This window comes from Brachypodium distachyon, chromosome 3 (assembly GCF_000005505.3).
Source record: "Brachypodium distachyon strain Bd21 chromosome 3, Brachypodium_distachyon_v3.0, whole genome shotgun sequence".
Classification (NCBI taxonomy): domain Eukaryota; kingdom Viridiplantae; phylum Streptophyta; class Magnoliopsida; order Poales; family Poaceae; genus Brachypodium; species Brachypodium distachyon.
In genome coordinates this window covers 22,336,833-22,406,263 of record NC_016133.3, presented here as the reverse complement: position 1 = coordinate 22,406,263, position 69,431 = coordinate 22,336,833, and the positions used below count along the sequence as shown (strand labels likewise).

At 48.3% G+C, this 69,431-nt stretch overlaps 5 protein-coding genes and 2 long non-coding RNA genes across 9 annotated transcripts in view; 3 read left to right on the top strand and 4 right to left on the bottom strand.

The window, feature by feature from the left end:
* LOC100823792 (WAT1-related protein At4g08290) overlaps positions 1–2,329 on the bottom strand; it is a 2,936-nt gene extending 607 nt beyond the window's left edge. The window contains exons 1-5 of the mRNA XM_014900261.2: positions 1,877–2,329; positions 1,011–1,073; positions 797–913; positions 264–669; positions 1–91 (exon numbers count right to left, since the gene is read on the bottom strand). The exon at positions 1–91 is cut by the window's left edge and continues 61 nt beyond it. Of these exons, the coding sequence (XP_014755747.1) occupies positions 1–91; positions 264–669; positions 797–913; positions 1,011–1,073; positions 1,877–2,067 (868 nt within the window). The 5' untranslated portion in view covers positions 2,068–2,329. The remainder of the gene's footprint in view (positions 92–263; positions 670–796; positions 914–1,010; positions 1,074–1,876) is intronic.
* Positions 2,330–27,310: 24,981 nt separating this feature from the next.
* Positions 27,311–37,422, bottom strand: LOC100840931 (uncharacterized protein At1g10890). 2 transcript variants are annotated; one of them, XM_014899969.2, is made up of 4 exons: positions 37,194–37,422; positions 35,694–35,906; positions 29,078–29,297; positions 27,311–27,872 (listed from the first exon to the last, which is right to left on the bottom strand). In XM_014899969.2, the coding sequence occupies exons 1-4, from the start codon at positions 37,310–37,312 to the stop codon at positions 27,639–27,641; spliced, it is 786 nt and encodes a 261-aa protein (XP_014755455.1). In that variant the 5' UTR covers positions 37,313–37,422; the 3' UTR covers positions 27,311–27,638. The 2 variants fall into 2 exon arrangements, with proteins under 2 accessions (XP_014755455.1, XP_024317938.1); XM_024462170.1 differs by lacking the exon at positions 37,194–37,422 and adding an exon at positions 36,321–37,158.
* Positions 37,423–52,537: 15,115 nt separating this feature from the next.
* LOC100823492 (protein trichome birefringence-like 8) lies at positions 52,538–53,395 on the bottom strand. The gene is made up of 2 exons (XM_003573797.3): positions 53,058–53,395; positions 52,538–52,949 (listed from the first exon to the last, which is right to left on the bottom strand). The coding sequence occupies exons 1-2, from the start codon at positions 53,393–53,395 to the stop codon at positions 52,538–52,540; spliced, it is 750 nt and encodes a 249-aa protein (XP_003573845.1).
* A 1,321-nt stretch (positions 53,396–54,716) lies between these two features.
* Positions 54,717–56,642, top strand: LOC112272024. Its single transcript, XR_002965693.1, has 2 exons — positions 54,717–55,372; positions 56,472–56,642. It is a non-coding gene; the product is annotated as an uncharacterized LOC112272024 (long non-coding RNA).
* Positions 56,643–60,768: 4,126 nt separating this feature from the next.
* Positions 60,769–61,410, bottom strand: LOC112271757. Its single transcript, XR_002965099.1, has 2 exons — positions 61,254–61,410; positions 60,769–61,108 (listed from the first exon to the last, which is right to left on the bottom strand). It is a non-coding gene; the product is annotated as an uncharacterized LOC112271757 (long non-coding RNA).
* Positions 61,411–61,583: 173 nt separating this feature from the next.
* On the top strand, positions 61,584–65,411 carry LOC100840632 (uncharacterized calcium-binding protein At1g02270). 2 transcript variants are annotated; one of them, XM_010236370.3, is made up of 11 exons: positions 61,584–61,751; positions 61,839–61,997; positions 62,115–62,213; positions 62,329–62,434; positions 62,968–63,191; positions 63,281–63,357; positions 63,443–63,557; positions 63,673–63,798; positions 63,969–64,082; positions 64,161–64,265; positions 64,919–65,411. In XM_010236370.3, exons 1-11 carry the CDS (start codon positions 61,749–61,751, stop codon positions 65,087–65,089), a joined length of 1,299 nt encoding a protein of 432 aa, XP_010234672.1. In that variant the 5' UTR covers positions 61,584–61,748; the 3' UTR covers positions 65,090–65,411. The 2 variants fall into 2 exon arrangements, with proteins under 2 accessions (XP_010234672.1, XP_010234671.1); XM_010236369.3 differs by having other exon boundaries at positions 61,585–61,751; positions 64,829–65,411.
* Positions 65,412–68,363: 2,952 nt separating this feature from the next.
* The window catches only part of LOC100840322, a 1,530-nt gene continuing 462 nt past the window's right edge, over positions 68,364–69,431 (top strand). The window contains exon 1 of the mRNA XM_003571673.4: positions 68,364–69,431. This exon is cut by the window's right edge and continues 462 nt beyond it. Coding sequence (XP_003571721.1) covers positions 68,728–69,431 — 704 coding nt within the window. The 5' untranslated portion in view covers positions 68,364–68,727.

Sequence of the window (69,431 nt, the reverse complement as noted above, 5' to 3'; positions counted from 1 at the left end):
AGAGAGGGCTGAAAGCGGTGACGAACACTGGCCCTCTCTCCTGGATCACTATCCCTTGCACATAGTAAGCAACCCCGGAACACATTATGCCCTGCAATCAATCAAGCAAGAAAGTTATTCGTAGGAACTTGTTTGCCTTCCTGTATGAAATCTTAAATTTAGCTTTGTTTGTTTACATTATAATGAAAGGGCGGGTCCAAAAACTAAAGTAAGTTTGGTATCAACTTACAGAGTAGACTTCTGCGCCAAAAAAAAAACCTTACAGAGTAGACTGCCGTGAAGAGCCTCATGTCGAAGCCGATAGCCCAAGCCTTGATGTCACGCTCCATCACCAGCGCCAGCGCCCCGCTCTGCGCGACGCCCATGGCGCATATCAGCGTGGTCAGCGAGAGCTCCGACGGGTAGCTCCTCAACGTGTAGGACTGAAGTATGAAGAAGAGGGACCAGCAGAAGCAGCTGAACAGGATCATGAAGATGCCCATGAGCATGCGGCCGCTGCTGTGGCTGGTGCCGTCAGCCACGGCGCTGTGGCTGCTGCCGTGCCTGCTCCACGGGAAGTTGACGACTGGGCCACTGAAGAGGATCATGACCGCCGCTCCCGCCACCGTGATCATCGTGCCGGCGATCTTCGCCTGGCTCCGCCGCTCGTTGATGCTTATCCTCTCCATCCTAGAGATTTTTTATACCAGGGATTTCTTACACGTAATCTCTTTAAGGAGGCAATCATATCATTTAAATAGATTGAGTGCTTCGTCATTTAAGGTTTATTTCAGAGTTAGTGGGAAGCTGAATTCACCTCAGTAGAATGGCATTCACAAATGTTACTGCGGGCAATACGTTGGTGAGCGCTGAGGAGAAGGTAGCCGACGTGTTCTTGGCTCCCATGTAGAAGAAGTTCTGGTCAAGAACAGGCCTGGATAATTGGAGAAGATAAATTAACCGTGAGAATGGATTAACCAAAGGAAAACCATGAAGAAAGAAAAATGTATTGGTGTGGGATATATAGTTACTCAAGTAGTCCCAGAGCGAGGATCTTGTAGAAGAGGGAGAGGGTCATTTTCGGCCTTGTTTTCCTGCCATATATGACAAAACAGGAGCAGATTTTCTGTTAAGATACTGCTTCCCTTTGCTTGATTTATCAAAGAAAAGAAAAGTTGACAATGATCGATACGGAAAAGGGGAAGTGCAGTGCTAGTGTTGTTTTAGCTGCGTGTCTGAATGGTCGGTAGTGCTACTAACTGATAGAACGAAAAATTAATATTGATGACCTCCGCCGGTACCGATCAATAAAAGTTTTCATTGCTTGCATTTTATTTAACCAATCTCACTCACAGAGTACTTAACTTTTGTGTTGTCGGTCAGTATGAACCGAAAGGTAATGCATGAAAGGTTTGAATAAGTTGTTACTACCCATTTCAAGTATTTCAAGGCCCCACTCAATTGCACTAGTCAACACCATTTATGTGATGAATTAAAAAAGAACTTATGAGAACCTATGCTAATTAAGATCGACATAAAAAGCCTTTGAGAAGGAGACAAGATAATGTAGTTGCATGACCTGTTAGGAAACTTAGTTATTGTTGTTTCCGGTGAAACCAAGCACTAATCCTAAACCTAGAACTATGTCCACCCACCTGTGGACAGACTATTAATTTGGCTAAACAATCAACTGATTCCCCCATTTGGTAAACACAACTTGGATTACAAATTTAGAACCAATTAAATCAAAGAACTTCCAAAAACTACAATAACTCGTTAGCTAAGTAACCAATTAAAGTTGACTTAACCATATATAGTTAAGCACCAGAAACATACGCCTACATGCTATCCGCATGAAGCTAGCTAGGCACAAGGACGGCATGAGTAATTAACAAACCTCTCGAACCAGAGCGCGAAGGGCGCCATGATAACGGCGGCGACGGCATTCCGGTAGACGACGAGGACGTAATGGCTCATGCCCTGGCGCAGCGACGCGACGGAGATGAGGAACATGCCGGCGAAGCCGAACTGGAGGAACACCATGGCCATGTAAGGCATCAGCTTCCTCCATCTCCCGGCGAGTTCCATGTGAGCTAGAGCCTCTTGAGCTAGATCGAGCTTCGATCCCAGCTAACTGCCTAGCTTGACTGTCTAGCTATATGTGTATCGCTAGCTAAGCTTCACACCGCTGGCCTGGTACGCCTCCCTGCTAGCTGCTTGGTGATGAGTTGTCATGGCGCACACGCACCCTTATATACACACTCAACCGGGCCGGCCAACCTGCACTGCTGGGTTGCCCAATACGCTACTGTACTAGTCTGCTAGCTTCACCCAGCGTTTGTGTCAATATTGGCAATGATCAGTTCCATCTTTCCAGACATTGTTATCTCGATCACAGTCGAGCAGCTGACACTAGTGCTACAGAAAGGGCTCAAAGCTACTAATATAGATTGCGAACGGTTTCAGCTGGTAGCCATTTACTTTATGACACATTAATTAATTTCAAACGGCTGAAAATGCGAAGCCGTATGTTTGCAAACAGTCGTGTAATTCAAGTCGTTTGCTTTGATGCTTTACTTAAGGTAATGCAAATTAATGGCTGTGTTTTACCATTTGCATCTAATTGCTGAAGGTTCATTTATACATAACCGTTCATTTATACGTCTGTCAGTGAGGGCTGCGACTAGTAGGCGATTTGGAGGCGAATTCAAGGGATATTTTCACATTGAATTGATTTCTTGGATAATCTTTGATGATCTCCTTCCCTATTTGTTCCGCAAGGTTAAAAATTGATCTCACTATAGGGATATTGGCATACCATTATATGACTGCATTAATTTATATGTGGTATAATATGCATGCCCTCAGCGGGGCACACAAAGGGTTGCACCGGCCTAGGTAGGATCGTGAGATACAACCCTAGGTTCATGAGGACGCCATATGCGGGTAGATAGATGTATGTGTATTGATCCAACCCACATGGAGAGACTTATTGTTGAATATGTTACTAGTCTTCTTTATTACTGAGTCAGGTCAGCCCATGTGGCCCATACAGCCCATGTGGGCTATGACCTAACTACTTAAGGTTTTTCTGGAGGAGCTCCCCTTGGCTCCCTGGAACACATCGGCCACACACATAACAGCAGTGCAAGGTTAGTCTTTGCTTCCTCCTCCACACCACATGGTATTAGAGCTTGTGGTGGAGGAGGATGCAACGATGGATCTAGCGATGGGGAAGACGGTGGAACTGGTGCCAGAGTTGATGGTGAACAAGATGGAAGTGTTGGCTGCTTTATTTGCAGCCTAGGTGGCATTTGGATCTCCACCCTCCCATCGACCTGCTGCTGGAGAGGGTATATCTAGGCAGGCAGGGAGGAGGAAAAGGCTGGTCTGCGAGGTGAAGAAAGGAGTCTCGAGGCCAAAGTGCAACAAGGAAGCATGGGGGAAGAGCTGACAAGTGTTCTGGAGAAGATGGCTCAGCTCCTTGTGCCCAAGAATGAAGAGGGTACTGCAGGTTCTAGAGGAAGAGGAGGCTCTATAGGTCCCAAATCAGAGGTAGTGCAAAATATCGAGCTGATGCCGAACGAGGTGAAGCTTGTAGGTATGGAAAATTACTTGAATTGGTCTCATAGAGCCTTGCTTATCTTAAAAGGGAAGGGTTTGCAAGGTTATGTGCTAGGAAAGATTACGAAACCAGCGGACAAGGAAAGTGAGGACCGGAAGAAATGGAGTATAATTGATTCTCTCATTTTTGCTTGGCTGTTGAATTCTTTGTCTCCTTCCATTGCTGGTTTGGATGAGGGGATCTCTAGTACTGCAACAGTCTAGCACTATAAGAAATGTACTCCGGTAAGGGAAACCTCATGCTAATGTCACAAATTGAGGATAGAGTGCATGACTTGCGCCAAGGAGAGAGAGGTGTGATGGCATATATAGAGGAGCTGCAGCATCTCTGGTCTGATCTAAATCATTGTGACCCACTAGAGTTGCGTAATCCTGATGATGTTGTGACCGTCAGTAAGTGGGTTGAGCGCAGGTGGGTGATGAAGCTTCTAAAAGGCCTGAACCCTTATTTTGAGAATCCTCGAGCTGCATTGCTTCATCAGTCGTTAGAGATTCCCTCGAATGAAACCATAGCAACAATATCTCGAGAACAAGTTCATCTGAAATCAGGGAAGACAACTGAATCACAATTCAGAATGGGGGAGCTCATAGGGCAAATCAGGTTGCATAAGGATAGGACAAGCAGCAGGTAAAATCTGGGCAGAAATCTGGACAAACCACTGAGGTAGCAGGGACAAGCAGCTATGGAAATCTTGCAAACTTCGTCTATACCAATGAATGTAACATTGACAGATTTTCTCTTGCCACACAAAAAATTGTTTCGGAATGGGTATTAGATTCTAGTGGATCGAAAACATGTTTCTGGTAATTTAGCAGAATTTGGATCATATAGTGAATTTCTCCTTACATACCAAGAAACTATACATACTGCAGATGTTACATCACAACCAATAAAGGGGATTGGGCCAGTTAGATGCACTCCTAGGATTGAACTCTCTTCAATTCTGCACGTGCCTGCATTTCTTGTGAATTTAGTGTCTCTCGGCGCTTTAATTGATCAGCTAGACTATGATGTATTTCTGAACAAAAGCATGTGTTTAATTCAGGAGACAATGACATGGGTTTATCTTATGTGCCACAAAGATGAAGTGTTTGGTTGTTTCAAAAATTTCTATGCTCTTTTCCAGAATCAGTTTCATGTGCAAATACAAGCTATTCGGACTGACAATGGGACTGAATATGTGAATAATGTTTTTGGAAGTGTCTTGTCTGATCAGGGAATTTTGCATCAAACTTCATGTCCTGATACACCCCCTCAGGATGGAGTGGTAGAGAGGAAGAACGGACATATCCTTGAAATGGCTACAGCTCTTATGTTCACTATGAATGTGCCGAAACTTTTATGGGGAGAAGCCGTTATGACTGCAACTTACTTGATGAATCGTATGCCATGAATGGTGACAGGTATGAAATCTCCCTTTGAATTGATTTATCAAAAGAATACATTCATAGTGAAGAAACTTGATCCTCGCGCCATCAAGTTCATCTTTATTGGCTACTCACCAGGGCAGCAAGGGTGGAAGTGTTGGAGTCCCACTGAAAGGAGAACCTTTGTCAGTATTGATGTTACGTTCAGAGAATCTGAACCTTTTTATGGTGAAAAGACTGATCTCAGTCTGTTGTTTGAGGATCTTGACAATTCTCAGCTTATTAAGATTGGTCAAGAAGGGGAGATGAGAGTTGAAGGAGCTCAGCGGGAGAAGGTTGAGTAGGCTCAAATGCAGCAGCAGCAACAACCGATAGTTGGTATGGTTCCAGCAGCGGGGCGAGATCAGGGGAAGGATTAAATGCAGCAGCAGTGGCGCAGGGTGAATGAGGAACGAAACCTCCAAGTATATACCAGGAGACATCAGGGTGGTCATGATGAGCAGCATGTGATTCAGGGGGAGCAGCAAGATAGTGCAACCATACAACCGTCTGAAGGAAGTTCCGAGGGAAGCAATGGTGAAAATGAGTCTGCCATGGAGAGATCAATAGATCTGCCTATTGCTTTGAGAAAAGGGACTCGGGCTATTGTGGCAAGACCAATAAAGAGGTATGGCTTTGATGAACATGACACAGGTGACGATGTGTCATATGAGGTTTTATCTCCTTCCTTCAAAGCCTTTGTTGTCTCACTTCAGTTAGTAGCATTACCAAAGGATTGGAAGATGACAAAAGAAGACCTGAAGTGGTGTGCAACCATGGTAGATGAACTTGAAGCATTAACAAAGAAAACTTGGGTATTGACTACTCTACCAACAGGAAAGAGGGCAGTTAGTTGCAAGTGGGTATTCACAATAAAGCAAAATTGTTGTAATATAATAAAATCCTTACATGAGCCGGGCCATAATCCTACGTGGCGACGACCAAGTCAACAAATCCCAAAGACCGATCAAATCGTCAACAAAGCATAGCCAAGCCAACTAAGCGCCGGTCAAAGGAGTCAAAAGATCAAGCCCCCATGCCATGGTCAAAGGAGCTAGAGTAGGGGCCAAGAAAGCTAGGGATGAATTTACCACTTTACCCTCACTTTCCCTCTCTCTCAAGGGTAGCCATGGTCTTCTGTCATGGACCCCTAAGCTATAAATACCCCCTCATGTGAGCATGTATCATATACTCTCCATTGGAATAAGATCAAAGGGGAGAGGGCTAGAGCAACCTAAGGAGCCCGCTCTCAAGTGCTTGAGTTGAGCTTAGTCTCGACTCGACCTCGGGGACGCGACTTAGGACGCCTAGTTTCGAGGTTCCGGGCCGTATAGTATGACCTCGACTCGAAGTAGAGGGATCGGGTTAGAGTCTCAAGGCTATCCCAACCTCGCTACTTGGGAAGACAAGTTTGGCCCAAGTCCGAGGCGGTCCCTAGAGATCTCTCGCCATAGGTGATTTGGGAAGACGAGTTCGGCCCAAACACCCGGCAAACGACCCCTCGAAGCCTCTTCTAACATAGGACTTAGCCGTGCCCGCAGGGTCAACTGAATCTATTCAAAAAATATCGACGTGTCAACTTGTCCAAGTGTACGGCGATCTTCGCTATAAGGCCGGCGTACACCCCCTACATACTATTCTCGCATTTGTGCCATCGAGCATTGGCACCCCGTACTCCTGTTGTTTTCTAGAACAACAACAGCGGCGCCGACCGTGGGAAACCCTCGCCGCAATTGAAGATTTGCTGGCACCGACGAAGCCTACTTCATCCGGTGTCCAACTTGCCGCGAAATCTACACAGTTACAAACGAAGAAAGCAAGCGCCTCGGGGTCTCCCGAGGAAGGAGAAATTCTCACCAATCCGGACGCCGCCGCAAGCATGGGCGCCACAACGGAGGTCGTAGCTGCACCCCCGCTCCCGGCCATCCCCAAAGGAGCTGAAGCAGTCGGAACCGTCGGCGGCGGTCCTTCGGTCCTCACCGACGTGGTGGCAAGGATCGGCGAGCTACCCGCGGTTACCGCCCCCACAAGGGACGCGGAACTCAGTATGCCACGTTCAATGGGCTTCGCGCCGCCTCCCCTGCAACCGGTAGTAACCTTCCCTCGGAGCCTACAGGGGGAAACAATGTGGCATCAGGAGGATCCGCGCCGGAAAACCAAGGAGTCCCGGCTTACGACCCCTCCAACCCGGGACTACCTCCATTGGCGCTTGCTGCGATCGTCCATGGAGCTCCTTGGTACCACCCATATTGGGGACTTCCACCGTACGGTGCTCTCCAAGTTGCACACGCTCCAAACCAGCCTCGCTTTGCGAGTGCCCGCAAGTGCCCCTTGCTCCCCCTCTCAGGGCCGAACAAGGTGGCAACCAAGCTCCGCCTCATGGTGTGCCCCGCGGAGAACGAGATCCCAACGTGCACGGAAACGAGCAAGTGGCGGAGTCCGGAGCCCTTGCCGGGGGTGAAAGAAATCCTCGCCGACGCTCCGACCCTCCAACAAGACGCTGAGATCCCTCTTCGAGTGGTCCTTCTAGTGATGAGAGCGACCCCAACGAAGGAGGATCTCGTCGCTGGAAAAACCAGAAGGGCCGACCATCTTGTAACCTGCTCACACGAGAGATCCAAGACGCGGCTTTCCCGCCAAGGTTCAAGCCGCAAACGATACGGCCATACGACGGAGAGTCCAACCCTCTTCAATTCCTGGACGTCTACTCCACCGCCATACGAGCAGCGGGTGGAGGCCCCACCGAGATGTGCAACCTTTTCCCACTCGCGCTCACCGGGATGGCGCAAACTTGATTTTATAACCTGCGGAAAAATTCCGTGCATTCGTGGGAGTGCCTCCAGGAGGTCTTCATTGCCAACTTCCAGGGAAATTTCAAAAAACCCATGCAAGCTCACGAGCTTTACGCCGTGAAACAAAGGCCCGGAGAGTCTCTCCGAAGCTTGTTCCATCACTTTGCGAAAGTCCGAAGCCAAATCGCCAACCCGCCATCGACGACCGTGATCGACGCTTGTATGCAAGGCCTTCTCCAAGGAGAAGTGAATCGCTCTCTCAGTCGCAATCCTCCAAAGACAACCGAAGGGCTCTACCGAATCTTGCAAGAATACGCTCGGGGCGAAGATGGAGACATCGCCAAGAAGGACACGCCACGTGGCACGCCTGAAGGGACTCCCTCGTCGGATCCGCCCCAGGTGTCCGCACCATCTTCCAAGAGGAAGAGGAGGCGGGGGAAGAAGGCGCCTGGCGACCAGGCTCGAAAGATCTTCGCTGTCGAGGGGCAAAACTCATCCCAAAAGACTTGGCAGCCCAAGAAGCCTTTTTGCCCCGCCAAGGGAGGCGCCGGAAGATGCCTCACCACAACTCGGCGAGCCATAGCACTGAAGAGTGCAATACCCTCATCGCAGCTCGTGAAGAGTTCCAAGCACGAATGCAGGCCGGACGCAAGGACGAGAAGGCACCCAAGGCCCCGCGCCCCGCCAACGTCATCCTTGCCGACCCTGCGCCCAAGGAAGAGAACCTCCCATTTCAAGAACCCGCTCACCATGTCGGGGTGATACTCGGGGGCTTCGCCACAGGCCGGGGGTCAAAGAGACACCGCAAGGAGTATGCGCGCGAGGTCAACGTCGTTGGAACCTTCACTCCAACACCACCACCCAAATGGGCGAGTGTACCATTTCCTTCACCGAAGAAGACGCTAAGGGGATACGCTTCCCACACGACGACGCCCTCTTCGTGACGGCCATCGTCTCAAATTGCGAGCTCAAGAAAATCCTGGGCCCAAAAGGAGTGATCACGGTCCGTGGTGAGCAATCGTCCGATAGGAAGACGCTATATCGCCATGAGACTAAGTGCGCCGAGAAGGGAGAAGCGTCCAAAAGCGTCCACATGCTCGGGAATAGGGGAGTCCAAGACCGATCGCCCGGAATGCTACATCCCTAAGCCCCTCCCCGAGGGAGAGCTTAAGGAGATACGCGTCTCCGACAATGACGCCACGCGCGCTGTAAAGATCGGAGCCAACCTCTCGATCGAACTCGAGAAGAAGCTCATCGACTTACTCCGGGAGAACTCCGACCTTTTCGCTTGGTCTCCCTCTGACATGGGAGGAGTCTCACACGACGTCATGGAGCATCGACTCACCATAAGGCCCGACAAGGCGCCCGTGAAGCAAAAACTCTGAAAACTCTCCACGGAGCGAAGTGAGGTCATCAAGCAAGAAATTGCGAAGCTCTCCGAGGTCGGGCTCATCCGAGAAGTTTGGCACCCCGAGTGGTTGGCCAATCCGGTTTTGGTGAAGAAAGCCAACGGCAAGTGGCGGATGTGTGTTGACTTCACCGACCTGAACAAGGCATGCCCCAAGCACGACTACCCTCTCCCGCGGATCGACCAGCTAGTCGACTCCACAGCAGGATGCGAGAGGTTGAGCTTCTTGGATGCCTATTCAGGGTATCACCAAGTCGACATGGCCAAGAAAGACGAGGAGAAGACCAATTTCATCACTCCCATTGGCACCTTCCGCTATCGCAGAATGCCTTTTGGTTTGAGGAACGCCAGTGCGACCTTCCAATGCCTCGTTAGCCTTATCCTCAAAGGGCAATTGGGGAGGAACACCGAAGTCTATGTTGATGACGCCGTCATCAAAAGTCAGGTGGCGAGTACCCATCCCGAAGACCTGTAAGAAACCTTCAACAACCTCCGCAAATACGGCGTGAAGCTCAATCTCGAGAAGTGCGTGTTTGGAGTTCGAGGAGGAAAACTCTTGGGTTTTCTCGTCTCCCAACGGGGGATCGAGACCAACCCGGAAAAGGGTCTTCCTTTTTTCAAAGTCCTGAAGGGCCTCAACAACTTTGAGTGGACCGACGAAGCTCAAAAGGCTTTCGAGGAACTCAAGACCTATTTGTCGACTCCTCCACTCCTCACGAGCCCGAAGCAGGGAGAACCTTTGCTCCTGTACCTCGCCGCGACTCCGGTCGCCGTGACTGCAGCCCTCGTGAAGGAAGAAGATGGGTCGCAACGCCCGATGTATTACGTAAGCGAAGCTTTGGGAGGAGCAAAGGGTCGATACACCCAGATCGAAAAGATCGCGTACGCCCTCCTCATGGCCTCTCGAAAGCTCCGTCATTACTTCATGGGCCACACCATCATGGTGCCGACGACGTTCCCCCTCAAAGAAGACTTCGGCAACAAGGAAGCCACCGGGAGGATCGCCAAATGGGCAACGGAACCGGCTCCCTTCTCGTTGGAGCTTACCGCAAGAACGGCTATAAAATCTCAGGTCCTTGCCAACTTCGTGGCCGAGTGGCATGCGCCGCAAGCCCCGCTTGAAGAGACGTCACCCAAGGCCTAGCCCCCCAAACCGCATTGGATAATGAGGTTTGACGGCTCCAAGCGCCTCAACGGTGCGGGGCTGGAGTCGTACTCGTCAGCCCCGAAGGGAAGATCTTGGAGTACGCCGCCCACCTCGACTTCAACGCAACCAACAACATGGCGGAGTATGAAGCACTCCTTCTTGGACTCCGGTTGGCTAAGGCCATGGGGTGTTCGACGCCTTCTCATCCAAGGTGACTCCCAGCTGGTGATAAACCAAATGCACAAGTCATATCAATGCCTTGATGAAAGGATCAATAAGTATATTGAAGAAGTTCGCAAGATGGAATGGTACTTCCTGGGCATGGAGGCGCGACGCATCCCACGAGGAGAAAATCGCCTCACCGACAGATTGGCCCGAACGGTCGGTTCCAAGGAGCCTCTGCCACCCGGCGCATTCTTCTAGGTGATCCGTGCCCCATCCATAGGAGAAGAAGCCGATGACTCCGATGAAACTTCAAAGACCAGCATGGTCATCGACAATCCACACTCTTGGATGACGCCAATCATCCATGCCTTGAAAGCGCCAAAAATTTTCTTGCAAAAGCAAAGATGTACGTCCTCCTCGACGGCATCCTTTACAAGAAGGGTGCGGCCGCTACTCAAGTGCATAACCCCCGACAGGGGGACTGAGCTCATCCAGGAGATCCACTCCGGAGTATGTGGCCATCATCTTGCGAAAAGAGCCACCGGGCGAAAGTTTTACGACAGGGATTCTATTGGCCCACCATGGTGCAAGATGCAATCGCAATGCTGTGAAGATGCGAAGCTTGCAAAAAAATGGCTAAGTCAATCCACGCGCCGGTGACGACTCTGAAGAATATCCCAATAACTTGGCCATTTGCACGCTGGGGAATGGACCTTCTCGGGCCTTTCCCCACATGCATCGGGGGCTGCAAATACCCCATGGTGACGATTGATTATTTCTCCAAATGGATAGAAGATGCGCCACTCGGCAAGATCACATCACAGGCCATCCAGAATTTTTTCTGGGAAAACATCATATGTCGATATGGTGTCCCACGAGAGCTAACCGTGGACAACGGCAAACAGTTCGACTGTGCGGAATTCATTAAATTCTGCGAATGCCTCGAGATCAAGCTGCACTTCACATCCGTGGCCCACCCCAAGAGCAACGGCGCATGCGAGAGAGCCAATGGACTAATCCTCCAAGGACTCCGCCGAAGGGTAGAACACACGGCCAGCAAGGCAAGAGGAGCATGGGGGGACGAACACGCCAGCGTGGTTTGGGGCATACGCACCCTCGTAAGCCGTTCCACGGGCCGAACACCATTCTCTTTGGTGTATGGCGCCGAAGCAGTTCTTCCCGCCAAGGTAGATTTCCGCTCACCTCGGGTCGAAAGACTCCAATAAGCTACTCCACTCGCCTTCATCGAAAATGAAGAGCATCACAAGACGGCCGTCGATCTTGTGGAAGAAGCTCATGACAAAGCCCTCATGAGACACGCCATCTACGAGCAGAGCGCCGCACGCTTCTACAACACGAGGGTGCGGGAACGAGCTTTCTCCCAAGGAGACCTCGTGCTGAAAAAGAACGTCGCCCAAAACTCTAATGCAAACTCGACCCTAAATGGGAAGAACCATACCGCATCGCCGCGGTGTTGGGCAATGGTGCATACCACCTCGAGAACATGGAAGGGAAAAACCTCGTCCATGCCTGGAACGGCGACAAACTCAGGCGTTTCTACGCCAAAGGAGGAACCTCAAGAACGACCCCCGCCGCTCCCGAAAGAAGACTATCAGCGCCCAACCGGCCACTTCCCTACGAAACTTCGGGGGATCGTAAGCGCCAACGACGCCACGTCTACATAAGGCTTGTAAGTGCCCATCGGGCCATACCTTAAGACAAGCAAGCGAGGGATCAATAAAAACAAATCATTGATAAAGAGTGACACGAGACACTCATACGACCCACCGTCGTAAAGGGAACCCCGTCGAGCAGCAATGCCACGAAGGGATGATCCCCAAAACCGAGTCGCTGCCCTAGTGCCGCTCACCAAGGGACGCCGAAAGGCCTATGTTGGCTCAGGCATCACCTAAAAATGTCTTCGGACATAAGTCGTCACCGGCGACCCGTTCCTTGGTGGATCCTAGCGTGCCTCGAGGCCATCCGCCAAGTAGAACCAAGTCCCCGAGGGACGGAAGCTCCTTAAAACGCATTTAAGGAGAACCGTAAATAAGCGAGTTATGCATGAGCTTACTTACCTCGGAGAACCATGCTACCCGCGTGCGAGACGTCGCGCATGGGCCTGCATGATAGTAACCGAGTTAAGGCTCCATAATAATCGCAGGAAAGCAAAGCTTCCTTAAGTCCGAAGAGGGAAATTCCGAATGAATTTCCCCGAACGGTAGGTCGAAATGTCTGGATCACTACCGGCGTATCGATAGCGACCCCGACAAGGGTACTAGGATCCGTGGCTCGTAACCATGGCCTAAGGCACCGAAGCCAAGTCGTATCCCAACAGCGACAGCAATTGATTATGCAAAAGTGTGATCATAGCAAACGATCGCGTGTTGTATAAACTGAGGAAATATAGTACTTCGCCAAGAAGGAAATATAGTACTCCAAAGAACACATGTTGAGCCAGGTTAACATTTCCGATAATGTTGACTACATGGTGAAAACATAAGAAAATACATGCCGAGCTAAGTTGACATTTCCGACAATGTTGACTACATAGCGAAGCATGAAACACATCAAAAAAATTGCCTTACAACCTCTATGTCCAAGCCTAGAACGTGCAAGTCATGAGGCTATGTCATAAGTGGATATGCAACATCGCATAAGTAAGTAGCTGGGGTACCTTGTCGCCTCGAAAGGCAACAAGACTCAAGCCCCACCGTCGCTCTCCTGAAGAGCGGACTCAAGGCAATGCACGAAGCGTCGAGTCAGAGCGCGAAGAGAAGCTCCCTGGTCTGCCAGAAACTTCTTCGCCCTGTGAGTCATCTCACCCTCAAGTCCACTCGTCCCGGCACCGCCGTCCAGGACAACTGCGACTGCCGACGAAACAAGTCGAGCACCCGTACTCAGGAGGCACCTCTTCATGGCGGGCTCAAGGAGCTCCACCTGTGAAGTAAGCACCCTACTCGCCTCATTCGTCATACGACACGGGGGAAGATCCGGCCGAGGGGAGCCCTTCAAACAGAGTATCATCTCTCGAATCTCCGAAGCCTGGGCGAGCAGGAGCGAGACCACCTCTGGACGGCTATCCGAGGGGCCGCGAGCACGAGGGGCGAACACCGGTTTGAACCCGGCATCCTCCGACTCCGCCTTGAGGGAGGCAACCTTCGCTCGAGCGTGCTCCATGTTGAGGCTGGCCTCCACCAAGTCCTCCTCGGCACGACGGGTCTTCACGATCACAACCTTCTGGCCCTCCTCGGCAAGGTGAGCCCTCGCCTCCATGGCCGCAAGCTCCGCCGACACCCGAGAAAGCTCAGTCTCGACAGCCTCCCGCCGCGCCCTCTTCGAAGCCAACTCACTCAGGGCAAGGGTAGCCTTCGAGGTCTAGGCATCCAAGGCCGCCGAAAGCACCCCAACCTGAGCCTTGAGAGCGGGAATAGTGCCCACGGCCTCGACCAAGCCTCTCACCTGGCAAAGGAAGAGAAATCATGAGCGATGATCGGCAAAATGAGCCTAGCAAGAAGGGAGACGAGGAAAGTGGACTCACAAGCTCCAACGCCTCGAGCGGGTCTCTCACTCCTCCCTCGGTCCTCGGAAGCACCTCTCCCTCCTTCGGAATCGGGGGCTCGGCCTCGGGAGCATCAGGCGCCGCAGGCCTCGTACCTGAAACAAGACAAGAGAACCCCGTGAGAACATTCTCGAAAGGGAATTAAAATGCTCAACACACGCGCACTCACTGGTGGCAGGAAGCTCCTCCTCGACAGGCCCACGAGCCAAAGAGAACACCGGAACACCCGCGCCGCTGGCTTCCAAGGAGGTATCCACCACAAGCTGAAGCCCGGTCCTCTGGGAGAAAACCGCACGCTTGTGAGGCGACGGAGGCAGGATCTTCTCAATGTCGATCTTCCCGGCTAGGTGCATGTCCATGGACTCTCTCGGGGGAGACCTCGACTCAGCCACGTCGGCTAGGTCAGGAGAAGGAGCCTTCCTCTTGCGTGAACTCGGAGGGCGAGGGATCTTGGGCATTGGGGCCACCGGCACACCCAACCCAAGCACGACCTGAGGCTTCACCTTCCCACAAGTATCTCTGAGGTGAGAACCAACGGCGATCATCGACGGAGTCGCAAGACGAGAGTACCGCTCGCCGGCCTTGATGAGCTTCCCGAACTCGGGATCCGGGTGCATCGGTACCGAGTCGTCGAAGCACGTCGCCACGACGTTGTGGCATCCTCCCTCGCTGATGGTATCGACGTAGGCCCGATGCTCCACCGAATTGTACGGCCCGACCATCTGGGAAGCCAACTCGGCCGCCTTCTCTCGAGAGAAAGCCGCTGAAAAACAAGCACAAGCACTAGTCAGGGTTAGTGCCAAGCAAACAAGAATACTTGAAGCAACGACTCAAGTATCACGAAACTCACGCTTAGCTGCGCGGCGTGGGTGACGAAAGCCAAGGGGATCCCCAGCTCCACCTGTGGTCGCGCCCTCATCATGAAGCGGCCCGCCATCACCATCTCCTCGAGAAGGTCGCGGAAGCTACGCTCTGAATGAGCCGACTTGATCCCGGCAAGCTCCCACTCCTCGACCAAGGACGTGCCCATGGGACGGACGACATCCCGAAGCCCCCCAGGCCCAGAGTGTCAAGGGAGCCTACCGAAGTGACGCAAGCTCGTCTCCGAAACGTCGAGGAAGAACCACTGCGAGTCCCACCCGTCGAACAGACGCACCGCGCTCTTCGCCGGCATCAGGGGGAACTCGTCGTGGAAGCCAGGACGGAGCCTCACGGCGACTGACCCAAAAGCACTCCAAGTGCTCTCGTCGGGGGTGCGACGCTCCTCCACGTGGACGGTGAACAGCAACAAGAACAACCTCATGGTCAGAGGCTCCCGCAAGGCGGTCTCACAAAGCCACCTGAACACGTTCAGACGCAGGATCGCCGAGGGAAGCAACTACGCCAACTCGATACCATAGGTATCCAAGAACTCCAGCAGGAACGGGTGTACGGGCAAGCATAGTCCGGCGTGGAACCAGCTGGTAAACACGACGATGTGCCCTCGACGCCTCTGCGGCTCCAGTCGAAGCTCACCCTTGTCAGGAAGTGAGGCAACACCCTTGCGAAAGTAGCCCGCCTCCACGAGGTTCGACAAATCCTTCTCGGTCGTCACTGACGCCGGAAGGATTTCGGGAACCCGTCCCGGCATGGCCGGAAACGGCTCAGGCCGAGGTCCTCTCTCCGGGCGTGTGACCTTCTTCAACCTCCGCGGCTTGCCCCCCGACGTCCACGCCTCGGCCCCGCTCCCGCGGGAAGCCTCCCTCTCGACGCTCCCACCGGCACCATCGCGACGCTCCACGTCATATCCCGCCATCTCGCCTACAAGAAGATGCAAAAAAGATTAGTACAAGTTGCAAAAATTCCTAAGGGAGCAATTAGGGAAAATCTACACCGCCCGGACATGCACAACCGCCGGTGAAATTCGAGAAGGAAGGAGCCCAGCTCCCCCCGACGGCATCTTGGCCCAGGCCTGCCTTCGCGGCCCGCGGCCTGCACGCCTCTGGCCCACCTCAGCCGACAGAGGGTTGGGCCTGAGGCCCGGCACTCATCCACGGCCCAGTCCCGAGGCGCTTCGGACGGCCCAGCAAGAAAAACGAAAGGGAAAGGAGTGGTTCAGCTGGCACACGGGGTGCTCGGTCAAATGCCCGAAGCTGTCTCGGCGCCCACACCGATCCCGGCGACTGGCCGCCTCTCGTCGCGCACACACCGGCTACGCCCCCACGCCGCACCCGGCTCGCAGTGGCTCTACGCCGTGCGCCCGCCTCCTGCGTCCACGACATGCCCTGCACGCCTCGGCCCCGCTCCGTGCACGCAACGACGCCCGCAACGCCCTACTCCCGCACCTCGCACGCACCACGACGACTGGGACGCGCCCAGCACGCCGGCACTACCCGCGCCGGACTCGGCTCGCCATGCTTCTGGGCCAAGCACGCGCCGGACCGCGCCCGCATCACCCTCGGCTCGTCGATACCCGTGCCCAGCAAGGACGCCCAGCTCGCCCCCTCCTTGCGGCGCCCACGCCTCGGCCGGCGCCTTCGCCGCCCCCGGAGCACCGAGGTCACGACCGTCAAGTGTTTGACGAAACGCCACCGGCACTACCATCGACGAGGAGACGCGCTACCGCGTGACCGCGAGGCCAAAAGCCACCGTAGGCATTCACCCGTGCCATTCCTCGGCTCGAACTGGAGGCAACAACGACACCGCTCGAAACCGCGAACCTGTCGGAACCTCGTCCCACACGAAGGCTTGATGATCCTCAGCACACGCGACGGAATAGGCAACTTCTTGGAGGAGCTACACGCTCCCGAGGAGCCCCTAAATGCCACCGGTCTTGTCCCGTCCTTCGAATGCCGCCGAACTCGTCTTCGGCATCGGAAGGGAAGGAAACAAGAGTGGGCATGGCTCCCAGGGCGTCCCACGGTCCCATTTTATAGGCCGGGAGCCCTCCTCAACGTCTGGGTCCAACCACCCATGGAACGACACGTCGTCGGTCGGAGGACAGGCCCCGTCCAATGCCAAGACAAAATGCCCAGGAGAAAAAGCGAAAAAGAAGCAAAAGGGGGGGGGGACAAGGGAAGGCTGCTTGGCCGAGAACGGTCCGCGCCGTCCGGCGTCAGCCTGTTGGGAATATGCCCTAGAGGCAATCATGTATGATGTAATTCCCAATGTATTCATAAATATTATTAAGTTGTCCTTGTTTGAACATCTGATATGTATCATTGAATATGTGATTTGATTGTGGAACTATGTATTCATGTTGTTCATACTAAATTGTCCTTAGTCATTGAGGTTGTGCTGGACACATAACCTAGACTAATGTGAAAGTTGGCTGATTACTCGGTTCCACTTGTCATGGGCATGGTGATGTCATTCCAGCTTACACGGACTCGGCTAAAGAGTTTAGCGAGTCGGACTGACCCATATTGAGATGCAACGAGTAGGTCGTCATTTGCATGTCTCAATCAATGTAATCCTTAGACCTGAGGTTATCGCACAATCCGAGTTGTGGATCACCAACTTAGGTTCTGTCAAACGTTGTTTCGTAATAGGGCAGTTATAAAGGCACAGTTCGGGTTGACTGAGAATCAAGCTGTGTGATGTGGATAACCAAGATTTGCCCCTCCGACTGGAGAGATATTCTCTGGGCCCTCTCGAGTGATATGATTCGGGAAGCATGGCCATGCGCGACTCGGTTAACTGTTGACCGGGTCGATCGACTAAGAGTTAGTCGGATGAATCGTATATCACAGATCGAGAAGAGAGTTGAACTATTAAAGGGTTGACGATTAATCGCCTATAGTTTGACAAGGTATATCGTGAGGCAAAAGGGACTAAGACATATGTCACATTGGAACGTACGTCGTCATGACTCGATGGTACTTGGGAGTCGGCACGTTCTGCTAGGAGCCGCTACCGATTGATCGATTGAGAGTCGGACTCCAATCGTGTCCAAGTCGCCATGAGCCTGCGGGGTCATACACTTAAGAGCGGGAGCAAGTATTTGGTCAGGTTGGACCCGAACCGGAATTGGGCTGACAATGCGAGTTGGACTCGCAGAGTGGATGGAGCCCACTTCCACTCGGTATATAAGTAGGGGCGTGGGATGCCTAAGGGGCACGGTTTTTCCACTCTCATGCGTTGAGAACCCTAGCCCCATTCAGTCCAACCGTCGCACCGGACCTAGCAGTCCGCCGCCGGAGCTCCTCCTCGCACGTGTGGATACCGGCAGAGGTGCTGTACGTTCAGCACTTCGACGATCGCGGGATCGGATCGGCTGGATCGGATCGAGGGACTGCACTGCATCAAGGCGCCGCATCGATAATCCGCAACTGCGTGTCTAGTTGTAATCCTCGTGGCCTTCTACCTCGGCTAGATCTTGGGAGTTCGCGTAGGAAAAGTTTTTGTTTATCTCTACGCGCCCCTTCACAGCCGTGATGACCAAACTCCTCGACGAAAGGGGAAAGGAGGACGGCCTCCTTTCTCGCCCTGTACGAACGAAGAAGACGCGCAGCAGCCGTCGAATGTAGGGTTCGGGAGCAACCTCCTCCGTCCGATCTCCTTACTTAAGCCAGCGAACCATTATGCGGGCTGAGCTGCGAAGTGGGCCTTGGCCCAGTAACGAGCGTGGATAAAAAAAATAAAAAATAAAAAATAAGAAAAACAGGAGGAAGCCTCCCAGGCCCGGTCGCCCGGGAGGCCCATTAAGCCGAGCGCGGCCCAGGAATGCTCCTGTGCACGATTGGGCGGCCCGGGGGAGGATTTTTTTACAGGAAAGCCCCCCAGGACGAGGAAAATCTCAAGCTTCCCCCTGGTGGCTTGGGAATTTCATGCCGGAACCCTCAGAAGGCAATAAATTCACGAAAAATCCCCTGCAGCTCCATTATCTTGCAAAAGGAGTCGCCCAACGCCCAAATTTTGCGAGAAAAGCCTTCGTGGCCTTGACTTTTCAGAAGGAAGGTCCCGAAGGAAGAATCCCAGAAGCCCTTGGGACATGCCAAGCCCACCTAGGTCTATCTTCCTCCTCGAGAAAGATCACCTAGCCGGTGGCTCCCCCAACGCAACGTCTCGAAGGACACCCCCTAAACCACGAGTATCTCACAAGGCAGCCCACCTAGGCCCAGTTTCTTCGCAAAACCTACCTAGCCGGTGGCTCGCCCAAAGGAGAGCTACGCCATAAAGTATCGGATGAAGAATCTTGGTACACTGTCGACGTTGAAGTTGACCCGAAGGCATTCCCAATGCCTCTGGCTCAAGGGGGCTACTATCGTAATATAATAAATTCCTTACATGGGCCGGGCCATAATCCTACGTGGCGACGACCAAGTCAACAAACCTCAAAGACCGGTCAAATCGTCAACAAAGCATAGCCATGCCAACTAAGCGCCGGTCAAAGGAGTCAAAGGGTCAAGGCCCCCATGCCATGGTCAAAGGAGCTAGAGTAGGGACCAAGAAAGCTCTAGGGATGAATTTACCACCTTACCCTCACTTTCTCTCTCCCTCAAGAGTAGCCATGGTCTTTTGTCATGGACCCCTAGGCTATAAATACTCCCCCATGGGGGCATGTATCATTCACTCTCCATTGGAATAAGATCAAAGGGGAGAGGGCTAGAGCAACCTAAGGAGCCCACTCTCGAGTGCCTGAGTCGAGCCTAGTCTCTACTCGACCTCGGGGACGCACCTTAGGAAGCCTAATTTCGAGGTTCCGAGTCATCTAGTACGGCCTCGACTCGGAGTACAGGGATCGGGTTAGAGTCTCGAGGGTATCCTAACCTCGCTACTTGGAAAGACGAGTTCGGCCCAAGTCCGAGGCGGCCCCGAAAGATCTCTCGCTGTAGGTGACTTGGGAAGACGAGTTTGGCCCAAGCACTTGGCTAACGACCTCCTCGAAGCGTCTCCTAACATAGGACTAAGTCGTACCCACAGGGTCGACTGAACCTATTCAAAAAATATCGACGTGTCAACTTGTCCCAAGTGTACGGCGACCTTCGCTATAAGGCCGGCGTACACCCCCTACATATTATTCTCGCATTTGTGCCATCGTGCATTAGCACCCCGTACTCCTGTTGTTTTCTGGAACAACAACAAAAATGAACAAGGAAAAGTAGAACGATACAAAGCAAGACTAGTGGCTAGAGGGTATAGTCGGACTTGTGGCATCAACTATGACGAGACCTTTGCACCTGTGTCAAAGATGAACACAGTAAGAATACTAATCCCATGTGAAGCTAACTTTGGGTGGTCTTTACATTAACTTGATGTGAAGAATGCTTTTTTACGTGGTGATCTACATGAAAAAGTGTACATGGAGGTTCCACTAGGCTTTAGTACCTTTGAACTGTAGGCAAGGTGTGTAGATTGAAGAAATCCTTATATGGAGTAAAACAGTCCCCTAGAGCTTGGTTTGACAAGTTTAGAAGGGGAGTGTGTGACATGGGGTATGATCAGTGTAATGGTGATCATACGGTCTTCTACAACTACAAACACTCGAAAGGAAAAATCACTATCCTAGCAGTGTATGTAGAGGACATCATAATAACCGGAGATGGTGAAGAAGAAATAACAAGATTGAAGAAAAATGTCAGCCAAGCATTTGAAGTTAAGGATCTCAGAAATTTGAGTTATTTCCTTGGATAGAGATGGCCAGATCAAATGAGGGAATAGCACTATCACAAAGAAAGTACACGCTGGATCTCCTTAGTGATGTTGGTATGTTGGGCTGTCGTGCTGCTTCAACTCCTATGGATCAAAACCATAAAGTTACAGCTGAATCAGGTGAGCCAATTGACAAGGAGAAGTATCAAAGACTTGTAGGTCAATTGCTCTACCTATGTGATAAAAGACCAGACATCGCTTATGCTATAGGAGTCGTTAGTAGGTATATGCATGAGCCTAGGAGTGATCACCTCGAGGCAGTATAGAGAATCTTGAGATACTTAAAGGGGACTCCAGGAATAGGACTTATTTTCAAAAGCAAAGGACATCTTGGTGTAGATGGATACTATGATGCTGATTGGGCGAGTTGCTTGGATGACAGAAGGTTCACTTCGGGCTATTGTTTGTTTGTTGGAAGAAATCTAGTGTCATGGAGAAGTAAGAAAACAATTAGTTGTCTCTTAGTCAACAACTGAAGCAGAATTCAGAGCCTTTTACCAAGGATCGAGTGAAATGCTGTGGGTGAGAAACCTGCTTAGTGAATTGAAGGTGCTGAAGAACGAATGTTTGAACATTTGGTGTGACAACAAGTCAGCAATCAACATAGCAAATAATCCGATGCAACATGATAGAACCAAGCATGTAGAAATTGACAGATTCTTCATAAAAGAGAAATTGGATGCTGGAATCATACAGTTGGATTATGTGAGTTCAGGACAACAAGTGGCTGATTGCTTAACTAAAGGCCTGGGGACAAGAGAATGCAATTTGGCTTGGGACAAGATGAGAATGATAGATATTTATCGCCCATCTTGCGGAGGAGTGTTGGATACGTTACTGGTCTTCTTTTAGTCAGTCGTCCCAGCCCATGTGGCCCATACAACCCATGGTAGCTATGACCTAACTACTTAAGGCTTTCCTGGAGGAGCTCCCCTTGGCTCCCTGGAACACAGCCGCCACACACATAGCAGCAATGCAAGGTTAGTCTTTGCTTCCTCCTCCACACCACACTTATCGAGTACAAAGGCGACATATATACACCTGACTAAAAGATAATTAAGTTATACTTTGTTTGAATTAATTCTATCTTATCTCCTTATCTCTACTTAAAACATATTGCACTTCTAAAATTCCCCCTCGGGTTTGGGTTTCTAAAATGCTTCATGCCACACGTAGCAACTGACAAACCGGATCGAAAAAAACATAGAGATTTAAGGGGCATTCCATAACCGCCGGACTAAAAAACCGGGCATATCCCCTCGCAGCTCACAAATGGAGGATCCGCGTACGTGGATGACTATACAATTTCCAGTAGCGGAAGGCCTCCATTTCCAAAATTAGACACTTGCTTATTGACTCCTGTTTCTACCAGATCAGAGATGGTAATAGTTCCATTTGAAGCTCTCCCTGGTTCCCTTACTGGAGAAATATTCATGACTACCTTAGAATCCAAAGCAGGCCTTTTACTTACCCGGCTATAGTTAAAGATCTTTGGCTTGATAATTGTAAAATCTGGAATGCTAACTTGGTGTTGCAGCTCTTTGATCAACCGGCGGCGGATGAAATCCTTAGAACTGCCATTTTACCAGGAGATGGAGAAGATATCTTTTGTTGGAAACACAATGCTTCTAGGATTTGCACTACTAAAGAGGCATATAAATTCTGTGATCAAAGTCTTCAATCCTCTACTGCCCCTACCATTGATTCTCAACAGGTGTCTTATGCCATGATGGAAATCTGGAAAAGCAAAACTCTCCTTCCTAGAATAAAGACATTTGTTTGGCGTCTCCTTCAAAAAGCACTTCCCACAGGTAAAAGAGTAGGTAAAATTTCTAAATACATCTCAAAAAACTGCATCAGATGTGGAGCGGTTGAGGATGAAGTTCATATTTTCTTTCTTTGCCCCTTTGTGAAGGCTGCTTGGTTTGCTTCCCCTTGGTTCATCAGATCTGATGTTTATGCTACCCAACACAACTCTATCCTTAATATTCTTGCTGCTATTTCTCACTCAGGGCATGCAAATGCTTCCATTCAAAACATCTTTACCCCCTTTTGGAGCATTTGGAAATCCAGGAACTCTCACCTCTTTAACAGGAAGGTCACCTCTCCTTTACAGATTGCTTCAAATGCAAAAAGCTTGATTGCAGGGTTGGAGCTGGAGTCTACTGCAGACTTGAACAAGAAACAAGATCTTTCTCACTTTGACTCCACCCCCATTTCTACTTCACAAATTTCTCATTTACAGGGCTTCAACGTCTACTCCTATGTAGCTTGGAAGTTGCCTGGTAATGGCAATGATGCTTCGATTGCAGGTCTTGGTGTCTTCGTCGAATCGCTGGACCCAAATAACAGATGGATTGCCCAGATTCAAGCTACTTCTTTTCCAGTCTCTTTTGCTTTGCAGGCTGAAACTCTAGATGGTCTCCTTGCTGCAGAAATTATTTTTCAATTCAATCAACAGGATGCAAAGCAGATCACAAATAATCAAACTTTGGCTCTTGCCTGTCAGCTGAAGGATGTGAACAACCACCCAGGTCACTGGTCAATAAGAGCTTATCTTTCACAGATCATTGATATTCATTCTAGGCTGAATACCAGGATGATTTTCACTCCGAGAGACAACAATACTTTAGCTCATCAATTAGCTAAGGATGTTAAAAAAAAGATAACAACAGTCCTATCATCTCTTGTACTAATGATCTTCACGGGACTATGGGCTGTCCTTTTAGGCACCTTTGTAACTCCCAAAGCTCTGTGTTATACATGCTTCGACATGTAATATGTTGTTAATGAATAAAATTCCTTTTTAAAAAAAAAACAGCTGAATGCCGGAGCTGCATAGAGGTAGTGGGAGCCGAGAGTGAGAGCGGTCAATTAATAATTCAACCGGGGCCTGCTTGTTCTCGACAATCCCTACGTAGACCTAGCTAGCTACAGCCCCGGGTGGATTATCTGGATGGTGGCAAACAAATTTGTTTTAGCTACTGCTTTGGCTTGATCTGCTTTGGCTGCTGGCTGGTGCGTTCATGCGAGGATTCGCAACGCGGGCGCCAGCGAGCGATGGATGGATCGAGCTTATCCGGTGCCGGATCGAGCTTTGCTTGAGCTTGTTGGTTTTGTTTTAGCTAGCCAGTTGAGCCGACACCAGGGTTACCAATCAGAGATCACTTGCTTGCTTGCTAGTTGCGAAATTATTTGACAATGAAATATTTCGTGGAGAGAGCACTTGCTTGCAGACCTGCGGTCAATCTGCGTGCGTGCCTAGAGGTCGGCCAGCTGATCAATCTGTATGTTAACCAGTTACAATGCGCTACAGTACATCGCCGATGCTGCTCTGCTCAGTTCTATCAGCTCACCTGTGCTTTGAATTAAATACGAGTAAATTTCACGAAATCACACTTTTTGATGCCTGTTGAATCACAGTTAACGGAAAACCTTCCGCAGAAACACACTTTTTGACTCAAGTTGTCTCGGTTAGTCCGAAAACGAGTGGTTTGACAGTTTTGCTTTATTTCTTACTGGTGGGGCCCACCTGTCAGACGGCCCCAACCCTGTCTGACCGTTAGCCCACATTAAACCCCCGCGCCCCCCATCTCACTCCCACAATTTTTCGGAGCCGACGTGGCGTCTGACATGTGGACCCCACCCGTAAGGATTTAAGTAAAACCACCTAAACACTCGGTTTCGAACCAACTGAGACAACTTAACTCAAAAGGTGTTGTTCTGCGGGTTCAGCGACATGACTGCGGACTGCCTTAAAAACTGTAGTTTGTAAAATTTACTCATTAAATAATCTACATGGCTCGGCATAACATCTCTAACCGATCTACATTTTCAATCATAAAACTCTACCCAAAAAAAAGGATCTTGAAAGGGAGTTTTTCCTGTTGCACCAACCAACAATAGTCTCCTTCAGCAAAGAAAAATGAGCTCCCTCTTTTTTCAAATTTAATAGGCTTTGCATATCGACATTACCAACATGTGCACACACAAATTTAGAATTCAGATAAATACATGCTGAACTCTCAAGACAAAGGGGATCTCAGAAAGGAAAGAAAAGAAAAGAAAAGAAAAGATAGGACCCTAACGCCTACCATGTCCTGTCCTGCTCACCTTCTCCATGATTTCTGCATGATCCATCCTTCCTTTGCAAAAAGTATACATCGAATAGCAGAGAGCAGAGAGGAGGCGAGTGATCCCAGCACGACACACCCTTCAATTCCCTTTGGCAACGCACTCGACGCAGACAGACTCACAGACCTGGCCCTAGCTGGTCTGCGTCCCATGCATGCATGCATGCACTCCAGCGGCCGGCAGCTGCCGCTTTTCTATCTCCGATACGCAAGCGCTTTAGGGTGCAATCTCTCTGTCTCGCTCTCTCCTCCCTGTAAAAACATTTCCGTGTTGCTAGCCAATTGTATCTCCATATTCTGCAAGTGCAAGTAGCTGCCGGTGTGCCTTTTTTGCTAGTTATGGCGTGGCATGCACACACATTTCTGAACAGGCAGAAAATGTTTCCACAAAATTGAATTCTCCCTAAAGCGCGGAGTGTGGTCGATTGATATATTATTCCATTGATTTCTTCTTAGTTTTTTTATCATTCTTCAAATTTATTTTCTTTTGGCTTCAGTTTCTGTGAAAACAGCTTTAACTGCATGTGGTGGAGAGAAACTGGTCGAAAACTGCAGTCCGGTTATTTTAGCTTTTGTCATCTGAGTTTTTTTTGTCAGAATTCTCTGATAAAAGTCAATAATACCCTTGGACTGAAACATTGTGTCCTAACTAGCTGATATCATTAATTCGTAGTACTGTTTTGCTGCACATTGGAACAAGAAAACAATCTCCAAACATCAGAAAACTGGACCAGTTTTAAAACTATCTATCTGGACGTACTTTGAGCCGGCATATTTCTTTCTCTTAACCTCATGAAAGACCCGATTTAACTCTTCTTTGAACAGTCTTCTGTATCTATAAAGGCTTGGCTGGATATTGTTGAAGATGAAATCATTTCTTATTTTCCAAATGCTCTAGAAGATCATAATTGTAATCTCCGTATGAAAAGGCACTCCTAATTCATGCTTGTTAGCTGCAAAATTATCATGAACTCTGTAGATTTTCACCTCACGTTCCCTTGTACCATATGACCGTTGATGCTTTGGTTTGAATGAAAACGACCATTCTTGATATTTTCTTGGTTGAAAGAAGAGAGAAGATGAGTTTTCAAAGCTCCATCAGCGTAAAGTTGGGATAATTGATGTCGTCAGTCAACACTGTGTCTCACTTTGCTGATGATTTGATCGGTTGCTTTGCCAGCTGCATGCCATGTTGAATTATAGAACCAACTAGCTAGAGCTACCTATGTGGCGATACGGGCATGTAGATTAGCCACTAACACTTATTTATGCTATGATTAGTGGGTCCTAAATTGACAAACCGAGATCGCGTAATTGGATGTTCTGGCGTCACCTCACTGCGCTCAACATTCATGCGAAGTGAACCATGTCATGTCTCATAATAACGATCACTAATGTCAGACCATCAGAAAAAGAAACACTCAATGCCCACTTATATGTTTACCACAAAAAGATGCAAGGACAGCTGCAGGAATTATATCAATTAGAACCTAAAACGATGAGAATTGAAATTCTGGACTGGAATCATCTTATTACGGCAGCAAGTACAGAAGGCAAAATTAACTAGCACGAATTGTTATATTCCGAGAGTCACTTTAGCTGTCACTGTTACAGAAAGAATAAAAGAAAATTAAACTTATTCTGTGGCATGGCATTGATCTAAGCTTGCACTCTGCGTTAAATAGTACTCCGTATTGTCATCTTTTTACACACTTCGTGCAGTGTCCATATTAGTGCCCTTGTTGCAGATAATTGTGCCGTACCGATCCTTCTAAAACGGCTACAATAATGCATTCGATCCCCGTCATATCAAGAAAGCTTCAAGAAAGAGTGGATGCAGATCCCAAATAAATAGATTCACTTTTGCATCAGCATGGAGTAGCGTGCAGGTGTAGAACAGTTACCCAACTGACTGTGAAAGATTCAGTGATTCAGATCAAACTCTCTTTCAGGTGAGACCAAAGGTTTTATAAAGTAGTGTTTAGGATGATGAAATGTAGTAAAATGATTTCAGATTTGCGCATCATTCTCAAATTCTATTCTTAAAATATACTCCCTCCATCCCATATTAAGTATCAAAATATTACATATATCTAGACGTTTTTTAGCTATAGACACATCCATGTTTGGAAAAATTTGAGACACTTAATATGGGATGGAGGGAGTATGAAACTGAAATGGAACCATCTCATTTTTAAAAACTGTCGGAATCGGTTAGTTCGTTGGTTCCAAATGGAATAAATGGTTCCAAATGGAATAAATGGTTCCAAGTGTTTGGTTCTCAAAATAAAAAAAGATAAACCGTCCTATTTCATTCCCACAGGACTAGAACCATTCCATTCCTCTACAACCAAACATTGTCTAAGAACATATACAGATGTAGGTCACAAGTGCCAGTTTTATGCATAATGTAAACGCGATGCGACATGCAATCATTGTCAGTTATAAGTTCAGATACTATTATGATCAAGGTACACTACATATTTTCGAAAGACAAATGTTGCGATGATGTTTGAAGGTCAATACAACACACTGCAACGAGGAATAAAGAATTATCGGAGATATCAGGTCCCAAGTTTACCTCTGACACAGCCGCAACTCCAGTCTCCAGGAACAACACAACGGTACATTTTCTCTGTGAAATACATCATGTAGATAGGCCACGACTTGCCTTTTGAGCTATGCTAAAATCAGAACAGTTCATATCTGAGCTGTGCGCAAATTTCACAAAACAATAGTATGCTCTCATTGTTGTAAGATAGCAACAGATTACAATACTAACACGACATCAGTACCTATTCCTGCCGAGTAATTTCATCTGCCTAACTCTTTCCTCCTCCTCCTCTATCTTCTTTCTGCGCAAAGCTTCTTCTCTTTGCTTTTGGATCCTTTCCAGCTCCAAATATCGCTCCAACTCTTTCTGCTGCTGCTCTTGAGCTTCTTTTCTTTGAGATTCCTCTACTTTCCGTCGGTTCTCCTCAAGCATCCTATCCAGCTCCTCCCTCTCTCTTCTTTCTTGTTCCTGTGAATCAAGTGATTCCATTTAGGGTGGTTCTTCAAAGAATGAATAAAATTAGAGTAAAATGCAGCGCTAGTCATTAAAGTTGGCATCAATATTCACTTTAGTCCATCAACTTGTAAATGGCTGAATCAGTCCAATTAACTTGGCAGTTAAGTTCACCTTAGTCCAAATCCTCATCTAGAGCATGCTTTTTGCCAAATCGGCCGATTCCAGCCATGTATTTTTGAAGAAAAGCCTCAAAGTTATATTCAATTTGCCAAATAGCCCCTCAAATTCCCATCCCTCTCCTGAACCCCTCCCATAGCCAAATGCCTAGGAGAAACTCCCCCTACTCCATCGATTTGACCTGCTGTCGCCAACTAATGTCGATAGCATGAACTAATCACGTGGAATTGTTGATTCTTATGAAATTGAAAAGCAAAATTTCCCATTAGACCAGTGAGCGACTCAGTGTCGCCCAACCAATGGCGATGGTGTTTTCTCATTGTGACGAGAAAATTGCATCTGCACACACGGCCAGAGTGAGAAGATGAATTGATGGCCTATTTGACATATTGTAAATATTTTCAAGGGGGGTTCGCAAAAATAACATGGCAGGAATATGCCGGTTTGGGAAAAAGCGCGTCCCGGGTAAAGGGTTTGGACTAAAGTGAACCAAAATGCCAAGTTGGACCGATTTAACCATTTGGAAGTTGACTGAACATAACAAGTTTAAGGACCAGCGGTGTATTTTACTCAAAGCATTATGTACATTAGTTTAATATTATTACATTAATAGTCAAAACCAATTAAGAAATGCTGCCATTCCAGTTCATTGCAAACGGAAAATGGATCTACTGGCACCAAGAAAGCAGTACCAGCAAAATAGTACTCCCTCCGATCCATATTAATTGTCTCAAATTTACCCAAATATGAATGTACCTATGCCTAAAAAGCGTCTAGATACATGCAATATTTCGACAATTAATATGGATTGGAGGGAGTATATAAAGAAGCAGAATCAGTTGCAGCTAAACTAGTCAAGCCCCGTGTTGCTTTAAGCAAAAGGTTATATGGGTTAGGAGCTAGGATAATATATTGAAGCTGGCGATTTTCATCTGCCAAATTTTCAAGCAGTTCACTAGCTTCACCAATCAATATCTCAAGATGCTATTGTAAGCAATGATCAACCACAATAAGGATGTAATGACATGAATAATACTTACTACTTTCTGCCTGGCTTCCTTAAGAGCTGATTCCTTTTCTTTCAGTAGCTGAGCATCAACCTCGTCAAATAACTTCTTTATACCGTCCTCAACTCGGTGTTTTATTTCATTTTTTACCTCCTCAGAGTTCAGATGTTCCTCGACATTTTTCCTTATATCTTCTTCAACTCTCCTAGCAAGCTCCTCTTCCAATAACTTGAGTTCAGCTTCCTTTTGGCGCCTGCAGTGAACAATGCAGAGTTATACGGGTAAATTGCCTTCAGGCTTCAACAGACAGCATTACGCTTTAGATGTTAAGGACTGGACTTGACAGAAACGTGCAACAACATGCCTGACAGTGCATGTGGTTCGTTCGCCCCTCCCCTTTCCCCCCTTCAACCAGGTCTGTTCCAGGTTACCCAGACCCATTCAAATTGGCTAAAAGAAGCTGCCAACAAGCGCTCACCTATTACCGCCTCCTCCTCCGGCGATCTCCATGGAGCATCTCCTTCCTGCTAGCCTGGTCTAGACATGGATACCTTGATCACTCTCCCACGGCCTCAAGGTTGCAGCACAGATGCTTCAATGTTTCCACCCTACTGTTCACTTCGTGAGCGGTTCCTCTTCCTGCCCGGCCTTTTTTCTGGTGGTGGTTTTTGGTCCTTCGAGCTTTCATCTTGATGAAGATTCAGTGGGTTTGGCGCTCAATGCTTGCCTGGGAGGAGATCCAGCTGGTTTTGATGTTCAGTAACTAAGTGTGAGATGTTTTTGTTTTTTCAGTGGCTTCAAAACTTGTGGGACACTTTCCAATCTCTCAAAGGCTACTCCTCGGTGGATATCAATTCTTTTTTTCATTTCTACAACGCAAGTGCATCTACAAATTGTGCCGATGAATCCCATATGGTCTTACGAAATTATGATTCTGATCTGCGATGGTTCATTATGCGCAAGCGTCAGCGCTCTATACCATGCTATCTGCGCCACATTCCTAATGAGATTTCTAACAGCAACTTCATACAATCCAATGCTTCTCTGGCCCCAAGGCAGATCTCGCTTTCGTGAAGCTGTAGAAGAATCATGAATGCAGTGACTTGGAATTGGGTAGCTTTGCGTTCAAAGTTTGCCAGGATTCCTCATCGCCAACGTCATGGCAGCCTCCTCGGTTTGGACTGACTATTGCCACTGATGGGTTCTGGCCCTCAAAGGCGGCCAATTTTGAACTTCATGGCTATAACAGAAGGTTGTCCAATGTTCCTAAAAGCAATTTCCATTGGAGGAGAGATAAAACCTTAGTATCTACCTAGATTAGCTTGTCTTCTACCCTTCTGGTCCTATTTGTACTCCCTCCGTTCCGGTATACGGGGCTGTTCTTCCCATCACCCCGATTCCACATTACGGGGCTGTTTTCCGCGTGCCATCGTACGAAGCAAAACAACTGAACGGGCTGCAATCAAGGCGGAAGAGAAAAGGCCCACGCTGCCCACTTCCCGATTAAAGCGCTGATATAGGAAAGCTTAAACAATTGCCTGAGCAATTAATGCAAACGGAAGCCAACCAATCAGCCCTACAAAATCTCCAAGGCTGTTGAATTATAGAACTAATCGAGGCAATCTGGCACGTGCGCTGCTTGGCCGTTTTTCATTCTAATTGATCTGCCCACTCATCGCCCGCCTTGGTTAGAGGGAACTGAGAGAACGGCCCCGTATACCGGAACGGAGGGAGTAGTATACTTGTATATATTGCTTGCTTTTCTTTTTCTTATCTTCATTGATAGATACTCCTTCCATTTCAGTTTATAAGGCCCAACTCTTAAACTCACAATAATCAAGGAATGCCTAGTTAGATGTTAGACTAATTATTAGTAAAGCATGCATGCAGACCAATCTCCTTATGCATTGGTTGGTTCCAAAATATTTGTTTGTTTCCAAAATAAAAGGGTTTACATAATTAAAATGTGAGATTTTTTAGATAGGCCTTATAAACTGAAAAGGAGGGAGTAATATCTAAGGTATTCATCTTTGAGAAGTTGAAGTGATTGAGGAAGTTGGACTTGAGACTGTAGTCCAAGTGGTCACCTACAATGCAACAAATTGCAAAGCCCTTGTATTGTGCATACTCTTAACATTGCATTGAAGAATATATATGTGACACAAAGAACAATGACGTCAATATTTTTTATCTTTGGTTTATAAAAGAGATATCCTATGATGCCTCATTTGTCAAGAATGACATAATGTTCATGGCATGAGGTTGTCTATGTTCAAGGAGTTCAGTTGCGAAGACTACATCCGTACTCAGTTTCATATTCCCGTTCATGTCTTCTATGCTGATTTTGCTAGCAAGTATATCTCTCATACCTGCACAGCTTTCTTGCTGAGCAGGGCACGCTTGCTCAGTTCTCTTGTTCTGGTGCTCATGCTCCGAACGGTGTTGTTGAGCGCAAGCATCATCACCTTCTTGAGATGACTCGCATTCTGATGATTGTCGCCACAATTCCTCCTCACTTTTCGGCTGAGGCTGTCTGTTCACACTACCATATAGTATCTCATTAACATCCAGCCTTCCTCTGCTCTTCAGGGTGTGATTCCTTTTGAGCGTCTTTTTGGTCTTCTTCCGGACTATTCTAAGCTTCATTTGTTTATTTGTGTATATTATGTTCTTTTAGCCCCTCGTAAACGCATCAAACTGACTGCTCAGTCTGCTGAGTGTGTCTTCTTGGGATACAATGCCGAGCATAAGGGCTATCGGTGTTGGGAACCCCTCAGTTAAGGATTTCTTAGAACATGACTTTTGACGAGTCTTGTCCTTTCTATACGGGTTCATCTTCTCCTTCAGGTTCTTCCGTCGAACTTTTGTCTTTTCTGACTTTTCCTGACACTCCTGTCACTGTCTTGCTCTCCTCTACCCATCGCACTGAGTCTCCACATATTACTTGTGCTGGCTCCCCACTAGTTTCACCACGTGCTCCGTCTCCTATGGCCCCTAAGGCTCCTCCAGGTCCCCCTGCTCTGATTTCTCCCTATCCACTGTTCTACACACGACACCCACGGTGATGTGGCCTCCTGATGTGCGGTCTAGCTTCTTCTGATGTGTCATTTTCTCCTGCCTCAGTCTTCTCTGGACGTCTTGCCTGACGTGTCGTCTTCTCTCGACATGTTAGCTTATCCTAGTGAGTTGTATCCATCTTCTGATGCTCCAACTCCATATGGTCTCCACTGGTGCGCTCGTCCGTGTTTGCCTATTTACCGACATGGTTTTGCTGGAGCAGCTCTTTCCGAGCCGACCTCCCACCGATGATGATGTTGTTCACGAGGAATGGAAGCATGCAATGGAGGAGAACCTTGCTGCCTTGAGCACATGGGCACATGGGATCTTGTTTCTCTTCCTCCACATGTTCGTCCCATCACTTGCAAGTGGGTCTACAAGGTTAAGACCCACTCTGATGGTGCTCTTGACCGCTGCAAGGCTTGGCTTGTGGCCTGTGGCTTTCAGCAGGAGAATGGTCATGACTCTGACGAGACATTTGCTCATGTGGCCCACATGGCCACTGTTCTTACTCTCCTTGGGGTGGCTTCTGGTCGACAATGGTCTGTTTCTCAGCTTGATGTAAATATGTCTTTCTCAATGGTGAGTTGCTTGAGGTCTACATGCACCCACCGCCTGGGTATTCTGTTCCTGGCGGCACAGTGTGTCGCCTTTTTATCACTCTTTATGGTCTTAAGCAGGCCCCTCATGCCTAGTTTGAGTGTTTCACCTCTGTGGTCACTACTGCTGACTTTTTGTTCACATTTCGTCCCATGTCCGGACTCTTCTTCTGTATGATAAAGCTTCATGCATATTCAGATTCTACTTGAGCTAGTGATCCCTGTGAATAGGTCACTTTCTGATTTAAACATACAAACAAACAAAATGGAGTTTCCCGTTCAAGTGCAGAGGCTAAGTTGTGAGCTATGGCTCTTTTGATAGCAAATGTATCTTGGCTACAGTGGTTGCTTCAGGATTTTGTTGTTTCTGTCATTACACCGACTCCTGTTTTATCACAGTACAAGTACTACCAGTATTGTCCATGACCTTGTGAAGCAGGAACTCACCAAGCATATTGGTGTCAGTGCTTCTTTTGTGCAACCACGTGTGCAAGATCAGGTTGTTGTTCTTCAGTATGTGCCTTCCGAGGTCTACTCGGTAGATGTCTTTATGAAGCCGCAGACTAGAGCACAGCATAACACCTACCTACCACCAAACTCAGTGTGGTGGATCCACCGTGAGTTTGAGGGGGTTGTTAGTCTGTTAGAGATATATAGCTGTATTGTACTAGGACTTCTGTATTTTGGATTACTAGTTTAGCACTTTGTACCTGTGTATATTGTGGTCTAGAGCCTGTAAAATAGATCAAGTTGCTATTTCCATAGTAAGCACAGCCTGTTAAAAAATTTAGCTTAGAAGGTACTTGGACAGCGGGCATCTTCCTCTTGTTGTGAGAGGATCTGGAGTACGTATGCTTTTATACATATGTGGGATGTTCAGGGAGATGGAATCAAGAGCTTTACTTGGTGTTGGCATGCTTGAAGGTACCGATATTTCACTTGAACTAGAATTGGATGAGATGATAGATGATCACCCTTGAGTCTTAACCTTCGGCTTCAAGCCTTCAACTATGATCTTGTTATGTTGTGTAATGCACTTTTGCGATGTTTGTCTATGGCTTAAGGCCACCTGGGCCTTGTATCCTCCTATTTATCATGTTATGTTCTCAACTTGTGGGTGTGTCCTATCGGCTATTTTTGTAGGATCACTCAATCATTGAGGACTTGAAAAGGAGTCATGGAGGGCAAAATATAGGCAGTACTTTGATCTCATCTCACATCTTAAAATAATCATTTTTTCTTTATTACATGGTGTTTTGAATTATTTTATATATCTGTCTATCCCCGTATGACTTTTTGGAAAATTTTGTATCCCGTGCCTCCGCGTCCTATCCCCGTATAGGTGCTTCATAGGCATTATGCAGTGGTTCTCGTCACCTTACTACTTTGGAAACCCTGGAAGACCATTCAAAATTTATTCACATGCAAGAATTCGAGTTCTGAGTAATGCATTTTATAGTGCCTCCTACCGAATACACTCCCCAACAACATGGACGGAGCCAGGCTAATGCCTGGGTATGCAGTGCATTCCAGACTTTTTGGCAAAAAGTTTGTTACTGCTAGTACTTACAACTTAGCATACATGTGTATGAGTAATATGTGTATTTCTTTGTATATCGTACCAGTATAATGTTAGCCACCTTTTCAATTCCACCTATGTTACTGCCTTGCATGTAATTAAGTTTCACTGTCTGCAGGACCATCTCTGAGCTCTCGACATTCTCACTGTACCGAAGGCAATTTTGATCATGATTTTTCAAATTTATGTGTCTAGCCATTCGATCATGTACCTACGTATAGTGGCACGAATCAATCTAGTCAATCTAGATATGAATGCAGCCGATGAATTGAGCCGGAACCCAATGCAACCAATACTGTTAGTCAATTATGTATACGCTAGCCGCCGTCTCCTTGCCTCCGTTGGTACAATCACTCTCACGTCGACTAGTTCTTTGTCGCAGAAAAGAAACTTTGCATACCCACCTTTGAAATTCTTACTCCGCCAAAGGTACTTCCAGCTTTCCTATATCAAGCAAAACTGTACACTTCTTTCACCATGTCGCTTGAACTGAAGTCGGATTAACTTATTGCCTTATTTTTAAGGTGGTACATGAAAATTTCAACCATTGATCAATGACATGCAACAAAGGCTGGAGTATCCCCAATTAAATGCCTCCTGTACTAACAGCCATCAGCCTCATATTCTGCTTTTCCTTCTGCATACTTGAATTGAATTTATCGTAACGTGTTATATTGACTTTGAATACAATTCTTTTTTTTTATCTTTCAGACTAAACAAGGGACAAAATATGCTGCAGCATAAGTGAATGTTTCATTAAACATAGGATCAATATGTCTTGGCACTTTAACCCTTTTACCTAATCGAATAAAGCTTATAAGGTTTAATGTTTTATCGTCTTTAACCCTGTTTTCAATTTTTACATTCATATATGTTTGCTCGCCAATACTAGAAAAACAGCACTTCCATATTTATGCTAGCCACCCCTATTGTCACACCTAACATGTAAACAAATATTCCATTAAAAAGGATGAAGCATCCAACCAGTACAAGTCTTTCACAAACACACACAAACACACAGAGAGTCACCATTTTTTAATACTCAGTGAATTGGAGTATAAATGGTTAAAAAAAACTATCTAGACAATCTTTAGAACATGTAAGAAAGTCTTGGCCTATGTTGTTGATTTGCACGTACATGAAGCATTCCATTGCTCAAGTCGTGCTATATTAGTTTGCCACATCAAATATGTGCCTTAATGGGTTGGAGTAATTTGTATTTTGGTGATCTTTTGATTGGTGAACAAAATCAAATGATGAAGTAGAACCAAGATACCAAGATTGGAAGGAAACTATTTCTTGATAAGCAAACTCTCACTCCGAGAGCTAAAGATTTTAGTATAAAAGCTAAGAGGTGACAGCAGCAAATTGGTCATCTGTATAAATGGAAGCAACGAGAAGAACAGGGGTTTACCTTTTCTTTTCTTCTTCTTCTTTCCTTTGTTTTCCGATTAAATTGTTTTGCTCTGATCCATGACTTGGGCTACGAGAGTTATTTATGAGCGAACTTGTGCTGCTCCGACTTCTCCGTCTTCTTTGTCGTCTTGGTGATGGAGAGCTTCTACGCTTTCTAGGAATTGGAGAGTGGCTCCTATCCCATCTTGGAGAAGGAGATCGAGTTTTTCTCCTAACAGAGGGACAACAGAATTATAGGGAACGCAAAATACAATAGCACAAAAAATAAGAAGTGCGATATTGATGACTACAGGCAGAAGAATAGACATGTCAGAATGCATGCCAAGAATTGGAAGAAAATCATTCAGGTGACATATCAGCATGTTGACGTGCATGAACATGTCAATTCAGAGAAGTTTCTAGATAGGTGAAGCAGAAGTGAAGCTTAGTAACATGCCAGAGGGCGTTCATAAAAAACAGTGTCCATCTACAATTTTGCGGATAGAGAAGCTATTCAAGTAGGAAAACACATCAGCTTCTGGGCTAATAAATTAATAATGCTGTAGCAGAGTCAGGACATATCTACGCTACCTGCAGACAAGTGCATAGGTATTGATAATCAGTTACAACATAAATAAATTCTTACCTCCTAAGACACAGGCATGATGCTTCAGCAAAAAATTGCATCCGCTAGTAATTCCATAAATGATTAGGGCGTTAACACATTGGACATAAATTAGATTTGGCAGACTTGCAGAGTTACACTAGATTGACAGCAGCCCTACATGCGGAGTTAACAAAAAATAATTGTTGCACAGATGACTAAATGACATACTTATACAAAGTGTCCACCAACTGCTTCCAAACAGGTAGATCAGCACATCTTATATATACTACAAAGAACAGTAACGGCAAAAAACGAATACCCTTCTAATCTTCAATGTTTTTACATGACCACATTCCCTTCTATGAGATCCAATTGCCAAGACAGAAGCAAAATAATATCTATATGATGTATTGTGGAAACAGTATTTTTCCCATCCGCTTCACATTCCATGACATTGAGTGTTAGCAGGTGTGCCATTGCTTATTTCGGGTGTCTGTTAACATCACGATTTATACCCATTCTTCGACTAATTCAGCTCTTCATCCACAACATTGCCCCAAAAATCATCTATCAATAATCTTAATCTTCTAGGCACCTGAAGGTGCATTCCAATCCCAGCTAATGTGTACCCTGAGAAAAATGAATGCAAACAGTAGCTGGTCTCGGACCAAAGACCGCACCAGAACACCCAAGGATAGTCACCTACACACTTCAAGCAGTATATAGCTCTGTGGTAGCATGATAACTGTCAATAATCAACTGGCAAGAAGGTTTGGAAATGATACAGACTATGGCAGCGAAGCAGTAAGCCGACTAGAGTGCAGTCTTGAGCTATAACCTAGAAGAAACTTTACCTAAGCAATTTTGGGAAAGGTGGGGGGAGGGGAGAGGCAGGGGTTTGGGGGCACGCACCGGGAGGACGCGTAAGGGGAGCGGGTGCGATCTCGTCGGGGCCGCCGGATACCGTAGCGCGGGGAGGGCGACCGGCGCCGGCGGTGGGCTGGCGGCGAACGGGACACCGCGCGCGGCATCACTCGCCGTCAGGCTTCGGCTGGGACAGCGCACACGCGCAGCAATGACCGCCACGGACTTCGGACTCGCTGCTGCGTAGACGGGGATGGGAGGCGAGGCGAGATTGCGAGAACCGTTTGGGCGGACTAGGGTTCACGGTGGGCGAACCCCGGGCCGGACTCAATAAAAGCCTGTTTACCGAGCCCAGCCCGAAAATATGCCATTTACGTATTAAAATAATTATTTTCAGAATAAATAAATAATTTTTATATCTGTTTTCTCTTAAAAAAAATATCCATTTTTAGTCATTTCGGTTTTTTTGGGCTTTCGGGCCGGGCTTGGGACGGAGCCCGGCCCGGGACATCAGGCTTCGGGCCCAGGTATAGTTCAGGGCACCATGCACCCGTCTGGCCGACGGGTCAAAGACCATCGCCGAATTATTTTTTATAATAAGCAAATTTTTAGTGCTTTTTTAGGGAGACTGGCAAAAAAATTCGTTTTTATTTTTTCATTTTTGCGGGTAAAAATTCTTTTTTATTTTTTCATTTTTTTGCGGGTAAAAATTCGTTTTTATTTTGCTAACGAGTATCTTCTCTTATCAGCAGGAGCGCTCAATACCAAGGCGCATAAGCGAACAACCACGATAAAAACCAGCACTATGTTTGTTGGATGTATGTCTATCTATTATGTGAATTATTTGAAGGCCCGAATATCATGTTTGGGTGTTTTTGGTATTGGCTCCTGGAAATGAAAATTGTGCAAAAAGTAGAACTTTTTGCAGTAGTAGACGGTGGGCAAGTCGAGATAAGGCCCAGAGGACCAGCACAAGCACACTAATGAACACCAAAGCCAACCGGATCCTAGAACACCGACCGGGTCAAAAGGGATTTGCCGGAGACAGACAACTTTCAATTTTAGCAAATTATATTCATCAATATCAGCTTTCCTCTTCTTATGACAAAAAGGCACCTCCTGAAGGCTCTGGCACTTCTTTCATGTTCTTTTTTAGAACAACGACATGACTTTATTTATTTTATGAACTGAGTACAATTATAAAAAAGATTAAAACGACAACAATTCTTGTGGTAAAACAAAAGTTACACATTCTTTTTAAACCAACTTCTGCAGATATGTGCCTTATCATTCGTATCTTGATATTTTTCCAAATATCTTGTCAAGAAACAGTAAAAAATCAAACCTGCATAAACTGAACTAACTTTCTAGGTTTTACAAAGCCACGTGAGCTGCGGACCCTAGTGAGTGAGCCACTTGTCATGGCTCCATAGGCACACATTTAGTACTTGCATGATTGTATCGAATATCGCTAATTAGTTCCGGACAGTCGGATACTACCATGACTATGTGCATCGATTGATGCACAGGCCGAAAACGTTTTCCCTTTTTGACAAAAAAGTTTGATTTTACCTAGGCCAGAAAAAAAGGACAACTAGCGTCAGACGTCATATGAGGAGAAATGCAGCTCTACATAAATAGGTGAAAAGCCTTGCCCAGAGTTTACATGGTGTTGGAAAGACCGTACCACATGTCCAGCCCACTCCTACCCCAAACACTCAAATAGAAACCAGAAGCTGAAGCAGCCCAACAAAAAACCATACAGCTTAGCCATACGGGTCGGGAACAGAAAAAACATCAAAAAGCCCACAAACTCCCATTTGGGACTCGAGCAACAGGGAAAATAAACAGCGCATTCCTCGAACGGGCAGCCAGGTGACTGAGCCAGTGAGTTCGGAGATAAGTAAAAGTCTTAGTTTCAACGAGAGCAACAATAAGAATAATAGTGGATCATAAGCTGGCTATAGCGATTTAAATATTCTCTCCGTCAAACAAAGTATGTCTTAATTTTGACTTAAATTTTAATGCATCTATACACTAAGTCATGTGTAGATACATCCAAATTTTGATAAACTTGAGACATTTTTTATTGGACGGAGTGAGTATCATATTGGTGCTTAGTTGGATGAGTGAGAAGTAGAAGTGGGTTGTAGCCTGTAAGGGCATCTTTAACAAAGGGTACTACACGGATACCAAAAAATAGTGGCCAATGTAGAGGAGAAATGAATACTACAACTAAGTAGTGGTTACTCGAAAAAGTAACAGGTACTACACAGATACCAAGACAAGAAAGAAGATGACATGTGGGTCCATCAAAAAAAAAAGATGAATAAACATATTAAGAAAGGGAGAGAAAAATTTTAGTATCAACCACTATTATAGATGCCCTATGCTAACAGGCAGTTACAGCACGAGCTCTCAGACAATTTGTGAGAGTAAAATATGGACCCAAATTTAATAAAACACAACATCTTATAACTGACTATTATACTTTAGAGGGGTTCGGATATTATTATTACCCTTGCTCTAAACATACGAAGATCCATGTGTGGAAACTGGAAAGGAAACCGTTAATCATCTGCTATCTGTGTTCTGTTTTTGTCCTGGAATCATACCCCAAGGCTAGGAGGTGGACGTAGAGGGCCTGGTTCCACGCATCCGGCACGCCCGGCAGGCACCAGTGGTTGCAGTCCTCCGGCGCGTCCGGCGGCGTCCCGGGCTCCCGGTGCCGCGACAGGTGGCCGTCCCTCCGCAGCTCCGTCATGTACGTTATGTTCAGGAACCGGGCGTTTCTCCCCTTCGTCCTCAGGCCTCGCGTGGCGCTGGAGATCATCGCGTTCATCCACGAGTACTCCTCCTCGCTGGATTGGTCGCCGCCGGTGGTAGTTCCTGCTGGTCCGCGCACGAGCCCCCCGTGTCCCATGTGCCATTTCTGCGTTCGAGTTCGAGCTGAAATTTGGGATGTAAATCAAAGTTTGTGCGATAAAATCCATGTCCCCATAAATCCACCTGTAATGAGAAGGCGAATAACTCCTGAAAAAGAAGTAGCTCTTGGAAAGTCGCGCACGACTGAGCTCCCAATCTGTCATAGTCTGCAGCGACAACCGGAACGCTTCCTTGATGTCCGTGGTCACGTTCAACCGCTTGCCAACCATGAAATAATTTCCTCTGGAACTAGTTAACAAAATAATCACATCAAAATAACCCGCGGCATTTGAGGAACGATGGTCGGACCGTAAATCCTACGTGACGACAACTAGGTCAATATTTCCCAAGCACGAGTCAAAACGTCCACGTGGCACGGTCAAACCTACGTGGCAAAAGAAGACAAGTCAACAAGTCAAACCTCTCATACCATGTTAAAAAGTCAAATGAGTTAGAGTAGGGGCAAAAAAAGTGTGAAGAGAGGCCCTTAGTTCATGATAGACCATGAACCAATCGCCACTTTTCTCACATGGTGAACACAAAAGATATGAACCAAGAAGCTACTTTTACCATTTTGCCCCCACTTTTTTCTCTCCCCCAAAGATAGCCATCGTCTTTGTCATTGACCCCTAGACTATAAATAACCCCCCATGGGAGCATGTATCATTCACTTTCACTTGAATAAACTCAAGGGAGAGGGCTACAGAGCCTCTTTGAGAGGAGCTCTAGTTTCGAAATCTCGAGAAGCCTCGTTCAGCCCGAGTCCGAAGGAGAGGAAATCGGTTAGAGTCTTAAGGGTATCTCGACCTCGCTACTTGGGAAGCTTCGTTCGGCCCAAGTACGAGGCGGCCCCTTTCGACCTCTCGCTAAGTGATTTGGGGAGACTGGATCGACCCGAACGCTTTGACTAACGACCCCCTCGAAGCTTCTCCTAACATAGGACTAAGTCGCACCCGCAAGGTCGACCGAACCTATTCAAAAAATATCGACGCATCAACTTGTCCAAGTGTACGGCGACTTCTCTATAAGGCCGGCATACACGCCCTACTTTTATACTCGTACTTGTGCCACCGAGGTTTGGCACCCCTTACTCTAATTGTTGTCGAGAACAACAACAGTGGCGCCGACCGTGGAGAACCCTCGCCGCAATTGAAGATTTAAAGGCCCCGACGAAGCCTACTTCATCGGGTCCCCAATTTGCCGCGAAGTCTACACGGTTGCAAACGAAGAAAACAAGTGACTCGGTGGCTCCCGAGGAAAAAGGAACCCTCACCAATCCGGACGTCGCCGCAAGCATGGTCGCCACGACAGAAGTCACGGTCGCCCCTCCACTACCGGCCGTCCCGGAAGGAACTGAGGTGCTCGAAACCGTCATAGGCGGTCCCTTGACACTCACCAACGTAGGGGCAAGGATCGGCGAGCTGCCTACGGTTGCCGCCCCCACAGGGGATACGAAACTCGGCATGCCTCGCTCGATGGGTTTCGTGCCACCTTCCCTACAACCAGTGGTGACCCTGCCCTCGGAACCTACAAGAGGAAACAATGTGGCGTCGGGAGGATCCGCGCCAGAAAACCAAGGAGTCCCGGCCTACGACCCCTCCAACCCTGGATTACCTCCACTAGCACTCGCCGCGATTGCCCAAGGAGCTCCTTGGTATCATCCTTACTGGGGGCTTCCGCTTTATGAGTGCCCCGCAAGCACTCTCCAACTCGCACATACTCAACATCAACCTCGCTTTATGAGTGCCCCGCAAGCACCCCTTGCTCCCCTCGTCGGGGTCGAACAAGGCGGCCACCAGGTACCACCTCAAGCTGCGCCTCGCGAGGAACGAGACCCCAGCGTGCATGGAAACGAGCAAGTGGCGAAATCCGGAGCCCGTGCCGGCGGCGAAAGAAATTCCCGTCGATGCTCTGACCCTCCAAGAAAACGCCGAGATCATTCTCCAAGCGACCCCTCTAGCGACGAAAGCGACGAGGGAGGACCTCGCCACCGAAGGAACCAAAAGAATCGGCCGACCTGCAACCCGCTCACGCGGGAGATCCAAGACGCGCCTTTTTCGCCGAGGTTCAAGCCACCCACAATACGGCGGTACGACAGGGAGTTGAATCCTCTTCAATTTTTGGATGTCTACTCCACCGCCATACGGGCCGCCGGGGGAGGTCCCGTCGAGATGTGCAACCTCTTTCCGTTGACCACCGTGATCGACGCATGCATGCAAGGCCTTCTCCAAGGAGAAGTAATCAGGCCCTAAGTCGCAATCCTCCAAGGACGACCGAGGAGCTTTATCGGATCTTGCAGGAATACGCCCGAGGCGAAGACAGGGACATTTCTAAGAAGGACGCGCCACGCGCCGCTCCCGAAGGAACTCCCTCGTCCGACAAACCCCCTGCGCCTGCTTCATCTTCCAAGAAGAAGAGGAGGAGGTGGGGGAAAAAGGGCGCCGGCGACCAAGCCCGGAAAATCTTCACCTTCGAAGGACAAGCATCATCCCAAAAGACCTGGCAACCCAAGAAGCCACCTCGTCCGACCGAGAGAGAAAATGGGAGATGCCTCATCCACAATTCGGCAAGCCATAGCACTGAGGAGTGCAACACTCTCATCGCGGCTCGCGAAGAATTCCAGGCACGAATGCAGGCCCGGCGCAAGAATGAAAAAACTGCCGAGGCTCCGCGCCCCGCCAACGTCCTCGTGGCTGACCCGGCACCTAAGGAAGACAACCTCCCGTTTCAAGAACCCGCGCATCACGTCGGAGTGATACTCAGGGGCTCCGCCACAGGCCGGGGATCGAAGCGACAGCGCAAGGAGTATGCTCGCAAAGTCAATGTCGTGGGAACCTTCACCCCGACACCACCACCGAAATGGGCAAGCATGCCAATCACCTTCACCGAGGAAGACGTCAAGGGGATACGCTTCCCGCATGACAACGCGCTCTTCGTGACGGTGATCGTCACAAATTCTGAGCTCAAAAAGATTCTGGTGGATGGCGGAAGTTCCGCCGACATCCTATATCTGAGCACTTTGAAGAAGATGATGGAACCACAAGGGGGATACAAGAACGGCTCGTTGCAGCCATCCCTTTATCCTTTCACCGGCTTCGTACCGGGGAAGTCCATTCAGCCGCTTGGACAAATTGAGCTCCTCACGACCTTCGGGGACGCCCCAAATCATCGAACCGAGCTCGTGCGCTTCGATGTAGTGGACATGGAGGCCTCCTTTAACGCCATCCTCGGGAGGACTACGCTAAACTGTCTCTGCGCCGCCGTCCACCACAACTTCTTGTGTATGAAGATCCCGGGCCCAAAAGGTGTGATAACGGTCTGCGGCGAGCAATCTTCCGACAGGAAGACTCTCTACTGCCATGAGACCAAGTGTGCCGAAAAGGGAAAATCATCTAAGAGTATCAACATGTTTTCGAATGTAGGAGCATCCGGAACCGATCACCCAGAGCGCTACATCCCTAAGCCCCTCCCCGAAGGAGAACTCAAGGAAGTACGCGTCTCCCAAGAAGACGCCACGCGCACGGTGAAGATCGGGGCCAACCTCCTGAGTAAACTCGAGGAAGAACTCGTCGACCTACTTCGCAAGAATTCCGATCTCTTCGGTTGGTCGCCTTCCGACATGGGAGGAGTCCCGCACGACGTCATGGAGCATCGCCTCGCTGTAAGGCCCGACAAAGCTCCCGTAAAGCAAAAACTTCGGAAACTCTCCACCGAGCGATGCAAGGTCATCAAGCGAGAAATCGCCAAACTTTCCGACGCCGGGCTAATCCGAGAAGTTTGGCACCCCGAATGGTTAGCCAATCATGTCTTGGTGAAGAAGGCCAACGACAAGTGGCGAATGTGTGTCGACTTTACCGACCTGAACAAGGCGTGCCCCAAGGACGACTACCTGCTCCCTCGGATCGACCAACTGGTCGACTCCACGGCGGGATGCGAAAGGTTGAGTTTCTTGGATGGTTATTCAGGATATCACCAAGTCCACATGGCCAAGGAAGACGAGGAGAAAACAAGCTTCATCACTCCCATCGGCACCTTCTGCTATCGCAGGATGCCTTTTTGTTTGAGGAACGCCGGCGCAACTTTCCAACGCCTCGTTAGCCACATCCTCAAGGAACAATTGGGGAGGAACGCCGAAATATACGTTGATGACGCCGTCATCAAAAGTCAAATTGCAGGAACTCATCCCAAGGACCTGCGTGAAACCTTCGACAATCTCCGCAAGTACATTAGATGAGGTTCGACGGCTCTAAGTGCCTCGACGGTGCGGGGGCTGGAAAGATCTTCGAATACGCCGCACATCTTGACTTCAATGCCACCAACAATATGGCAGAATACGAGGCGCTACTTCTCAGACTTCGACTCGCCAAGGCCATGGGAGTCCGACGCCTTCTCATCCAGGGAGACTCCCAACTGGTGATAAACCAAGTGGACAAGTCATATCAATGCCTTGATGAAAGAATGAAGAAATACATCGAAGAAGTTCGCAAGATGGAGCGGTATTTCCTGGGCATGGAGGCGCGACGCATTCCATGAGGAGAAAATCACTTGGCTGACAGGTTAACCCGAACGGCCGGTTCCAAAGAACCGCTGCCACCCGGTGCATTCTTCGAAGTAATTCGCGCGCCATCCATAAAGGAAGAAGCTGACGCCCTTGACGAAACTTCAAAGACCAGCATGGTCATCGACGCTCCACCCTCTTGGATGACACCGATTATCCACGCCTTGAAAGGCGAGGTGGACGAAGAAGCGGAAGGCCCAAGCACCAAAACTCTGCTCGCAAAAGCCAAGATGTACGTCCTCCTCGACGCATCCTATACAAGAAAGGACCGGCCGCGTTGCTTAAGTGCATAACTCCTGACCGAGGGGCCGAGCTCCTCCTGGAAATCCATTCAGGGATATGCGGCCACCATCTTGAGCCAAGGGCCACCGCGGCAAAAGCCTTACGTCAGGGATTCTATTGGCCCACCATGGTGCAAGACGCAATCATCATATTACGGAAATGCGAAGCTTGCTAGAAAATAGCTAAGTCAATCCATGCGCCCGTGACTTCCCTGAAGAATATCTCGATAACATAGCCATTTGCATGCTGGGGAATGGACCTCCTCGGGCCTTTCCCCTCATGCAACGGGGGCTGTAAGTACCTCGTGGTGATGATTGATTACTTCTCCAAATGGATAGAAGCAGCGCCGCTTGGCAAGATCACGTCACAGGCCGTTCAAAAAATTTTCTGGGAAAACATCATATGCCGATATGGTGTCCTGCGAAAGCTAACCGTGGACAACGGTAAATAGTTCGACTGTGCGGAATTCATCAAATTCTGCGAATGCCTTGAGGTCAAGCTGCACTTTGCATTCGTACCTTACCCCAAGAGCAACGGCGCATGCGAAAGGGCAAATGGACTAATCCTCCAAGGACTCCGCCGAAGGGTAGAGCACACGGTTAGCAAAGCAAGGGGAGCATGGGGAGATGAACTTGCTAGTGTAGTTTGGGGCATACGCACCTCCGTAAGCCGTTCCACGGGCCGAACACCATTCTCTTTGGTGTATGGAGCCAAAACAGTTCTTCCCGCCGAGGTTGAGTTCCGCTCACCTCGGGTCGAAAGGCTCCAAGAAGCCACCCAATTGCCTTCATCGAAAATGAAGAGCATCACAAGACAACCGTCGATATTGTGGAAGAAGCTTGTGACAAAGCCCTCATGAGACACGCCGTCTACGAGCAAAGCGCCGCACGCTTCTACAACACAAGGGTGCGGGAACGAGCCTTCTCCCAAGGAGATCTCGTACTGAAAAAGAATGTCGACCCAAAGCTCCAGCGCAAACTCGACCCTAAATGGGAAGGACCATACCGCATCGTCGCAGTGTTGGGAAATGGTGCGTACCACCTCGAGAATATGAAAGGGCAAAATCTTGTCCATGCCTGGAACGGCGACAAGTCCGACGTTTCTACGCCTAAGGAGGACTTTCAAGGGCAATCCTTGCCGCTCCCGAAAGGAGATCATCAACGCCCAACCGGCCTCTTCCCTACGAAACTTCGAGGGATCATAAGCGCCAACGAGGCCACGTCTACATAAGGCTTGTAAGTGCCCATCGGGCCATACGTTAAGACAAGGAAGCAAGGATAAATAAAGCAAGTCTTTGAGGAAAAATTAAGAGTGACACGAGACACTCACACGACTCATCGTCATAAAAGAGCCGCTGCCCCTGTGCCGCTCACCGAGGAACACGGAAAGGCCTCCGTTGGTCCGAGCATCCTCTAAAAATGTCCACGGACATAGGTCGCTACTAGCAACTTGTTCCTTGGTGGATCCTAGCGTGCCTCGAGGCCATCCACCAAGTAGAACCAAGTCCCCCGAGGACCGGAAGCTCCTTAAAATGCATTTAAGGGGAACCGTAAATAAGCGAGTTATGCATGAGCTTACTTACCTCGGAGAACCATGCTACCCGTATGCGAGACGTCGCGCGCGGGCCTGCATGATAGTAACCGGGTTAAAGCTCCATAATAATCACGGGAAAGCATAACTTCCTGAAGTCCGAAAAGGGAAAATTCCGTATGAAATTTCCCGAACGGCTAGTCGAAATGTCCGGATCACTACTGGCATATCGATTGTGACCCTCACAAGGGTACTAGGACCCATGGCTCGTCACCATGGCCTAAGGCACCGAAGCCAAGTCATATCCCAACGGCGACAGCAACTGATGACACAAAAGTGTAATCATAGCAAACGATCGCGAGCTGTATAAACTGAGGAAATATAGTACTTCACAAGAAGAAAATGTAGTATTCTGAGAAACACATGTTGAGCCAAGTTAACATTTCCGATAATGTCGACTACATGGTGAAACATGAGAAATACATGCTGAGCTAAGTTAACATTTCCGATAATGTTGACCACATAGTGAAGCATGAAACACAACAAAAAAGCTGCCTTACAACCTCTACGACTAAAAGCCTAAACATGCTAGCCATGAGGCTAAGTCAAGTGGAGATATGCAACATCGCATAAGTAAGCAGCTGATATACATCACCAACTCCGAGGGCGACGGGGCTCACACCTCACCATCACCCTCCTGAAGAGCGGGCTCAAGGCAACGCACAAAGTGTCGAGCCCGAACACGAAGAGGAGCACCCTGGTCAGCCAGAAACTTTTTCGCCCTGTGAGACATCTCACCCTCAAGCGCGCTCATCCCGGAACCGCCGTCCAGGACTGCCGCAACCGCCGAAGAAACAAGTCGAGCACCCATACTCAGGAGGCACTTCTTCACGGTAGGCTCGATGAGCTCCACCTGGGAAGTAAGCACCCTGCTCGGCTCATCCACCATACGACACGGAGCAAGGTCCGGCTAGGAAACGCTCCTCAAGCAAATCATTGTCTCCCGAATCTCGATGGCCTGAGCAAGCAAAAGCGAAACCACCTCGGGACGATGATCCGAAGGAGGGCGAGCACGAGAAGCGAGCATCGGGTCGTCCCTCGTTGCAGCCAACTCCACCTTCAGGGAAGCAGCCTCCGCTCGAGCGTGCTCCCTATCAAGGTTGTCCACCACCAAGTGCTCCTCGACTCGACGAGTCTTCGCAAGCTCGTCCGCCTGGCGCTCCTCAGCAAGCCGAGCCCTGGTCTCCATGGCCGCGAGCTCCGCCGAAACGCGGGAAAGCTCGGCCTCCACGGCCTCGCGTCACACCCTCTCCGAAGCCAGCTCGCTCAAGGCAAGGGTAGACTTGGACATCTCCACGTCCAAAGCGGCAGAAAGCGCCTCCACCTGAGTCTTGAGGGCAGGAAGGGCGCCCACGGCCTCGACCAAACCCCTCACCTACAAATAAAACGGAGTTAGCCCAAAAGACAAACCGGAGGACCGAGGGAGACATGTCACGGACGCTCACCAGCTCCAGTGTCACGAGAGGGTCTCTCACCCCATCCTCGGTCGACGGAAGCTCTCCACCCCTCGCTTGAGTCGGGGGCTCGCCCTCGGGAACCTCGGGAGCCGCGACCCTCGCACCTGAAAGCAAACCAAGGAAACCATGTCAGAATCTTCAAAGAAGATCGACACCGCCAAAGAGAAAGGCACTCACCCGAGGTAGGAGCATCCTCCTCAGGACGCTCGCGACCGATGGAGAACACCGGGACGCCCCCACCGCTGGCTCCGGTCGACAACTCCATCACCGAGTCGCTCCGCAGCCGAAGAAGCCTTGTCTCGCGAGTGAAAGCCTCAACCCCGTGGCTCGAAGGAGGAAGCACGTGCTCAAGTCCGATCTTCCCCTTCATGTGCAGGTCCAAGGTCACCCTCAAAGGGGACCTCGACTCACCCACGACGGGATCCGCCAAATCTGCCGGGGCATAGTCGTAAGAAGGAGAAGGAGTTGAGGGAGCCTTCCTCTTGCATCCACTCAACGGACGAGGTATCTTCGGGACTGGCGCAAGAGGCACCGCCAGGCCCAGCACCACCATCCCCGTCTTCACCTTCCCGCAGGTGTCCCGCAACTTGGACCCTACCGCCAGCATCGACGGTGTCGCCAAGCGGGAGTAGCGATCGCCCACTCGAAGGAGGCACCCGTACTTCGGATCATGTCGCATCAGCACCATCTTCCCGAAGCACTTCGCGATGATGTTATGACATCCCCCGCCGCTGATCTTGGTCTCATAGCCACGGTGCTCCGGCCCGCCGTACGGACCTATCAGTTGCGCGGCCCACAGCGCCGCCCTCTCCTCGAAAAGCGTCATTGAAAAAAGACAAGCCAAAGTCGTTAAGTACCACCGCAAGGAAAAAACAACCAAGGCCCGAAAGGAAAAAGGAAGCGGTACTCACGTGTGGTGACGGCATGCGGAGGACGGAAAGCCCGAGGAATCCCAAGCTCGGAGCTTGGACGGCTGCTCATCATGAAACGCCCCGCCATCACCATCTCCTCCATGAGGTCACGGAAGCTCCTCTCGGCGGACACCTCCTTCATCTTGGTCACCTTCCAAAGGTCGGTCGACTGAAGCTCACCTGGGTGAGGCACCTCCTTGAGGCCCCCAGCCCCCGAGTGTCGAGGAAGATTGCTTGAGTGTCGAAGACGCGTCTTCGAAGCCTGAAGGAAAAACCACTGGGACTCCCACTTGTCAAACAACTTTACCGTGCTCCTCCCCGGCATGAGCAGGAAGTCGTCTCCAAAGCCGGAACGAAGCCTCAGGTTCACCGAACCGAAGGCGCTCAGGGTAAAGCCGTCAGGAGTGAGCTACTCCCTCACCTCCACGGTGAAGTAGAACAGCAGCAGCTTCATCGAGGCTCCTCGTGAAGCGCCGTCTCGCACAGCCAGTGAAACACGTTCACCTTCACAATCGCCGAAGGGTGCAGCTGGGCTAACTCGATGCCGTACGTCTCCAATAACTCCATCAGGAAGGGTGGACGGGCACACACAAGCCGACATGGAACCAGGCCGAAAACACCAAGATGCACCCTGGACGCCGCTTGTGGTCGAGCTTGAACTCCTCCCCGTCGGGCAAAACACCGTCCCCCTTGGGGAAGTATCCCGCCTCCTCCAGCTGGACAAGGTCCTCGGGGCTTGTCGAAGACCGGAGAAGGTAGTCGTGAGCCCAATCATCCTCCATCGGAGCCATCGGGACCACCGGAGGATCCCCACGCGAGCGAAAGGCGACTTTCTTCTTCCTCGACGGTCGGTTCGCCGCACGCTCCACCGCGGAGCCCTTGGACGGCCCCCTTTCGGTCGCAGGCTCGGTGTCGGGACTCGCCATCTCACCTATGCAAACAAGGAATCAACAATGGTTAGTAGGCCCCGCGAACGGGAAATCACAAAGAGACTAGCTAGCAAAAAAAAAGGAAGAGAGGCCAAGCCTCCCAGGCCTCAGGCCTCGGCCTGCCCGCGTGCAAGGAAAAAAAGGAAAGGGGAGCCCGAGCTCCACGGGCCTCCCGCCCACCAGTTCCTCGGCCCGCCCGCGCGCAAAGAGAAAAAAAGGAGAAAACTATCGCCACGCCCTCCAAGTGTTCGGCATAATGCCGCACGCCGCTCGTGCACCCGCGCGTTGCGCTGGGCCCGTCTACGTCCTGCCGCGCGAGACTTGCCTGCCCGCGCCCGCGCCACTCCACGCGCTCCCGTGTGCCGTGCCCGCGCCGCGTCGGGCCTGCCCCCGCCGAGTGCACGCCCCGCGAACGTGCAGCTCGCGCCCCCTCCGTGCCGGCCAACACCCAGCTCGCCCCCGTGCACGCCGCCCGCGCCCCGGCGAACGCGAAGCGCGCGCCCGCGCGCCTGCTCCGTGCCGGCCAAATCCAAGCTCGCCCCCGTGCGTACCCCGCGTGCCCCCCGACGAATGCGACGCCCGTGCCCGCGCGCCCGCTCTGTGCCGACCAACTCCAAGCTCGCCCTTATGCACGTCGCCCGCGTCCTAACCATGCCCGCCGTGCCAGGCACCCTGAAGCTCCGTCACTCGAAGGCAGCCGCGGCTCGTACCAAAGGTGCTCGACGAAATAACTAGCGAGGTCAGCCACACCCGAGAGCTCAATGCTCGACCCTAGGAGAGCTGGCCATACCTTCACAAGAGCACAAAGGACGCGGTCGCCGGCGAAGATCCCCCGGGATAACCTGCAAGCACCGGCGGCACCTTGGTCCCCGTAACCTCGCAACGACGCCAAGCCCCCACCTTGGCTCGATCACGCGGAGAAAAGGATTCGGCCGGACGGAGACAATGCTCAGCTCCGTGACGCCTTCAGAAGAAGCTACCACCCCTGCAGGGCACCCTAGAACACCAAGTCCCGAAGAAATTTTGGGCGCCGCCGAACGAGGCTTCGGTGCCGAAAGGATCAAACAAAACCGGTGTGGAGCTCCCCCATGAACCCCTGGTTCCATTTTATAGCCAAAAGAAGGCGCCCCGCGCCCGGGGCCCCGCGTCCTCGCCTCGTCGGCGTCATCTCCGGTGACGCCCGACGCCTGCAAAAGGTAGGGGAGGCCGCCTGTTCAGTCCCCATCGTACGAAGGAAGAAGACGGCTAGGGGCCGTCCGATCTAGGGCGTCCTCTCGCCCGTGGCCGTCGAATCCGGTCACTTGATCCCGAACCGGTATCGGGTCCTGTTGGGCCGTGGCCCAACATGGCCCAAGAAATCGGCCTACATAAAAAAAAGGATCGGGAGGCAGCGTGGGCGCCCGCCCATCTCCCGGCCCACCTCGCGCGCCGGCGGCCCAATTGGCCCAAGAGGCCGGCGGGATTCGTTTCTTTTGCAGGAAAGAACAAGATTTTGCGAAAATTGTTAATAAGACCCCGGAAATTTCGGGGAGACCCTCCGGGTCCCTGATTTTTGCAAAATAGTCCTTCGGGACACCGGTTTTCTCGTAGAGAGACCCCCTAGGGTCCCGGTTTTTTTGCTAAAATACCCCCCGAAGTCTGATTTCTCGCGAAGAAGACCACCTAAGGCATGGAATTACCCAAAAACGTCACCACAGCTCCTTTTTTTAGGAAAGCCACCTAAATATCTCTTCCTCTCGCGAAAGGAAAATCTCAGAAGTCTCGCATCGAAGATTGACCCGAAGGCATTCTCAATGCCTCCAGCTCAAGGGGGCTAATGTTGTAGTAAAATAAAACTGCTATATGGGCCGGGCCGTAAATCCTACGTGGCGACGACTGGGTCAACATTTCCCAAACACTAGTCAAGACGCCCACGTGGCACGGTTAATCCTACGTGGCAAAGGAAGACAAGTCAACAAGTCAAACCTCTAATGCCATGGTCAAAGGGTCAAATGAGTTAGAGTAGGGGGCAAGAAAGGTGTGAGGAGGGGGCCCTTAGTCCACGATGAACCATGGACCAAGCCCCACTTTTCCCACATGGTGCACACAAAAGCTATGGGTCAAGAAGCTACTTTTACCATTTTGCCCCCACTTTTCTCTCTCCCCAAGGTAGCCATGGCCTTTTGTTATGGACCCCTAGGCTATAAATACCCCCCCATGGGGGCATGTACCATTCACTTTCACTTGAATAAACTCAAGGGGAGAGGGCTAGAGAGCCTCTTTGAGAGGAGCTCTAGTTTCGGGATCTCGGGAAGCCTCGTTCGGCCCGAGCCCGAAGGAGAGGGAATCGGGTTAGAGTCTTAAGGGTATCTCGACCTCGCTACTTGGAAAGCCCCGTTCGGCCCAAGTATGAGGCGGACCCTTTTGACCTCTCGCTAAGTGATTCGGGGAGTCTCGATTGACCCGAACGCTTTGGCTAACGACTCCCTCGAAGCCTCTCCTAACATAGGACTAAGTCGCACCCGCAGGGTCGACCGAACCTATTCAAAAAACATCGACGTATCAACTTGTCCAAGTGTACGACGACCTTCGCTATAAGGCCGGCGTACACGCCCTACTTTTATACTCGTACTTGTGCCATTGAGCTTTGGCACCCCTTACTCTAATTGTTGTCGAGAACAACAACAGTGGCACCGACCGTGGAGAACCCTCGCCGCAATTGAAGATTTAATGGCCCCGAGGAAGCCTATAGTTAATAAATTTACGCTTTGATGGTCTTGTGCTGGTTCCACCAATGCCCCGTGTTGAAGACAAGCACGTCGACGCTGGCCCAGCGGTCGGCGTGCCGCGGGAGCGCATCCAGCCGGATCGCTCCCCTAGCCGCAGCGCCGTTGATCTCGCTCGCTGTCAGAGCGAAGCGGTCGATCACGACGAGCATGGGCGCCCGGTAGTACTCGACGGAGAGGTTGTAGTCCACGAAGAACATGGAGAGGTAGCCCTTGTACCTGCTGGTGGGTTTCTCAGACCGCTCATATATCCTCGAGTCATCGCCAGCCGGCACGGCGCTGGCCAGCATGCACACCATGGACTCACACTGGTTACGGCCGACGGAGTCGCCCGCAAACACGATCCGGCCGTCTCGGCTCCTCTCCAGCATCTCACTCGCATTAAACCTGCAATCGGAATCAAAACATTCCTAATTCAGACTTCAGGCAACTGGATCGATATATGTACTTAATTGAAGATGTGTTACTTGAGCTAGATGTGCAATGGGTACCTACTTAGGGAGGGTGCATCCGCGAGGATGCCTGCGCCAGTGCCGGAAGGAGGAGTCGGCCCGGCCATTGCGCGTGCACTGGAAGCCGGGGTCGAGGAACGGGCAGCCCTCGTTGTAGACCGTCGTGGGGTCGGCGTCCCTCACCCATGCCCCGTTGGAGTAGTCGCAGCCACCATCGATGGCTTCGGGATGGACTTTGGTGGTGCTGCCGTCGATCAGGCGAGGCCGAGGCCGGAAGAAGGACCGTGCCGACGCCGGTGCGTGCGGCAGGAGCGTGATGATGGAGAGTGCGAGGAGGAGGACGAGCAAAACAGAGGAGACAGCCGCGTGTCCGGTGTGCATGGGTCTCTCCCTCTATGCAAATTGATTGGTTGAGAGGGAAACAAGCAAAGCCTAGTGAGGATTGATTGGTTACCTAAGAGGGAGAGAGATTTGTGGAATTGTGGGTACGTACAGAATGCTCTCGCCGTCTCGCATAAAAAAGAAGGCATATGCAACACCGTTCGACCTACCGATCAATCTGTATAAAAATAAGTGTACTTCTAGGTTTAGGTTTGGTTAGAAGTCAAACTTTTTTTATATTTGACCAACTTTGTTGAAAAGAGTTGTAACACACATATGACATTAAAATCGATACATTAGGAAACTACATTTCAAAACTGATCCAATGATACTAATTCAGTGTCATAAATGTTTTTACGTTTTTCAATAAAATTATCAAAGTTTACTATCTTAGAAAAAAAAATCTAAAAGTACACTTATTTGTGGACGGAGTGAGTAAGGATCTGGATGCGAGTCCTTTCGACCTAAGGACAAGGCTGGTCAGCAGAGGCTTCTATAACATGCCACCTGAAGGCCACGCTGCCTCCTTCAACTACCGACATGGTGTGAACTAGCCATGTGTGGAAAGCAGATCAATCTGAGTTAGGGATTCGAGATCTATTATGTTCCTGGTGCATGTTCTCCCTGAACTCGACGGCCGCAGCTATGCTTGGTGACAAGTCGAGCGGAGTGCATAACAGCACTGACGGATACGACGAGCACGAGCATGCACTACAACAAATGTGTTGATTTATGACCTTTTCTTAGTGACAGTTGCTGAAATGGTCATTAATTTATGACTATTCCGCATCAAATAGTCATAGACTGTTCGGAAGACCCCATATTCTAAATATTTATGACCATTTGCTTTAAAAAGGTCATAATTTATCACACAAAATGGTCATAAAACAACAACACGGTTTACGATGTTATTTCTAATTGATTGTGACCAATTTAAACCGTCATAACCTCATAAACTATGATGCATTAGTATGACTGGACAGCCAACTCAGCAATTTCGTCCACTTGTCGCGTCTGTGTCAATCCACGCTTATTTGTCCAGCCTAGTGTTCCAATGACACGTGGGACCCATGGTCAAGAACCAACTATTGACATGTAGAGAAAAATTTGCCGGCGGCAGAACTCGAACGCAACACCTAAATTGCATATCTCTACGACCGAGCCATTAGACCAACTAAATGTTAGTGTCTTGTGCTACCGCGGGTACATTTTATCTTTACTTTGTCAGAACTACAGATGGGCTGGTTTAGCAATCCGCCAAGTTGGGCTGCCCTCCAGCCCGTTCGGGGTGGCAGCACCTAGCTATATAAGCATCGTCCTAACCCTAAGCTCACACCCTCTCATCTTCAGCCTCCTCTCCCTGCCGCCATCTGCCTCCCTCCTCCATTCAACCTCACCGTCGTTTCTCCTCCCCGAACGACAACATCACCTCCGACCTCCGTTTCTCCTCCCGACGCTCTCCCTTAACCATCTCATTGTCCACCTGCAACTACGAGACACCCGGTGGCGGAGGCGAGATTGTACTGCCGTCCATGGCCTCGTTGCCGCCGGATCCGGCCTCCCCTTACCTCGCTGCCGATCCGGCCATCCCCTGCCTCGCTGCGGCCGGATCCAGCCTCACTGCAGCTCATCGACCTTCCCTCTCCCGTGGATTCATTCCGCTCCCCTAACGACGCGCCGGATCCGTGCCCGCCCCCTCAGACGCAGCGGTACATGAGCTCCAAGGAGCAGCAGGTCGGTCGCCGTTGAGGACCGCCCGTCTGACAGCAGAGCAGAGTATAGGGCTGCAGCTTTTCTCCACTCCCATGTCCTCGGCAGCATCTTCTCTTACCAACAGTATTTCACGGCTATGGTCCTCTGATCCCATCCCATGATTTTCTTGTTTTATCCTAATGAAGTACGTTGCAGGACGGTGTGGATAATGGGTGGTTGGCTGGTTGCTGCAAGGGTGGAACGGCCGAGTATTCATAGTAGAAGGTAACGATACATTAACACATGTCAATGCTTTAATGTTACGAGCTGAAATCTATGGTGAACCAGCTGCTCGGGTTCGGTTTATAGTAAGTTTTCATTCCAAGATGGCTCAGTGTGGTAGAAATAAGTAGTCACACAGTAGTGTCTTGTAATGTTTAGATGCCTAGAGATGTAGAGGAGAATTTATTGATTTTTTTTATTTTGTTTAAATCGTTATAGAAGAATCGTTGTGCCTGAAGCTGCTCAGTGTATGGTAGAAATAAGTAGCCAAGCAATTTTACAGATTACCTGTATTGATTTCTGATGCGTTAAAAGCTGTGTAACTTAACTATCTTTTTTATTGTCAAATTGTTATAGAAGAATCCTTATGCCTGAAGCATTTAACAGATGCTTGATCGATATGTGTTAAAAGTTGTACTGGCTACAATTTCAATTTGTGCGCTGGACTCTTGAATAACATGTGCATTCAATAATTTGTTGTTTTCTAGTGTGTTTTATCCTAGCATAGGTGTCTGGTTCTTTAGCAATCGTTGTTTTGAATTCCATCGGTCTTCTTTGTGTATCTTGAGAATCTTAGTTTATGCTCTCAGGAAACATTTCGCACTAACTCACCATCATCCTCTGTACTCCGCATACTCCTGGGTGTACGCACCACCATCTGTTATTCTTATATTAGTTCTTATTTAATTCCATTTTGAAGTGAATATTAGAAATACTCTGCTGTTGGAGATACAAGGCAGAATTTTGAAAACTACATTAATGTTGGATAGCATTGTCATTATGTCATTATATTGTCTTTAGCAGGCAGATAAATTTACTTGAGTTGTCATAATAGAATATCATTATTTGCATCCAATGAACTATTAGAAAGATGTGAGTTCTAATTCTACATGATAAGTTCGATATAACATACTGTATAAGCACACATAATATTATGTACATGAGGGCTTGATTGTTTTTTTTTTGTCATTTTTGTTTGTCTGCCTTTCAATTATTATTTCATGTAAGTATACATGAGATTTTGTTTACATGCACACTTAGTCCACCTGAGCTTCATGCTTCATAAATTTATACAACTAACTCTAATGCCAACATCATGCAGGAGGAATGTTGTACATGCGAGGGCGCCAAAATGCTTTGTTGTGATCGAGCATTAAGAAGCGCACCGTCAATCTTAGGCAGCCATCCTTGCAAGACTTGCTACCAAGATATGCTAATAATATATACTCCCTCCATTTCACAAAGAATGACGTCCACATTTTTCGAGGTCGAACTTTGACCAACGATTAGACCAATTGTATGTAGATTATATGTAACAAATTTTATATCGTTGGAAAGGTTTTTAAAATGCGAATCTAATGATATAATTTTTGTAACACATAAGCCTCAAATCATTAGTCTAATTGTTGGTCAAAGCAAAATTTTGAAATGTGTGCGTGCCATTCTTTGTGAAATGGAGGGAGTATTAGCTAAGGCCATTCGAATTCTATGTCTGATGTACTTTTTCTCTGTGTACTTTGAGTGATGGGCTGAATCAACTGGATGTACATATTGGTTGAATGCATGTATTGGGCTAAAAGCTGGACCGAGAGAGGCCCAAACATTATAGTACTGGGCTGTTGTTTTTTCTGGAAGAATCAAGAATTTTAATACGTTTAATAACAAACAAAGTTTATTCGACCGTAAAAAGGCCGTGTCCCAATTAATATTTGACCGGAATTGGAAAACAAAATGGCCGAAATCCAAAATTATGAAAAGATTTAGAGAAATAGATTTCTCGATTGTAAAAAGGCCGTGGCCCAAATGAAGTGTTATGCTACGACCATTAACACGATATGTATGGACTAGACTGATTTCATATTATGACCATTTGATATCGTCACAAAGTTTGCCACGTCACACTTCCAAGTAGGATCTGACGTGTCCAGGCCGGGTTGTTAGTGACGAAATAAATTCGTCAAAAAATGTAGGATCTGACGTGTCCAGGCCGGGTTGTTAGTGACGAAATAAATTCGTCATAAATTTTTTGACGATCCAATTTGGTCATAACCGTTTATGACCATTTAAACAAAAAGGTCATAAAGTGTCGTTAGTGACGGTCGCTTTTTGACGATTTGATTTTGGTCATACGAAGGTCATAAATGAAAACTAGTGACGATTTAGTGACGAAAATTGGGGTTCATAAATCAACGAATTTCTTGTAGTGATGGGTTACCACGGAGGCATGAGCCAAATCTGAGGAATGACTGGCCAGCTTCTAATGGACAATGATTTCCTCGATGATATGCCTCATTGGCAGTAGGAACACAAACACGGGGTACAAGCGTCGTGATGAAAGACCATAAACGCAAACAGCAAAGAGGAAGCGTATGCAGATCGAGCAATCGGCGATGGCATGTAGAGTTCCAAGGTGGTCAACCCAAGTTCAAAGATGACCCATCGGTTAAAACGAAGGCCAAGCCAGCGAAAAGGTAAAGTCGCTAAGGATAAAGATTAGGTCCCCATCAACCAACGAACCCGTTGACTATTGGGAATAGGTTTTTCCTTTTGATCTCTTTCAACTCACGTGTCAACGTGTTCGCACCTCATATGGCGGTTAGAGTATGGTAAGGCCATTTCCGTGGCGACTCCATTTGTCATCAACCTTCGTCCTTGGCTCCAGATCCAATCCATGTCCTGGTTATCCCGACCCTTTCCCGATCTCCAGTCTATTCCTTGACTCCTGATCCGACTCTCATGGGTTGTGGTCTTGGATCTCGCACTTGTTCCAACCACATCCACTGTAAGCCTTTTGCGTGCGCTAGGTCGCGTGATTGTAACCCACTTTTTAAACATAGACCGATCTCATTCTCGTGATCAATAGTGATATTGGCCATGGACATGGTAGATGACATATATGATGAAGAAGCTTGATTTGTCGGAAACGAAGAGGAAGGGTTTGATGATTCACTGGAAGGAGGGCTCCACTGCGAGAGAGATCGAACCGAAGGCGGTGGGGGAGCTCTTGTTGGAGAAGCCAACATTCGCTTCGGGGTTGGCACAATCTTGGGGCAAGGTGTGGTGCCTGCGGAATCGACTGCAAAGACCTAGGTGCAGAATATGTTCTTGTTCACTTTTCACCAAACAACAGGGAATAGACATGCCATGGAAGATGGTCCATGGAACTTTGGTAATGATCTTATAGTTATGGAGAATTTTGTGGAGAATAAGACCATCGATGAGTATGAGTTCTTGTATGTACCAATCTGGATCCGTGTTGCCATGTTCCGTTGAGTCTGATGAATAGATCAGTTGGAGAGATGATTGGAGACAAAGTTGGTGAGACCTTGGAAGTGGACATCGGGGAGGATGACACATGGCCATTGGGCGAATTCTTCAAATCTTGCCGTGTCAACCTAGTTAATTGAATGCCCGCATTCCGATAAAACAAACTATTGGGAATACCACAACAGGGCTTCCACGATCAGGTCAATTGCCGTGAGCTCATATAACTAATCACGGGGGAACAATAGAAGGAAAGTGCCAAGGCTCCTGAGGCGGATCACCAAGATAAGGACACTGCCCCACAACAAGTTGGTTCAAGTCAACCACATGTTAGTAGGATGGCTCGACGATTTATGACTTAAAGAGGAAGGCGAAGAGCATAACGCGGGGCTCCTATCAGTAAGCTTGCGACCCACACCTTTGCGATTAAAGTCTCATATGTTCCCATCATCTTTGATGAAAAATGACCTTTTAAAATGTCTATTCTTTTGTTTCATGGTTTTTTTACCAAGTTTTGTTAAGTTTATGGACTAAATCTATAATCTCTATAAAGTTCATACCCACTAAGCGTAGTTAATGTTTGAAAGCTCAAACCACATGCAACCACGTCATCAAGAATATCTGGTTCGTTGGATCCCATTCTTAAGGCTATGATTTAGTTTCCTTGCATAACGATGCTTTTTCCTGATGCTTATTAGCCTGGCCCAATTAGTAATGCTCCTATCATAACTCCACGACCCAAGCCGACCTAAGGAGCAAGGCGAGGAGCCCACAAAGGCGAAACGCTTGGTGTACAAAACAACTAAACGCACGGGGTTCAAAACAACGAAACGCTCGGCCGCACGACAAAAATAAAGCACTTCGTAACTCCCTCAGCCCCAGGGAAAAAGCTAGGCGTCCGGGTCGTCTCTCGAAGGCTCCTTCGCTGCCACCGCGAACCGTCAGATGTCTTCCCATCTTCCATGTAGCTGTCGTTTTTATTCCTTCTCTAATATCCAATCGCACAGTTAACTGTCTGCATCACCCGCGACAGAATGCGAAGAGGCGCTCCATCGATTTTAATTGCTTCCATCAGCTCGGCTACAACCCGTATATGAGACCCATCCATCACCTTTTCTCATCCAATTGTTGTGGTTGCCTGCGCCTCCTGATGTTTGCTGTAGTGACGAAATTCCCCGCACTTCGTTTGAGCACTTCATATGTATTTAGCTCATCCATCCTGACCTTATCTCTTTTGTATAAACAGATTTGTGTTTTCTCTTCCATCCATGATATTGTGACTCCTAATACTATTCTTTCTCACTCCAAATCAGTATGTTCCTAATGTAATAAGATGTTGTATAACATTTATTTTGCTTCATCACGTTTCCATTTTTTCACGCATCATCAAATGAATTGTCCTTCTTTTATATCTGCGGCAACGCACGAGGAAGCCACTAGTTTCTTTTAATTGCCGCCCAATGGGTTTTTCCTTGTTTTTGATCTTTTATTTATAGAAACTTAACATAGAAGAAAAACACCTAGAAAATAGAGGGAACTTTTGGAAGAAACTGAAGGCGTCGAAGTGAATCGTGAGGGGGGGCATCAGGGACCCACACGGAATGTGGGCGTGCCGTACAGGTGGGTTGCGCGGAGGGTGCGCATGGATCCCAGAAGTGCTCTTGGTGTGAAAAATCTTGTTGGGAAGCAAAGTACACCTGACAATCAGGACAAAAAAAAAGTGGCGGCCATGTTAATCTGAATTTTTGTTATTTAACTTGGTCGGCTAGAAATAAATGGAGCTATGATTCTAAAGTTACAAACAAAATGATACTGTTTTTTGTTGAAAATTTTGGTGTTATCACTTGCAGCTGAGGAAAGATTTTGCTGCCAACTACTTTTGAAACATATCTCCTGTGGACTTATAAACTAATTGTTCCTTGTTTGCCACTAGAAGCAAGAATATATTTTTATCCTCTCAATGGATGGCTTTGGATTGTCTGTCTTATATATTGCCAAAAAGTTGAGGTTTATGAATAGCATACAAGCAAAATGGATTCGTTTAACATGAGCAAACCAGCCCAGTAGTAAATATTTTTTTTTAATTGCAATAAGATCACGGTGCACAAGAGATCTAAAGAAGAACGCAACCGAACGCCTCTGAAATTTGACATTTTCTACCGAACTTTGATCTTCAAATTCTGGTACAGTATAACCAAACCACAACGCCATTTTCCCGTGGCAATATAAGAATGCATACAAACCGAGATCCATACCGACCCTGAATAAACTAGAGCACTCAAAGGTTCTTTCGAAAATGGATACGGTGTCACCACCCTGGCCCCAGTCATCCATCATCATTAATTAGATTAGCGCAACGAAACCAAACGTGACTACTCCCTCGCTCCTACCCTCGACGGGGCGACGAGCCGACGACCCTCACACAAACCATTCTTCTCATTTCCTCCAGCACTCGCAAATCTCGTTTTAAACCGCCTGCAGGTGGGTCCCAAATTAGAATACCACATGCTGCAGCCTTTGACCGCCCTGTCGACAGTAGTAGTCGCTGGGAGCCTGGGCCCGCCGCTCAGTCGGCGTAGAAGTAAAGCCAGGCATGGGAAAGATTAATTAAGAAACGCACCGGCCCGAAAACTGTGGCCGTACGCGTCGCCAACGGTCACATTACACCACAACACACACGCACGGACATGCGGGCCCTCGGCCACATGACGTGGACCAGTCAGGTCACCGCTTTGCTTCCTCCTGGTTTAGATGCGCCTTTCAGGATCGCGTCTTTTCCGCCCGCAGAAAGCTTTTTACTGGAGTAGTCTTTTTTTTGTTTCTCAACCCGTTGTTTTGTTTTGTTTTTTTATAGCCTTTTTCTTTTGTTTTTGATGGGACTTTTATAGCCTTTTTCGAGCTGTATAAAACTGATGAAGGGGATTCGCCGACGCCGAGGCCAGCAAAGCATCGTATTATTCGGTTCATTCATCCCTCTCCTCTCCTTTCCGACTCCTCGCAGCCGCCAAATCGCAAGGGCAGCAGCAAGCAGCGCCACGAGGCCACGCGACCACCGCCTCCTCCTCTCCCTCGTCGTCGCCTCCGGCCGATTCCCTCAGCTCCCCCTGCCATCGCAATGGTGAGGAATCAGATTACTCTTTGTTGGTTGGGAGGTCGACTTCTGGTCGGTGAGTTGAGTTGCTGAGATCGGTGTGGGTTGCTGCAGACGAAGAAGCAGCGTCGGGAGGCCAGCGCGAGGCGGCAGCAGCAGCAGGGCCGGCAACGGAGGCGGCCGCCGGCTCTGCTGCAGGCGCGCGATGAGCGCTCCGTCTCCTGCACCACGTTCAACATCCTGGCGCCGATCTACAAGCGCATGGACTCTGAGGTGACTTGGATCTTGCTTTTTTTTTTTTTTTGCCTTTCTCCCTTTCCCTTGGAATCCACTCGATTATCATGCTTTGCTTGGATCGCTGGAGTGACGTCGCCGTTGCATTGGGCGCAGAATTGCAGGGAGAGCCAGAACAGGGCCAACTGGTTTAGCAGGAATGAGAAGATCATCGACCGCCTCCTCGCCGATCGCTCCTCCATCATCTGCCTTCAGGTCGGGAGAATTTAGTGACTAATTTAGTGACTATTCAATTCCCTTGGTTCATGGATGTTTGCGGAATGAATACGCAAGGATGCGATTGACTCGTGGTCTTGGTATTGTCTCTCAGGAGGTGTGGCTGGGGAACGATGAGCTGGTGAACATGTACGAGAAGCGGCTTGGTGAGGCGAATTATATGATGTTCAAGCTTGCCCGCACAAACAATCGTGGTGACGGTGAGCCCTCCGTTCCTCATTTCAGCTCTGGCAAGATGACGACAAAATATCTTGTGGTGTGGGTTGCGTTGGAAAATGTGTGTTGTTCTTGTTCTGCCTGCCACCGTCCATTTTGCGTGCTCCGTCAAAATGGTATTTTGTTCTGAGATGGATATATACTATTGTCTCTCCAGCTTTTAGTGCCATAGGAAATGCAGAGCATCGCTAAAAAAGGTTGATGTTCTGTGTGAACAATTGGAACTCCAACTTGGCCATTGTGCCTGTCCTTTTCGGTTAATGTCATCATAATTCAAAGTGCATCAACGTTGTTAATCTCTCGTGTCGGATGTCTCTGATGTTGATGTCTTAGATGATTATCCTTGTATTGTAATGTTTTTAATATATTTAAAAAGGGCATGTCAATAGCCAGGGGTGGCCGTTGTTCTTAAATGTGGTGGACAAGCACATAGGCAAATTTGAATTGGTAACATTGTTATGAACACTGCTAGGACCTCTCTGCAAATTTCCTCTGAAATAGCATCTTTCCTGCCCAGGTCTTCTGACTGCTGTACATAGAAACTACTTCCGAGTCTTAAACCACCGGGAGCTGCTTTTTAATGATTTTGGAGATCGAGTTGCTCAGCTGTTGCACGTTGAGTCAGCCATGCCCTTCTGGCAGAATCGAAGCAGCAGCTGTGTCCAGCAGCAGAGTCTCATCGTGAACACCCATTTGGTTTTCCCTCATGATCACAGCCTTTCAATAGTTCGGCTGAAGCAGGTATGATTGATATACTGTTCTGCAAATGAGCATTCGTCTCACATTATTTCTGTAGTTTTTGTAACAGTTCAATGCTGTGTGAATGTCAGGTATATAAGATCCTTCAGTACATAGAAGCTTACCAGGAAGAGCATAAACTTGGTCCAATGCCAATTATCCTATGTGGGTGAGTGTACGCAAGCTAATATATAAATTGTTGTTCTAATGTTACAGTAAATGTATATTAACATATGATGACATTTGTATTACAGTGATTGGAATGGAAGTAAACGTGGCCAAGTTTACAAATTCCTTCGTTCGCAAGGTTTTGTTTCCTCATATGACACTGCTCATCAGTATAGTGACAGCGAAGAAGATGCACACAAGGTAATGGAAATATTCTCTTTTACTACTAAACTTGATAACCCAGCAACACCTATTATGTATTGATGATTCAATTATGTTCTAATTGTTTTCCACCTTTTTACCCCCTTGAGTATAGTGGGTGAGTCATCGAAATCATAGAGGGAACATCTGTGGAGTTGATTTTATATGGCTTCTAAACCCAGATAAGTGCAGGAAGCCCCTGAAAATTAGCTGGAATGAAGCTGTCTTTGGCATTATCAAGGTACGCAACATGATCTACACTGTGTCATTAATAAAAAATACATGTTCTTGCTAATATAAACTGACAGTTGACCTTGAAGAACATGCTAAACTATTAAGAATTATATAGTTCCTTGGGCCCTTAATTAACAGTCATCACGATCTAAGCAAGTCTATTTTTTTTCTTCTCAGTATCTTCTTCTCCAAGCTGCATCTCTTTCAGAGACAAATGCATTTGCACTTCTCAAGGCTGACACCCCTGATGATCATATCACATATTCAAGCTTCTGCCAGGCACTTTGTCAGGTATTGACAACTCAGGATGCTTGCTATGTAAAATGCTTGTTACAGACAACCCCGGTGCTGATGTTACAGTAAATGCAGTTAGGAATGGTCCATCCTGATCGCGTAAATTCTGAAGAACTGGAAGATCTGTGGAATGAAGCTGACCGAGACAGGGATGGTGTTGTTGACTACACAGAATTTCAGGTAATTGCACCTGTAATAATTTCCTTCTGATGCATGTTATACTAAAATATCATCTTGTTTTCAAAAAATAAATAAATACGGAGGTCAACAAAATGTTTAGAATATAGAAAATTCTAATGGGCCAGTTGCTAACTCCTAGGAGATGCCATGTGAGGTTGAACAGAAAATTGAAGTTTTATAATGGCAGATGGGTCTTAAAAGATTAAGGTCAGATACAGCAGTAGATGCAAACTCATCTATGGTGTACAGGATGGATCAAAATGTTAATGAAAATTGACCTCACAATGGAGGAAGTTCTAGCAGAGTCAGCAAGAAATTGTGCATCCACTTTATCTGGACTTTGTTTTACAGCCAGTCCGCTCTTTATCATACGACCTTCGAAGTTAATGTTTCTTATATTTACCTTTGAGATTTCAGTGACACAAAAAGCATGGTAACTTTAGTTCATGATCACCTCAAAATACCTCGAACTTTCCAATATAAAACACTTACATAGTTAGCTAGAAAGTGTAGATCTTTCACCCAGAAACTCACAATTGACAGTATTTCTTAAATTCCTGAAGCGGTGTATCTGGAGCCCTAAATGTTACAGTCAAGAAGAAGAGGATGATACTGAAACCGACGTCACTGACGAAAGCATCGTCACATTTCAGGCGAACGATGAGGCCTTTGGCTTCACTGTGAAGGAAGCTGTTCTCTTCCCCCCAGAAGTAGAGAAGGGCATGTGGCCTGAGAACTACAGCCTCTCAGACCATGCCCCTCTAACCGTGGTTTTCTCCCCTGTAAGAATGCCTTGCTCTCCGCGCACTCCTCGGTCTCCCTAGCTATGAAATGCCAGTATAAAGATAAAAGCCTTGTACAGCCTTTTAGGTATACAGTCAGATATATACACCAGAGTGAGGTTTAGGTACCCAAAGTAGTAACATGGGCCAACTGACTTGGGTTGCTGTTGGCCTACCCGTTGAAGGGGCGTGCTGCTGCCTGTTGCTGAACTGTTATTTTTGTAAGCTTGCCTCCACGTGTTCATAAATGTAAATTTTGCTCTCTTTTCATGCGTGTAAGCTAAATTGAATCACGAAACGCTTGTGAGAGACATTTGACGGACAATCAAAGTCGAATTAGCTTGTTGTGGTTTTTTGAGACAAATCATAGTGCGAGTAATTGTCAACATTGATCTGTTTTGAAACTTTTTCCTCGCTCTATCTTGTTGCAAGCAATTTCTGGACTGATACCCACATGCGAACCCCTGCTGAACTGGGAAGCAATGCAAGCTTTTAGCCTCTCCTCTTTGTAGGACAACAATAATTTGTGTAAGGCGGTTCTGGTTCCTTTCCTTTTGGCTTCGAGGACGGGGTTCTATAAGAAGCTATTCTCTCCCACCTTCTTGAAAAGCCGTATTAAATTATTTGCTAGCTAATGTAATGGGACACGTGCACAATTACAATGGATCGAAAGGATATCATGGGATAAATATATGTGAGATATGTACGCTAACATCCTCACTCAGTCGAATCATCGGGTAATCTGACTTCAGACCTCATTCAGTTTAAACGAATTTCATAGGAAATCCAAAGGATTGATAATTCCATGAGAAAATTCACTATAGATGCATTCGTTTTGTAGAAACAAGCAGAGTGATTCTTTACGAATCCCATTGATTTTCTTGTGTTTTTGGAGGAACGAACATTAGGTCAAATTTTTTTCCATAAAATTGAGACTGGACAATCCCTTAGGATAGCACGTGCCACATTGTCACTATCACATGTTCTTCTCTTTCCTACATGTTTTATTTTCATTAGAGACGAATAAGCACTTAGACTGTCATGATAGTCGAGAATTTGAGAGCGCCAATCCTTGGCTGAAATTTGTCCACATGCCGGGACACACACACATGTCCCAACGCGCGCAACTCGACCCGCGAACCAAGTGAAGGTTGATTTTGATGTGCTTCGTGCACTGGCGCTGCTTCAGATTGTAGGTTATGTAGGCGGCAGCTTTCTGACCACTCACAAATGACGGGTCATTGAACCACTCGTCCGCGATGACCGATCAATTCTGATAGTTGACCACCACTGACGGGCTTCTCTTGGGATCGACGAGTTATCTTACCCTGTTAGAGATGAGCCATGCATGAGGTTGATATGAGCCTTTGAATATAAATAAATTGATGGTTCATGACGATTTAAGTGTATTTTAAAAGACCTCAAAATTGACTGTGCATCGATCAGGTGCCATGGGTGTCCCTCCTTTTTCAGAAAAAGAAGACCTCAGACACACCGGGAGCTTCCTGAACCGCTAATTTTGATATACTTGACTTTGAATCACTGGCTGCGGTCCGATCTGGATTGGACTGAGAAGATGAAGGGTAAGTTACTCGGTGACATGACAGAAGCAAATCGCTCCATGCGGCTCCAAGCAGAAAGCATCGGTCATCTCACATTTTCGGCACCCACCAACCGGAATCCTTCCCCACACTGCATATCTGCCGGGGACAAGATCCAACAGAGTAGCCCTCCGGCTCTGCTCCACTCCGGTTTCCATCGATCTGCGTCTATGTCTCTTCCATCCCAAAGCAGCTAATTTTGTTGTGTTTCAGGCTTTCAGCCGTGCGGAATAATCACCTTTCACCATCAGGCTTCTCAACTTAGCTCTTGCTTCAACCTTCACCAAAGTCTGTTTCTTGATCTTCTCCTGCTAGATAAGCATTCCTGGCGTGAATAAACGCATCATGGCCAGACATGTATTTATTTATGGTGCTCTTATTGGGTGTATCTTTCAGATTTCGGATAAAGTTTCCCCCCTAGAACAACGAGTAGTCAATGACCGATGGACTGCACATATGCCCGTGTCTGAGAAGCAACAGAGACAAGTCACCAGATATACCAACCTACCTACACGGCTGTTGGCAAGACAAACATCATATACCGTACTAAAAGTTCAGGTCTTCACGCTTTCCATATGATCTGAAAGTGGTTCTTTCTACAGCAAACTTTGACTTGCGGAGTCTACCTAATTGCTTGTACAAATACTGAAACATTATGCACAACTTTATGCCGTATGATTACAAGCTGGCACGGAACAAATGACGTACGGTGTGGGAAATGTAATCTTTTCGTACATACGCTGCACGAACATTCATGCTGAATGTTTCATCGCTCTAGCTTAGAAGTTAGAAGAGTATACATTTTTGTGGTTGTTAATCAGCTGTCCTCTTCAGAAACCTCTTTTGTTTTGTTTCTGACTAGTTCGACCTCCTTGTCCCTTGCATGAAAATGTATCATGTATTGCTTCAGTCTTGTAAGGCAAGACGAGAGATTTCTGAAACACATGAAAATGACTTCTGACCAGCTGCTTGGAGCAGCTGTTTGATGCACTCAAATGATGAAGCAAACCATCAACAATGCTCACTGTTACCTACTTCTTTGTACTTATCGCATGTAAAGTTAAACATCGTCGTCCCAAAGAAAAAAAAATCAACAGAAGTTTGAATGAAAAATAAGTAAAAAACTTAGAGAAGGCTAACAGTGTCCTTAATAGCAGTTCAATAATAAACTTGTGACACCTTCCACATGTTGCAGGTACAGCTCCACTGATTGTAATCATATCCAACTGATCAGTTGCTTCCAACAGGGATATTAAAGTACATTCATTTAAGAACGTCCTAAGTACACAAAAAAGTTTAGTGGGTTCTCTTTCCTTTTTTTTATTTGTTTGGAACAATTCTCTATTGTGCTCCTTGCAACAGACATGGAACACAGAAACACCAGAGACTAAGATACAACTCCTCTGGCCTACTAGGACTGGTGCCTGCCACCAACATCCTGATGCTCATGATTGTCTTATGGATTCTCAAACACATCCTGCAGCCACCATGGACGGTAAATCCAAAATTTTGAGGTTTCTCCGGAAATCATGTGATACATTGGGGGAAACGTGAAGTGTTAGTTTGAGGCTTCTCCGGAAGTCATCCAAAACGGGTAGATTTTGGCCGGTTCCTCGATGAGTTGCACTGGAGGTCATATATAGTTATCCTCATATCCATAGCGTAAGCAGAGTTGGCGTGTCACCTCGTACCTAAAAAAGAAAGAAAGTGTGCACAGCTACGTACCTAGCAATCTTGTCTCCACCGATAGCACCATCTGCTCACACTGCAAAGATACCAGAGGCGAAGTTGGGAAATCCACCCGAACTCCCGTCAGTTAAACCATCCCCATCTGACACTCTACAAGCAACATGAGCACCACGCCAACATCCATTCAGTGATCGAGGCAGAGCATAAGATGAGTGAGCAGGAGGAGGAGCCCATGGAAAGAAGCCATCATTAGGCAGTGGCAAATGCAGCATGCACACTGACACTGTCGTTAGCAGCAGCAGGTCAAGAAAGAGGAGGAGAAGAAAGCACCCCTGATCGTCATTGTAGCATAATTAGGAGGATTTGATTTGATTGATCCGGCAGGCAGCCATGTCGAGCTTGACATGGAAGGGTTCCCAGGCGGGCAGCAGCAACATCACCCGGCAGATCCTCAAGTGCACCCGGTGGCAGCTGGAGGAGACCACCGACTTCATCACCTGCCCCTACCACTACTACTGCGACAGCGCCTACCCGGGCGACTTCTCGCCGGCGATCGGCGTCCTCGCAGCCGTCTTCGCCGCCTACTGCCTCCTCTCCACGGCGTCCTTCGCCGTGGCGGGGATCATCAGAAGCAGCAACGCTAGCACTAGCAGCACGGCGTTCTCCGGCGTGATCGGGAGGATCAAGCGGAAGTACCTGATCCCCTCGGGCCCCTTCCTGCTGCCGCTGGTGCTCCTGGTCCTGGCCAAGGGGCAGCGGATCAACGGCCCCGTGTTCCCGGTCGCCCGGCTCGGCCCGGCATTGCTGCTCACGCTGCAGGCATCCGCGCTGGCGTTCCCCAACGAGGCCGAAGGGGACGTCCGCTACGCGGTCCTGGAGGCGTCCACCGTGTCCGGGATCCTGCACGCCTGCCTCTACCTGGACGCCGTGGTGCTCCCCTACTACACGGGCACGGACGCGCTGCGGCGGTCGTCCAGGTTCTCCGGGGAGTGCGCCACGTGCCTGTGCCGGATGGAGCCGCTCGTGGTGGGGGGAGCCACGGTGCTCTACAGGGGGCTATCCAAGACGGCGCTGGCCATCATCTTCGCGCTCTG

What these genes read in the sequence shown, in the direction of transcription:
- LOC100840931 (XM_014899969.2), bottom strand. Translation starts at nt 37,312, where the DNA reads ATGCCGCGCGCGGTGTCCCGTTCGCCGCCAGCCCACCGCCGGCGCCGG. An exon ending in TCCCCTTACGCGTCCTCCCG is followed by an intron (nt 35,907 to 37,193) that starts GTGCGTGCCCCC and finishes TCCCTCTGTTAG; the next exon opens with GAGAAAAACTCGATCTCCTT. An exon ending in GAAGAAGAAGAAAAGAAAAG is followed by an intron (nt 29,298 to 35,693) that starts GTAAACCCCTGT and finishes TGTTCACTGCAG; the next exon opens with GCGCCAAAAGGAAGCTGAAC.
- LOC100823492 (XM_003573797.3), bottom strand. Translation starts at nt 53,395, where the DNA reads ATGCACACCGGACACGCGGCTGTCTCCTCTGTTTTGCTCGTCCTCCTC. An exon ending in CGCGGATGCACCCTCCCTAA is followed by an intron (nt 52,950 to 53,057) that starts GTAGGTACCCAT and finishes TTCCGATTGCAG; the next exon opens with GTTTAATGCGAGTGAGATGC.
- LOC100840632 (XM_010236369.3), top strand. An exon ending in ATGCCAATTATCCTATGTGG is followed by an intron (nt 63,358 to 63,442) that starts GTGAGTGTACGC and finishes TTTGTATTACAG; the next exon opens with TGATTGGAATGGAAGTAAAC. An exon ending in TCTGCCAGGCACTTTGTCAG is followed by an intron (nt 64,083 to 64,160) that starts GTATTGACAACT and finishes CAGTAAATGCAG; the next exon opens with TTAGGAATGGTCCATCCTGA.